Below are 72,089 nucleotides of genomic sequence, written 5' to 3'. Positions count from 1 at the left end.
GGAGCAGAATCTCATTGAGCCCCATGTTAAAATGCCCAACTTTACAGCAGAAAATTTTTTACAGCCTGGTACAAATTGTGGTTTTGGTCTATATGGCTAATTTTGCCCTTCATGACACTGTGAGGGGGGTGAATTTTTTTATAACTCATTCGTTTACATTATATAAAGCCTTAAAGTTCTGCATAATTAAGGGCGTGGTCACTTTGATTGACAGGTGGATAGCCGTTTGTCTGCTGTCTGTTAGTCATCATGTCACCTCAGCTCCACCCACGTCCCGCATCTTTGCCCATTTTCTGTATCCAGGTGTGACGCGCTGCCAAGATCCATTTCTTACAGCCAGCTCGACCCTACTTTATGCTTCAAAACTGCTCTTCAGAGTCCTATGGGTGACGTCACGGACACTACATCCATATTTTTTTTAAGTCAATGCTTGACACTCACAATTTTGAAAATCAGCTTCTGCTTAAGTTAAATCCAAGGTTTTACATCTTTGAGTAGCATGTTGCATGGCATTAGGTAGAAGTCTTATAGTTTGATAATTAAATACAATTAAATACAAACAGTTCTAAAGCAGGATAAAACCTTAGAGTCCTGCACGGGTCCGATTTTGAAAACCCGCACCCGCCCGTACCCGCAGTGCTTAAACCCGCATCCGACCCGTTTTCCGACACAGCACTAATTAAAATCCGCACCCGACCCGACCCGCTTAAAATAGAACCGACAACCGACCCGCACCCGCAATAAAATCAGTTTAGCATATCACATTATTGACACACTTACAAAAATGTTTATTGCCAGCATACAGAAGTTATTACATTAACACAAGGACAACTTCTGCCGGGAGCTTAACGTGGCTTAATGTACTGTTATTAAGAGACCAAACTCAGTAAACATAATACTAATAACGTATACTATGTACAAAAAATCAGATGAGCCCAGAATATGAACGCAACGCGTATAATTACACGTTAAACGTTTTCCTACCATAGAAAACCATTATAAAAAAACACTTAACGTGGCTTAATGTAGGCCTACTAAGACAGTGTTATTAAGAGACCAAACTCAGGAAATATAACACAAATACTGTTCGATTGAACTGCGTGTGCTTGGTTTGTTACCACAGTTATCTGTGTGCTTCCTCAGCGATGAACTTTTTCCACATTTGCGGCTATCTTTTCTTAAACTCCTCATGATTCATCTTGACGGCTGCAGTGCAGGCAGAGCGCGCGCGCGGTTGTGATTCTTCTGTGAGGGCACGCGCGCACCGCGCGGCCACAGATGAACTGATATGGATTTGAAATTATTTTATCAACTTGGAATACAGGCAAGGCATATTTTTGTATTTTTAGGAACACATCTACAATATACATGCATATATTGTTTATATATAGGCCTATATTCGTTTGCACGTGACTTTTTAAACCATAGACCGTAAAAAAATATGGACGACGCGACTTCATTGACTTCCGCTGACCAAAGTTGAAGCTTTCATAGGCCCGCTCACGGCGCTGACATCTTGGGACCGAGTCTGCGCAGTAGCGATCTCGGGACCGGAGTTGCGCAGTAGAGAACAGGAAGTAGAGGCGCGATTATCAAAAGCCCGCCCACACTCTCGCAGATGCAGAACAATTCATTATGTTGGTGTGAAATAAACAGTTATAGAAGTGTAGAAATTAAAGCTAAAGCTCCAATCTCCTCCCAAAAATCCAGAAAAAAAGTCCGTTAGTGCCTCAGTGACAAGTTCATTCAGAGAAGCCGTCAATCTCAGCTGTCAATCATGACGTCACACCCCTCGTTTTTATAGCATCAAATAACTCACTAAAACTAAACTTATTTAAAAAACGAACACTTGAAATGAAATTATTGTAATAAAAACTGCCTAAAATGACAGAAAACATCTTTAGGAAACAATTATTTGAAGTGTAATTAAATTGTTTAGTGTGTCTCGCGCCCATTCTAATACATGGAGAGGCGGGGTTTAGGAGCTATACTGGGACCGGCCACCGGGGGGCGATCGAGGCGCGAAAGCTTCAATTTCTGACTGAAGCACTACAGGCTTGGTTTAGACCCGTGTTTCTCCCTTGTCGACCCGACCCGCACCTGCATCCGACACAGTAGTGCTGCGTCCCAATTCGCATACTATCCGTACTAAATAGTATTCGAAAAAAGAATTAGTATGTCCCAAATCGTAGTATGTTGAAAAAAGTATTCCAAAGATTCCCCGCCTTTGTAGAAGGAATTGAAATATTCCCTCCAGTTTGAAACTCTATGGATACGAATCTTGTTTCACTGTGTAGCCTACTGACAGCGTGGGTTGACGAAAAAGAGTGTGTTTAATTGAGATTTTTTTGCCTCTTCACCGGACTAAATTTTTGTTTATTCTATTTTTTTATTTAGCTGATATTTGAGAGGATTATATCACATTTAATCCCACCCTAAATTATAATTAAAATTTTTACTATGACAATAAGGTTGTCAAGACGTAGCCTATTGTTTTTGTTTTTGTTTTTTTACTTAGTTTTTTAGGCAATCTAATCTCAGGAATCTGTTCTAGAGGAAAAAAAACAAAACAAAAAAACTCTTGCTGCTCATGGATAAAGCCAAAACAAGGAAGACCACTTTGAAAGCTCGGAAAGATTTTGTGGTTCTCATCGTTCTGTGTGTATATTTGTTATTACACATTTTCTGAGACCTGTTTAATCTACCTTTATATTAGACTTCTTTTCTCGTTGTATGTCTCTCTCTATAATTTCTTTTAACACTATGAGGGTTAAGAAACCTGACTAAAAGGAAAGCAGTTTTTCTGTATCTAAAACAATATAAATCTGATTTTTGCTTTCTGCAAGAATTTGCAAGAAAGAGTTAACTAAATACCCAAATTCTTCTTTAGTCTTTGGAGGGGATTTTAATGTTGCTTTGGATAACATCTTAGACAGATGGCCTCCAAAGTCACCTGATAATTCAAATTTGTACTTAAAGATGTTTATGCAACGTTTTTCTTTAGTTGACTGTTGGAGAGAAACTCATCCTTCTCAAAAAATATTTACATGGAGCAATAATTCTCTTTCACACCAGTCTCGTATCGATATGTGGCTTATCTCTAGAGATTTAAATAATGTATCTTCTGATATTATTCCATCGCCTCTCTCTGATCACAGATGCATCTCAATAAGAGCGGCAGTGGTTCAGTGGTTCATGTAGGTTGTCTCCAAACCGGAAGGTTGGTGGTTCGATCCCCGGTTCCACCTGACCAAGTGTCGAGGTGTCCATGAGCAAGACACCTAACCCCAGCTGCTCCCGACGAGCTGGATGGCGCCTTGCATGGCTGACACCGCCGTCGGTGTGTGAATGGGTGAATGTGAGGCAATGTGTAAAGCGCTTTGGATGGCCATTGGTCTGTTAAAAGCGCTATATAAATGCAGTCCATTTACCATTTACCAATAAGCATTCCTTTTTCAGATATTACTAATTTATATAGAAATACCTCATATTGGAAACTGAATATTTCATTGCTTAATTATAAGGAAGTAAAGGAAAAAGTAAATTGTATAATTATAAATTACTGGGAAAGAGCAAATAGGGAAAACAATTTTTGCTGTAATTGGGAATTAGCAAAATATGAAATTGGTAAATATCTACGTGCTTTTAGCAGCAAATTGGCTAAAAAGAAAAAAAATGATGAGAGTATTATAATATGTAAAATCTCAAATCTTCTATCTAAAACGGTTTTATCTGATGCTGAAAAGGTTGAGCTTGCCCATCATCAAAATGCGTTAGATACATTTTATAAACAAAAAGCTGAGGGAGCATTTGTTAGATCACGGAAAAGATGGATTGAGGAAGGTGAGCAAAACTCTTCCTACTTTTTTAGATTGGAAAGACAACAATTTAAAAATAATCAGATAGGAAAGCTTATGATTGATGGAACTCTTTGTGAAGACCAGAAAATAATTGCCAATTTTTGTGCCAAATTCTATAATAATTTATATACATCTAAATTTAGCAAACAACATGCTCATGATTTTTTTGAATCAATATCTTCTATAAACCAATTAAGTAATTCTGATCAAACTTTTTGTGATGCACCCATTACTTTAAAAGAAATCGATGATGCAATTAAGTCTTTAAAAACAAACAAATCCCCTGGTACAGATGGCTTGACATCTGAATTTTATCATGTATTTAGTAAAAGCATAACCCCTTTTTTGTTGAATATTTATAAGGAAAGCATAAATAAATCTTTTCTTCCACCTACTTTATGCCAAGGATTGACCTTAATCCCCAAACCAAATAAAAACCTGACTTTAATAGATAATTGGCGTCCAATAACGTTATTAAACAATGATTATAAAATTATTGCCTTAGTACTGGCCAAAAGATTAAAAGGAGTATTACACTATATTATTGATGAAACTCAATCTGGCTTTATGCAAAACCAACACAGTCTCACTCCCACTCGTCACATATTGACGCTTGGTCAGGACCCCTCGTCGTCATTTTTTTACGTACAGGGTACCCCTTGAAAGGCATTTTTCGACGTTAAGGGTACTGCAGTGATTCCAATGAGACACCTTTGGCGTCATACACAGACGTGTTGGGCATGTGAATGTTATCATGATGTAACTATTTATTGGGTTATAATTTTTCCATTATGACATGTTGGAGTATGATTCTCAATTTAATCAGCCAGCATTATTTTATTTACATGTATTGATTTGTATTTACGTATTTTCAGACACGTTTGAAAGTAGCCCAACCCCGCCCCTTAACCTACCCATTTGCGTTATATGATATAAAACACAGAATATAACAGACAACATGCACAATTTATTGAAAAATGTCAAGTATTCCAACTGTTCCGAGGCCAAACGATTGATTTGTGTGAAGAAAAGACCCAAAAGCGATCTTCGTTTCCCTCCGCACCCCGGCGTCATAGTGAAGACGCTACAGGCACGGCCATACCCCTCGGCGTCAGTCTATAGACGAACTGGGAACTCCATTGCTTTCAATGGGAAACCTTTGCCGGTATTCTATCGGTATGAAATCTCGCTGAAGAAGTCTCATTCAGAATACATCGCGATGTTTGGCATCAGTGCACGTGGGCCACATGTTGGTGAGTAGCCATGAATATTTGATATAAAGTATTTTCTGTCGTTATTGATCAGATTATGTTCAGTCACTGCATTATATCTTTCATTTCTACTCAGGCTTCGCTTTTCTTTGCTTTCTAAATCAACACACCTTGCTAATAATGTGGAGATGGTGGTCCAGTGGGTTAAACCACTGAACTGATATGCAGAAGGTTGCTGGTTCTATCCCAGTGGTCACCGCCAGTGTGTCCTTGAGCAAGGCACTTTACTCCACGTTGCTCCAGGGGGATTGTCCCTGTAATAAGTGCACTGTAAGTCGCTTTGGATAAAAGCGTCTGCCAAATGCGTAAATGTAAATGCTAATAGGGCGATTAAACACTGTCACGTGACGTGCTATAGACCTTTTAAACAGTTATTCATATTTAATAATAACAACTAGTGTAGTTTCTACGTGGCATTTGTAGTAGAAGCACAATAAAAACAACCTTAGTTGCAAAAAATGCTCTTCTTATTTAGTATTTTTCTTCTTGTTTCCAGTCCAAACATCTAAAAATTCTTAAATCAAGATGCATTTACTAGATAAGTAAAATGACATAAGATATATTTTTCTTGTTTTCTGGGGGGGAAAAAATCTAAATGAAGTGAGTTTTTGCTTAAAACAAGCTAAATTATCTGCCAAATGGGGTGAGAAAAAATATCTTATTTCTGTTTGAGACAGAAACACGATTTCAATCAGAAACTAGATTATTTTTCTCACCCCATTGGCAGATCATTTAGCTTGTTTTAAGCATAAACTCACTTAAGAAAAAATATAATTTTACTTTTCTAGCAAATGCATCTTGATGTAAGAATTTTTAAATATTTAGACTAGAAAGACAAAAATACTAAATAAGAAGAGCAGTGTATCCCTTATCTTCCCTGCATCAGAGTCTACACCTTGAGCGAGCGACCAAGCGCCCTAAAAAATGAAAGTAATCCTGTCTACATTAGATGCGGCGAGAGGCGACGCGACACAACAAATCTCCCCAACGTTAAACTGATAGCGCGTTATATTTCTGACGCCCTTCAAGTAGCTCGGCGGGGGAGATTGATGAGGTGGACCGGGAAGAGGCGGGGGAATTAATATGAATAAAATAGTATCAGTAATACATTTTGGCGCCCCTATAGATGAGTGGCGCCCCTAGCATTTGCCTATTCCGCCTATGCCACGGGCCGGCCCTGGGTACCCTGTACGTAAAAAAGTGACGACGAGGGGTCCTGACCAAGCATCAATATGTGACGAGTGGGAGTGAGACTGTGTTGGCAAAACAGACACATATCTAATAATATAAGATTAATATTAGACATTTTAGATTACTCTGATATGATTCATAATGATAGTTTCATCTTTTTTTGGATTATTATAAAGCCTTTGATACTTTAGAACATAATTATTCATTTCAAGCACTTAAAAAAATTGGCTTTGGTGATTTCTTTTGTAAAATGGTTAAAATGTTATATGCAAATGGAAATAGTTCAATTAAACTAAGCAACGGTACCTCTCCCAGGTTTTCTTTAGATCGTGGAGTTAGACAGGGATGCCCAGTGTCTCCCTCTTTGTTTTTAATTGCAGTACAATTTCTTAATATACATATTAGAATGAGTAATTTAAAAGGCATCACAATTGGAAATACAGAACTAATTATTAGTCAACTAGCTGATGACACAGCACTATTTTTGGAAGATTCCTCTCAAATTTTAGTAGCCCTGAACACCCTTCAAACATTTTCCAAAGCCTCTGTGCTAAATCTTAATATTAATAAATGCGAATTACTTCCTATTAAATGTTGTAGTGCTTCATCAATCTGTGGGATAGCTGTTAAAAACATGATTAAATACCTTGGTATAGAAATAACTAAAGATAAAAACAGATGTGCTACAAATTTTAATCCAATTATAGCAAAAACAAAGAAAAAACTGAATTGTTGGCTTCAAAGAGATCTGTCTGTTAAAGGAAGAGTTTTGCTTACTAAAGCCGAGGGGCTATCTCGTCTATCTTATGCTGCCCAATCTCTTTATGTAGATAAGCCTACTGGTAAAATTATTGATAGAGCTCTAACAGATTTTGTCTGGAAAAACAAATGCCATTACATGAAAAGATCTGTTATGCTGAACACCTACTACAAAGGTGGCTTAAATTTGATTGATTTCAGTTCTTTAAATTATACTTTTAAAATAAATTGGCTTCATCGGTATTTTAAAAATCAACATTCCATTTGGTATATTTTTCCACAACAAGCTTTTTCATATATTGGAGGTATTACATTTCTGTTGATGTGCAATTACAGCATTTCAAAAATTCCTATCAAACTCTCAAATTTTCACCAACAGGTACTTTTGGCATGGGCTCTAATATATAAACACAATTTTACCCCCCATAAATGTTTTATTTGGAACAATCTAAATATTTTATACAAAAATAGAATGTTATTTTTTGATAAGTGGTTCAAAAATGGTTTGCTTTTAGTAAAACAGTTGTTTAATAATCAAGGTTTATTAATGTCCTATACTGAATTTCTTTCAGAATATAACTTGCCAGTTACCCCTAAAGAATTTGCCATAGTTATGGGAGCGATACCATCAGGAATTAGTATGCTTTTAAAAAATAGCAATCGCTCTCCTCCTACGACTATTACTGTTCCTCATCCAACAGAAACTCCTATAGGTAAAATATGTTTTTCTGGGAAAAATATGTTTTTCTTGAGAATATCATCTCTGTATCTCCTGCAATTTCTTATTGGAATAATTTATTTATACATTTAAATTGGAAAAATATTTGGTCCTTGCAACAAAAATACTTTCTCACTAATAAAGTAAAAGAAGTATCTTTCAAAATAATAAATAAATTTTACCCTGTTAAACATTTCATGAAGAAATTTAAAACTAATATTGATACTAGTTGTTCATTTTGTCAAGTCCACACAGAAACTGTTTATCATTTATTTTGGTCATGTTATTATACTAAACAACTTTGGAGAAATATTGAGGCTTTTATTAATGATAATATCCAGCAAGGCATATCCATAACTCTTAAAGACATTATTTTCGGTCACTATGGTTGTGACTCTACTAAAAGCAATGCTTACTTTGTTATAAATTTAATATATTTTCTTTGTAAATTTTATATCCACAAATGTAAATTCACCAACAACAAACCAATTTTTTGTGTCTTTTTGAAAGAATTTAAGATATATCTTAATACTATTTCATCCTCTGTAAACAAGAAAGCAAGTAAAACGATGTCAATTTGTAATGACTTTAATCTGTATAACCCAAGTGATGTATCGAGAATGGGAACGTGACGTCAGCAACGCAATGCATTCGTGGTCTTTAGGACACTGCACTACATTAGAGAATGAGTAGTAGTGGAGGTAGACTTTAAAACTTGTATTATACAGTTAAAAACACATTTGAATGGTCACCGCTTGCTGTGTTATGAACTGCCATAGCCGCTATTTTACAACCTGCGTGGAAAACGTATATCTCAAATCACGCGCAATATTTCAGTTTACCAGCTTGGAAATAACAAGAGTAAGTGAAAGTAATGCTACCTTCACGTGCTATCGGATATTTGACAATTCCCACTTCTGAAGTCGTGATTACGAGCTCATCCCATTCATATTTCGAAAGTGGAGGGCGTTCATGTGCAATTTTTACCAAGGAAACTCCTATTCACGATAATTCAGAGAGCACGTGAAGGCAGCATAACACTCGGAAATAAACAACTTAGCCAAAATGTGTCTTTATAATTTGTATTTATTATTTATAACAGATATATTACAGATGAATATTTTCTGAACCGCTTGAATGTGCTCACACCATAAATAATGCATGAAACGCATCTGGAAATGCTTCATTGTTCAGCTTCTCTCAGTAGAAGGAAATCTTGTACTTGTTCCATTAAAACTTTTTAGTACTGTAGGCTAAAGTGCTTTCAAATACAAATCATTTCAAAGCTGCATTACGAGCCATAATCTGTTATCCTTTAATGCACGTTAAGGAATTAGGGCGATATGATATAGGCTATGTTGATTGAATAAATGATCCACTGGCTGAGATCAAGCTATAAGTATATTTACTATTTTATATATCAGCTACAGACTTTTTAGTTAGGCTATTAAAAAATAAACTGCAAAAGACAAACCAATGTGTGGTGCGATAGAAGGCGGCCGTCTGAGTTCTCATTGTATGAAACGTGATGAATATGTGCAGGATCCTGGCCGCACGACTGAGCGCTCATGTACGTAAGAGATTCAAATATTAGTCCATTTATTATAAATGAGTGCAAGCAAGAGTTCTTAAAAAGTATTAAAGTAAATACAGTAGTTTATTCCTCTGGTGATTCGCATTTGTTATCATTGTACGCTCCTGAGCGTGTCCTAAAACATGGCGGCGACTACCCATAATGCAATGCGCAATGACGTAGTTTCCCAGACTCTATAATTATCTTACCCTCATGTTCTTCTGTTCTTTTTTTTCTATCTTTCCTTTTCTTCTTCTTCTTCCTTTACCTTAATCTTTAAATAATTTTTGTAGCCTTTATATTCTGATGACATTGAACATATTATTGATACATTTTGTATTTTGTGTATTGTATTGCAAACTTGTGTATTATAAACATGTCATCTCTTTATCTTTTTGCATAAAAAAAAAAAAAAAAAAAGATTCCCGGATGGTTTACTATTTCCGGTCAGAATCCGAAGTGCAGATCGATGCGCACTCTAACGGCTGATATTGCCCACAACCCATTGCGAGATGGACGAGGATTCGATTAGAACTACAAACGCGGATAAAAAGTGTTTAAAAAACTACAAACATGACGGTTACGCGAGTCTGACGGTTAAGTGGAGAGGATTAGATAAAGTGGTTTGAGTGAGCAATTATCAGTATTTAACCTGACGAAAATATATTTCTTCAATATTATCCACATTATATTTCTCCTTCAGCAGCATTGAGAACTTTTGTAATGATACGTTTGGCCATTAACTTTGCAAACACATGAGAGGAGTCTCTGCATTAAAGACCCACGAAAGGCAGATCAACGAGCGACTACATTTCTCTCCGATACGGTAGGAAATTAAATTGAAAGTGGGGGATTTGAACTGTGACGATGATTGACAGGGCAGTTTAAACGGTGACGGGACGCACGTAACAGAGTCCGTTAAAGATGACGAAGTAGTGTGTCCCAAAGCTTGCATACTCTTCTGCTACACACTCAAAAGTATGTACTTTTTCTTCACAAAAAGAGTACATACTTTTAGGACGTAGTATAAGTAGGCGAATTGGGACGCAGCCTAGGATGTTTTTCACCCGTTTCAGCAATATTCGCGGGTCACCCGTCGGGTACCCGAATTTTACAACATTTGTGTGTGTTTACTCATGGTTTATGAGGACATAAACCAGGTTTATAAGGACTTAAAGTTAGCAGTAGCAAGAGGAACGGCTTTGCACGTCATGTTGTTTATTTGAGGTGCACTTACACGCTGATAGCTAACAACACAAAGACATTTGAAACAGTTTTACTCACCGCCTTCTTCCAACACACGACCATGAACCTTAATCGCTGGGGCCGCTCCATCTTTCAGCATTAGACGAGCTACAAATCTGGAATTAAACCGGGCCTTGTTTATAAAATGATTGAAAAAAAAACAACTTTCCAAAACTTGTGATAAACCGGAAGGAATATTTTTGGCACATAAATACTCCTTAAAATTTCCAACTTTTGTTTTTGAAACTTTTTCCATGTTTAGCATGGGAATCCAAGTCTTTAACAGTGTATAAAGCTCAGTATGCATGAAACACCCCCCCCCCCCTTTACAAAAGCAAACATGAGATAAAAAATTAGCAAAAGGAACCATGCCATCTTAAACCCTACTCGCACGGCATTAGTATTATCTGGGGACCTCTGCACTGCATGGAAAGTGGGATTATCGACACCGTAAACGCCTGTATACTCCTGGAAATCTCCCTAATTTTCGGCAGTTTTCGACAATTTAGAGGCAGCGAACGTCGCGTTCGTCTGTGCCACAAATTGTCGTAAACGAACCATGACGTAGGTGGAGAGCCCCCCACTGAGAGACCGCGCGGAGGTGCGACGCCTCTAATTTGCATATGAATAGCAGCGAAACCAGAGAGTCAACGGCCAGACTTGAATTTACTCACTCACTATTGGCTGAAGCCACTACATTTAAAAAAGAAAAATCCCTCGTGATTGGTTGGCAGATCACTGCAAACCAATCATTATTGGTCCCCCTGGCTCATTATAAATGTAAACCCCAATAATAATAATAAATATATAATTTATGTTGTAATAATTTGTTTCATATTAATGTTATTGTGCTATGAAGTATTCATACCATCAAGGAATATATGGGAAAATTATACGGACCGTGCCGTTTATTCAAACAAGGGGCTTCATTTATAAGCATACAGCTGTTCATTCAAAGAAAGGGCTTCATTTATAAAACACAGCGGTTTACTCAAAGAAAGAGCTTTATTGTTAAACACACAACTATGTACAGTGCAGCAGTAATGTCTCGTAATGTAATGTAAAGTTCGTCGAGCTCCAGGCTGCGAGAGGGCGGTGGCCGCACAATCCATCCAGACACCCAGTCAACAAAGCCGTCTTCCTCGTCAAACATGAGTTCAATGGTCGCGGACTTCCAAACGTCCACCTCATCCAGCACACTCTTGCTTCCAGCAACTGTAATACAATCCATAAAGACAATAAGCAACCTGAAAAATACTCACATTGACAAAAAACGGATCTAATATAATAAATCTTATCCTTTTTCTTCTTGATCGACTCCGAGCTAAACTTCGCAGTTTCAGGTTGTTTGTATCTGAAGCTCCGGCGTGTCGATTCATAATACGTCTTACAGGCAGCTGGAAAACAATTACATGAGACTGGTATTAATAAAAACAGTCACGGTAAAATTAAACAAGGAATGAGAAACACATTAGAAGTTACTTACACACAATTTCGTCATGATCAGCGGTTAAATCTGGACTCGCGGAAATCGCTCCAAGCAGATAAGAGCTCACGGCTTCGTTATGAGGCGAGGATAGTCTGTGTAAACAAAATGTGCAGTTTTAAGCTCGGATCTATTAACGCATCCATTTCCTTATACAGCTGAATAAAAGCATATTCTTTAAATCGTAACGTTACATTACCCATGCTGTGGTTCATAGCGCCTGCAGTTTGCCTCAGAGTTGTGAAGACGAAGACAGCCTCCTGAAAATGAGTCCAAAAAGTTTGTCGCGTCCATGCAGAGATTGAGTTGAAGACGGTGTCCTGTCATTGTTGATCACGAAAAAGGAAAGCAGCAAAAAACATAAAAAAATAGTTTAAAGCTCGTCTTCTACGCGTCATGGCCATGACCTCGACCTCGCACCTCATTGGCCTAGGGCTCTGATATGGAACGCGCCCGGGGCCAAATCTCTTTATGCGAAACGCGTGACTTATGATCGTTTCAACCTTCAACACGCCCTGTTTTCCGCTTCAACGCAGCAATTTTTTATGTGTTTCTTTTGTATGTGTAGACACGCACATTCTGGTCGTGTAACAGGCATACACACACAGTCGACGCACAGTTTTAACATGTTAAGAAGACACATTTGAACGTGTTTCTTAACGCGCACATTCTGTACATGTCGAAGTGTAATATTTTTTTTTTTAAAGCAGACTTACCTTTAGATGTAGCCTAGGCTACATACATATTAATATAAGATATTAATTAATTGCTTAACTGACTACTGTGCTAGAGTAAAGTAGCCTAATGTTACAATGTATATTAAGTAAATGCTTAATATTATACAATTATTATAATTTATCTATATGGGTTGTTGTTTGTTTTTTAAAGTTAGGTTATATATAATTTCTAAAAGTATAGGCTAATTTACACAGCACATATTTATAACTGAAAACACACAACTTTATTCACTTTCACATAATAATGTTTTTGTAATTTGGTGTTTAGTTTGTTGTATAGTTTGTTTATACTGTTCTGTCTCTGTTTTGTTTCCAGGAACATCTGATGAGTGCTATAATAAAATGACTTCATTATATTTAAAATATGTTTTGATATTCATTTTATTTATATTATTAATATTTTATTTACCCATAAACGTGTCTTTAGGAAGCCATAAGTTATAGAGACAAGAATAACTTTTGCCATTTAAATGCCACATTCATTTACTGAGGACCCATACAGCCAATGATCATGTGTGAAAACACTTATACATAAATTGATCACTTAGAAATCAAAACTAAGGTTTCAGAAAGAAAGAATATGCATACAACAAAATATATTGTTTCATAGCAGCTTCAGTAACAAGTTCAAAACAAATTCTGCTGTAAACCGGCTCTAACAAGCCAATATAGTGTCAATATTCAGCTCAAGTGACTTCAGTGTTGATTCAGTTCAGTTGATTTCAGTTCAACTGTAAATTCCTCAGTTGTGCATTGTGTGTAGTTAGATATATGCAAAAACAACATTTTTGGAAATAGTTAAAATAGTTTTGCACAAAGTGTTGCTTTTGCAAGAGATGTCTGATGTTTTGTGTGTAGAGTTACAAGAAATGGAGCCATATTTTCAGAAATTGTGTGTAAGCACCCAGCCAACATTGCCATGTGGGCCCCATGTGGGTTTTTGATGGGCTGTCACTTGGGCCCTACATGGGCAACCCAAGTGGGGCCCATAGAATTTTGTCCATCGGCTCCACATGGGCCCCATGTGTGTTAGCCCATAGGGGCACATGATGGGTCCATAGTGGGCTCTAAGTGGGGCCCATTTGTGTATTCATTATAGGGGCCAATATGGGTCCCATATGGGTTCTAATAAATGGGGCCAAAGTGGGCCACATACAGAACCCTTATGGGGCCCAAATGGGTGATACCACTGGGCCCACAAATGGCCCCTCTATGGGGTTTTTTGTGGGACCCCAGTGGGTGAGAACTGGGCCCCATTTATATTTCTTTTTATTCCTGTGAAATTAATGTGCTGATTTGCAAAATAAACTATCAAACCCTGCCAACTTTAAGTTAATCTATGTTTTACTAAACCTGTACCTGACCTTAATAATTTACATGCAAAACATATTTCTACTGTGAAAAAAAAAATGACTTTCAACTCAGAATTTGCAAATCACCTTTTTATTGACCATAAGAAAAACAAAATAAAAGTTAAATCACACAGGACATGAGCATTGAAAATTCTTCAGTCCATCACTCCTGGGATTGGGCAGACCCATCAGTTTCATATCTAAAGAACAGTAATGAAAGAAAAGGCAATTTGTCAGGACTTCTGAAATGGAGGACCCAGATGCAGAGTGAACAAAGATAATTTATTGACAGGACAGTTCAACAAGGCACAAGAGGGTAGTGGACGAGTGAGTCCAAACAGCAGGGCCAACGCAGAACAATGACACAACGAATGAGTGTGACTGCTGGAACCAGCTCCAAGATACAGCTGGTTGAAGAACCTCTGAGGACTGACCAGGCCAGGTAGATGGTAGTGGAGAAGACAGGGCAGGACACAGTGAAGCAGGGATCCGTACTTACTGCTCACACACTCAGAACCAGTCAAGTTACCAGGCAGAGGGAACCAGCAGGCAGGGAATCCCAGGGAGGAGGCAGGAACTAACACAAGACAACACTCAAGACAACAAAAGAAAACCAAGCAAATAAAAACTGGCGAAACTAGAACACTAAAAACAAACGATAAACTAGATATAACTGGAGCTAGAAAAAAGGGAAAACAAAAGAGAAACCAAAATAAAGCCTGGAGAAAACTAGAGCAAAATAAAGATAGAACCTTGACTAAAAATTCAGGAACAAAGGGAAAAAACTGAAAATAAATAAACTCAAAGCCAAAAATATAGGAGACACTAAATCTCTAACTGACTTGGCAAGATGAACGAGCAAACACTGAATACGTACATACAACGAATCAGCAAAGACAAGAGGGAAAGGAACTCAATATAAAAGGGAAAAGCACATGAGGATCAGGTGAGCACAATTAGTGAAACGAGGACTAGACAAGGACTAAACAAGGGGGCGTGATAACAGGAAACAAAGAGGTGGGACAAGAGGAACACAAGGCAGACACAACACAAACATAGAAACATTAAACAAGGACAACACAGACAAGGCTGCCAGGGCAGAACCCTGACACAATTAGTTTAAAATACTATCAAAACATTAACAAGAACACTCTCTTAAAAAGCATACATGATTATGATAAAGCCATGCCTGCACGAGGCAAGTGATTTTAGATCATTTAAAAAAAGAATTTTAATGAAGTGTGTTTGTATGTATATATATATGTGTGTATGTGTGTGTGTGTGTGTGTGTGTGTGTGTGTATATATATATATATATATATATATATATATATATATAATAGGGTTAGGCTGTTACCCATAATTGTATAAAAAACAAAACCAACTGCAAACAATAAAACTTTACAATTCTAAATATAGCCCAAATGTGGCCCACATGGGACCCTCAAATAAACAATAATGGGCAACCTAACTGGGCCCCACAACTTTATCCAAGATGGGGCCCACATTCAGCCCATCAAAGTGCCCACTCTGAGCCCATGCCCAGATGACGCCCATATAGCCCAGATAAAAACCACGTGGGGCCCACATGGACATGTTGGCTGGGCAATTAGATAAAACTGTAAATGAATCCAGTTTATTTTAGTTCAGGACTCATAGTCCAGGTGTTAGTAATCTGTGCTTAATCTTTGTTCCAGGCAACAATTTTTTAACTCACGATTAAATAGATTAAGGCCTACTCTTGGCATAATTTAAACCCTGTCCAGGAAACCACCTCTTGAAAATCTGCATTGATAATTCATAAAATGTGGTGTGAGCTCAATTTAAATGACAATTACAGAAAAACACAATCTGACTTAACTATAAACAAACAAACTTGTACTTTTCACATTTATGATTAATAGCCATTTAAAAAATCATTCACAGTGCAGGGTGGAAAAATTTATGTTGGTATGTAAACTGTATGCTTTACTTGATTTATTTGTGTGCTTTGGTTCATTGTCTTGTTGCATCACATAACCTCTCTAAAGGTTGAAGACATGAACTGCTGTCCTGTATTTTTTTATTTTTTTTACATAACATTGGTTATTGCTAATGACATACAGAGTAATTAATCTACACTGTGAGCCTGGACAAGTTGAATCTACTTAAAAAATTGGAGCAAACTGGTTGCCCTAAAAATTTTGTAATGTGTACTAAAACGAGTACATTTAACTTAAATTTAAGTTAACATTTTAACTTAAACTTTAAACTTGTTTTAGTCAAAAAAATTCAGAACCTAGATAAAACTCCCCCTGCTGCTACTCTGATTTGCATTTGTGTAGCTCACAGCATCTTCATTTACATGATAAAGCCTCCCCTAGAATTAAGGGGAGGGGGGGTCATGGGGGGACAACTGCCAAGCAAGGCCCACGTCAATTTACGACAATTTACGGCAGTTTTCGGTGTTGGCTGCAAATTGCCGTGCACAGTCGTAAACCTGAAGTTTCACGGCAATCTACAGTGTCACATACTGACGAAAATCACACTTTTCATGCAGTGCTGGTGATTTGTAATAATTGCAGAGAATGTCTGTGATCTTAATCCCTTGCAAATCGGCCATGTCTGTAATTTGTAGAGTAAAAATTCCCCTGCAAATTACCTACCATATTTCGCCAAACACAGATGTCCTGTGATAATATTAGTCCCGTACGAATCGGCATCTCTGTGATTTGGCCGGGATTAGGCGGATCGTATATCATTTTTGCAAGGTTTTTGTTTTCTGTGCGCATTTTTATCTTTATCTTTCACAAAGAATGGAGCTAGGCTGCATATAATGCGCACCGTTATGAATTCCCGTGCGGCCACGCGGATACTTTCACTTTAGAATGAGCACCAATTTGGGAGTAAATTGCTTGATGGTGTGTTTAATATTATTCTTAATGAAAAACAAAAAAAAAACGCTTAAATGGGCGCTTTTACATTTAGCTTTGAAACTGAATCTTCCGCCGTATATTGTTATTATATTGCTCAGTTCAGTTTTTAATTGTAGCATCTGTTCTCTAACTGAACTAAATTATTTGTATTACTATAAAACTATCAAAATGATATCGATACAACTGTTTATAATTTCATACAGCTATATCTATTACTAAAAAACATTAACAAGTCTTGACATCATATCCGGGAGATAAGTCTGTAAATACGAGTAAAATCACAGGCTTGCTTATCCTGTGCGAATGCGCCACGCAAAATTCAGATGTGGGGGAGTAATTTCTAAATCACACGAGGTCCCCAGATAATACTAATCCCGTGCGAATAGGGCTTTAGTGTAGCAAGTGGCTCAATTGTAGTAACTACGCCACCGCGGCACCAGAGGAGGTGGCACTGGTTCTTCTGGAACCAGACGCTAAGAGTTTTGAAACATCAGACTGTAATCCTATGGTTTGACCTGACCCAACCTGAGAAGTGTCTTGAACGACCAATCACAGGTCCAATATCTGAATCCCCTGATGAGGACAGCTGTCTAACTAGGGGGCTATCAGAACGAGCAACAATTGGGGAGTTTTGCTGTATTCAGGACTTACTCGAAGAGCGATAAACATGCTTGAGCCTACCAAAATCATCCACGGGTTCTGTTTCCACCCTTGACACTGAGCTGGATGATGACATCACTGTTTTCACCAGAGTGGCTGTACAGCCGAAAAACAAACGCTGTTGCATTATTCTCCTGTTATCACTTTAAAGCTACTTTGAAACAATCTGTATTGTAAAAAGCACTATATAAATAAAGGTGACTTGACTTGGTTTTGTGAGGGTGCTGGGAAGGAGCTGGTCAAACAAAGATGTTTTTCCCAAAGCGCTCTGCGCCGCATTGAGAGTAGCTTTTGAAAGGGAAAGGCTTTTGTCAGAGGTGTGATATGAGATACAGTATGAAAGATGTGTTGGTCTCAAATACAGTGTTACTATTGATGACGGTGATATCGGAGAATAACCTTGGAATGTTGCTTTTTTTGTGAGTTCTGTCCCAGCAAACACGCAAATGTGGGCTCACTGTGGGTAAGTGTGGGTTTTCTGTGGGACAGTGTGGGCAAGGGCAAACCCTTTGGGGGCCCATGTGGGATTACTTAAGCCCACAGATGGGCATGCCCACAGAAAACCCCCACGGGGCCCCCAGAGGGTTAGCCCATGTGGGGCCCATAATGGATTTGCCCGTTTGGGCCCCAATGAGGGTTTAGTGTGGGCAACCCACTGTGGGCTTGCCCACAGAAAACCCACATGGGCCCCCAGTGGGTTAGCCCATGTGGGGCCCAAAACGGTTCTGCCCGTTTGGGCCCCAATGAGGGTTTAGTGTGGGCAGCCCACAGTGGGCATTTTTATAAAGTTACGGTCATTGCTATCATGTTAACGTGACCTAAAAATAACAGATTGTACAATTATTACTTTGTACGCGTTGTGTCTCACACTCACACACACACACGCACACACACACACAGACAAGCTGGCGCGTGCACGGGGAGAGAGAGTAAAAAGAGCGGAGAGAGGACTCATTGGCCTAACGTTATATATTATCCGAGAACATGATTGATAACTGTCAAATGAAATCACCTGTCTGTAATATTTAATTAATTATGAAAAGATACAACTTTAGCGCAAATAAAACATTTAGGCCATTAAATAATATTCTGGCTTAATATGAATGTAATCATTTCTCTTGAATACAGTTCATCAGCACGTTCACTCGTACAGAGCAATATTTGACTGCTATATTAATTCTTGTTTGTTTTCTCTCTTTCCCTTGTGTGTGATCAGATCATTGTTTCTGCTTTGTAAGTATTCTTCTAGTTGACACGTTCCCAGTTTTTGCATTGTAGATTTGTCATTGACAACAAACTTTCTTTGCACCATATAACTGTATTTTCATAAACATATTGCTTAATAACATACTGTATTTATCAGTACAGTGGTGTCGTTCATTCTCAGATGTTGTTGTACATATTTATGAATAAAAGTTTTAAACTGGATTTATACCATTAAATGTTGTTTGTCCTCTCTCTTTCCAGTATTTATTGCCATCTAGTCCTGATTGCAGAATTGAGCTCCAGTCCCAGTTAAGCAGACCTGAACCGGTTGATCAAGGTCTTCAGTATCATCAGAAACTACAGGCAGGCTGGAGCAAAACTCTGCAGGTGTTGGTCCTCCATGACCAGGACTGGACACCACTGTTGTAAGTGACCAATCTAGCAGTCACTGACTATGTTTACATGGACAGCAGTAATTATTGACCTTATTCTGAATAAGACTATATTCTGATTAAGGTGTTTACATGAGTTGCTTTTGAGAATATTCTGTTTATGTTCCCATTTTACATGTTATAGAACATAGCTTGATTAATGGCACGTCATTACGTCCCCATGCCACACTACGCTGTCCGACGTCCAATCATAGCGCGACTTTCACGGGGTCTATTAAAATTCAATGGGCTCAGGCAACCTACTGTAACTTTACCTGCGGGTGTCGCTGTTGGACAGTGTTCCTTTATAAAAAACAGTGATTTTTATACTTTTTAATGTTATATATATATATATATATAATTATATTAATATTATATATAGCCACAGGCGTTCACTGAATGACCCATATGGCTCTCAAGCCTAGAGGTTCCCGACCACTGTTGTAAGCAGACAGTTTATGAATTATGAATCACAATTATGAATATAGGATTACAGATACAAACGTATTGTATTTTACAATGAGCAGAATAATTACAACAAAAAGAAAAAAATATAGAGGAGGCAGTGTCAGAATGAGCAGTCAAGCAAGACACGCACCATAGCAACACGTCATGGCAACGACATTTCAGACTGACAGATATACTTGAAAAATAAACTGGAATTTTCCGACATTTGAGCACTTTGTTACTGTTTTGTACGCATTGTTATATTAATTATAATTCAAATTCTGTTTTATTGGCCACAATATTATTGATGATGGTTGAAAGGGGCACTTTTGATTAATTTTTAAAAAGGCCAGGGGCTCGAGCCCCCAAAGCCCCTCCCCTCTGCGCGTCATCTTAAAATGTGACGAAAACTCCTACACGACGTTAATAGTGTGATTAAGGTGTGTACATGTCTGTAATGCTCTCTGATAATGCGACTAAAATAGGCGTACTCCACATGTCTTAATTCGATTTGCGTTTACTTCGAGTATGACTTTAACCGGATTAAGGTAATTGGAAATCGCTGTTTACATGGTAGTTTCTTAATCAGAGTATGGTCTAAATCAGGTTAATATTGGAGTATTGTTGTCCATGTAAATGTACTCCGTCTGGATCTCTGAATTGTCATGCTCAGAACATAATAACCTTCGAGGACCACTGTCCTGCAGATTTTAGCACCAACCCTGGTCCAGCACACCTGAACAAGCTAATCGAGCTCTTTTGGTTCAGTGAATAGAAAGTCACAAGCAGGTTAGATTGATCAGGTCTTGACATAAACTCTGCAAGATGGTGCACTTCGACGGCCAGAGTTGAGAACCCTTGAAAAATGTATACAGTTTTAATTTGTATAGATGTATGCAATATTTGACTAATCAGTTGTCTTCTCTCTTTTTCTCCTTTGTGATTGTGTGTCAACCACAGCTAAATAAACCCAAAGGCCACTCGGGCAGAGGTCACTGCATCTTTTGCTGTGTAAGTACATTTTTGACTGTCACATTTTTGTCAGACACATTCTAAGTGTCAATTTGTTTGCTCTCTTTATCTTTCGCTCTCAACAACACAGCCTATTTTTTTTTAATGTTAAAATTTTAATCATTTTAACAATTCTTTTTTCCCCCTTCACTTTAGATGCTGGCACAAAAAGCGGCCAGGCCCGAGCATCTGAAGTGGAAACTCTTAAACTGTTAAATTATGGCTCCATAACGCAAGAGACCGGGATGGTGGAAGTAGCGGAAGAACCAGAAGACTGGAGATGAGGCAAAGATCTACTGGTATCCGAGGGGATTGATATATTTGATTAGAGAATTCATAATCCACTTAATGTGTTGTGATGTGGTTATAATTGGTCATTTTTCTGTTTTATAATTTTTTTAATTGTTTTGAGAGAGAGAATTCTTTGCAAGGATGTATGAAATTGATCAAAGTGACAGTAAAGACTTTTACATAGTTACTCGAAAAATAGTTACTTTGTAAAATATATTAAAACAGAAAACCGTTATTTTAAGTTGCAATAATATTACACTCTTTAATGAATTTTCTTTTTATCAAATAAATGCAGCCTTGATGAGCAGAAAGGACTTCTATCAAAAGCATTTAAAAAATATTACTGACCCCAAACTTTTGAATGTTAATATATTGTATATTTTAATTTGTATGACTGTGAATAAATGAAATTATTTGAAACATGATTTATAATTTATTTGTTCTACTTTCAACAAGTGAATGTGTGTGTGTATTGTGGCAAATGCAAAGTAGAACCAAACTAATCTTGTTGTTTGATATGGCTACAGGTCTATTCTGACACATCTGTGCATTGCCCACAGAATACCCACACTTTGCCCAAAGTGTGGGCTTGCTGTGGGCCCACAAATGGCATCAACTGGGACCCACTCTACTTAGTGTGGGCCAGCCCACAGTCAGCCCACACTTTGGGCTGACCCACTATGGCCCCACACGTGCCCCACATTTACGCCGGTATCTGGACCCACAGTGGGCAACCCGCAATGGGCCCACGCGGGCCCTTAAGGGGCTTGCTGTGGGCCCACAACTGGCCCCAACGGGGGCCCATGTGGGCCAGCCCACAGTCAGCCCACAGTGGGCTGTCCCACTAGGGCCCCACCTGGGTCCCATAGCGTGGGGCCCACACGTGCCCCGCATTTCACGCCGGTATCTGGACCCACAGTGGGCAACCCGCAATGGGCCCACACGGGCCCCACCTGGGTCCCATAGTGTGGGGCCCACACGTGCCCCGCATTTCACGCCGGTATCTGGGCCCACAGTGGGCTGCCCGCAAGGGCCCCATACAGGCCCCAAAGGAGCATGTTTGCTGGGGTAGAGGCTCATTTTTCCACTGAGACTGTGTTGGGCAGGGGTGTTCAGACCTGCAGAGTTTAGCTCCAACCCTAATTAAACACACCTGAACCAGGTAATCAAGATCTTCGGGACCTCTACTAGAAACTTTTACCTGCAGGAGCAGGTTAGAGGTAAATTCTGCGGGTCATTGGCCCTCCAGGAGCAGGATTGGACACCCTGGGATAGAGCCTTTGAAGAACCTGATGAAAGAGTCTTTGAAATATTAAATGGCATTAAAATATTACATTTTGCTCAAAATTGTGTCTTTTATGGAGTTTTGGATGCAGAAGCTTTTTTAGAGACTATGAAGCTCCACTTTGCTCTGAGGCCGCCTTGTATAACTGTACAAAACTTTTATGTTACTGCATGTTTTTTCTGGAGACCTGAAGGATTTTTGTCTGAGGCATAATGCTGTTTTGTCTGACGGCAGTGGCCTGGCGCTGTGGTTTGCGGATGTCCTAAAATATATTATAGATTTGTTCAGCTCAAACAGATTTGCTCAGCTCAACATGCTAGATTGAGAGTTTAAACCCACTCTAAACCTTGTCCTTCTGTCTTCATCGGCAGTCGTTTTCATGTAGTATGCAGTGGATCCTGATGCTTCCATGTCTTTAAAGTAAAATTTTAATATGCTGTTATTTGCATGCTGCTGCCCAGCAGGCACACAACGTCATAAGACGTTGATATTTGGTTACATTTTGGTTGTGGCGTCAGGTGACCAAAATTCAACGTCAGCTCAACGTCTAATGGCAACGTTAATTTGACGTCCATTACCAAGGTCAGCTGATGTTGATATTAATTGTTTTTAGGTTGTGTTGTAAAGTAACCAAAATCCAACATCGAGCCAACGTCTCAAGCCAACATCATATTGACGTCAGATTCTAACATCAATTAGACGTTGATCCTTTGTTGGTTTTAGGTTGTGGTATTAACTAACCAAAATCTAACGTTGAGCCAATGTCTCAAGCCAACATCATATTGACGTCAGATTCTAGCATCATTAGATGTTGTCTTTTGTTGGATTTAGGTTGAGGTATTAACTAACCAAAATCTAACGTTGAACCAACGTCTCAAGCCAACATCATATTGACGTCAGATTCTAACATCATTAGACGTTGATATTTTATTAGTTTTAGGTTGTGAAACTCTAACATGAAACAGGAAACTCTAACATCATTAGACGCTGATATTTTGTTGGTTTTAACACATTTGTCTCAAATCAGTGTTTCCCCTTTCAGGGGGGGTGGTAGATCTCCCGAAACTACTAGCGTCGCGGAATAGGCGTGTTACGGATACGTGGTGTTGTCAGACGCGGCACGCAGTAGGCAGATGTTTGTATTGGTGTATTTCTACAGTGAGCTGAAATGAGTGTGCACATTTGGTAAATAAATATAAAACAACATTTATTCATCACAAAACTATTTTCAACACAACAAAGGAGGCTTTGCTTGAGTTGTTTCTCCGGATTTTGTTGTTTTTAAGAAAAAAAATCCTAATTTTGTCTGTTTAGTATTGTCACCTATTCCGTTCTACATGGAGCTCACGCGTCCGTTGTTTTTTTTATTTTATTTTTTATATATAAGGACTCATTTTTTATAAAAGGATTTTTTTCTACTTGCCCTGCCAAAATTTTCACTGGCCCCACCACAAAAAATAAAATAAGCCCAGTATTGTTTTTGATCCATGTAACCTTAATAAATAAGGTTATGACTCCAAAAACTACTAGCCTAACTAATGTATATTTTAAATATTGTAATCAGTAATCAGTAATATTACAATCAGTAATAAAATAAGAACAAATAATCAAATTACGAGCAGCAGCACAAATCAATAAAGCAGAACAAACATACAAATGATGTAGGCTAATATAGGTCTAAACTAGATTTTCAGGTCCGTCAGTGATTTTTTTTTCTGTCTTTTGTTATCTCTACGATATTTTTCACTTTCCATGTTATACGGTGGGGGGCGCTATTACACATCTCCTGAACGAGTACAGCATCTGTTGATTAAAACAGGCGAAGAAGAAGAAGCAGCAACGACAATGATTACAGACTGGTGATATCACTGAAGAAATATCCTAAACCATTGCTTTTGGTTCCATCTAATAATTGCTCAGTCAGTTGTTTGTTGTTTCTTCTCTTTTTTGTGTACATATTCACAACAGACCTAAGTAAATGTTTAGAGATTTTTAGGTTTTAGATTTTGGAATTGCATGTTATCACTTGTGTTGCCAGAAGATAAAAACCTGGCAATCTGGGTGAGCCCATGACCTTCCATCTAGCACCAGAGTAGAACCAGTGTGACATCTGCATTAGATATGACGAACCTGACAAAAACTATGACAACCGGTTCATAATGTGTTACGTATTATTGGACATTTAAATCCTTTTCTTTTTATATCCACAGGCTGATGACAAATGAGATAATAGTCAGTTTCAATATGAATGTAATGCAATGTCTGTCCAACGTTGGAGGTTGATGTCAATCTGGTGTTGAGTTTAGAACCCAATGTCAGATTGACGTCAGAACCCAACGTCAGACTGATGTCAACATCCAACGTTGGATTGACGTTGCAATTTGGTTGAGAATGAATATCGGGTTGACGTCAGAACCCAACGTCAGATTGACGTCAACATCCAACGTCAGACTGATGTCAACATGAAACGTCAGACTGATGTCAACATCCAACGTTGGACGGACGTTGCAATTTGGTTGAAAATTAAAATCAGGTTGACGTCAGAACCCAACGTCAGATTGACGTCAACATCCAACGTCAGACTGATGTCAACATCCAACGTCAGACTGATGTCAACATCCAACGTTGGACGGACGTTGCAATTTGGTTGAAAATTAAAATCGGGTTGACGTCAGAACCCAACGTCAGATTGACGTCAGAACCCAACGTCAGACTGATGTCAACATCCAACATTGGACGGACGTTGCATTTTGTTTGAAAATGAAAATCGGGTTGACGTCAGAACACAACATCATGTTGTGTTCTGACGTCAACCCGATTTTCATTTTCAAACAAAATGCAACATCTGTCCGACGTTGGAGTCCTTACCAACAAGATCATAATTTTTAAGAGAAATAGTAAAGGTGAATGCATATACAAACAAGTTATCAGTTTAGGATTAGAACGAATCATTGTATAAAGCCTGCCCTGACAATTTGATTGGTCTGAACAGCTCTGGTTTGAGCATAGTTGTTCCACAATAGATCAAGTCCAGATCAGCAGGCAGCCAGGCTATAAATTGTCACTTTTTTGTTTAAATGTTTTTTTGTTTGTTTGTTTGTTTGTTTGTTTTTTACATTTTTTGAAAATGTTAATGATTGTAAAGGGGGTTACATCTGATTTTTTTGTAAAAAGCTAGGATATGTTGAATAATATGAATTTGTTGCTTTGCCAGTTTTTGATGCCTGTGACTCTAAAATGAGCAATCAATTTTGTGGTAGAGATCTCAGAGCCCAGCTTTAATTATGGTTTATTTTGAGAGCTGTGCTAATTATAGCTTGAAAATGGAGCCACGGAAGTGGCTGAAAATATGAAATGCTCTGTTGTTCTTGAAGTTCACTAATATTCAAAAAGATATGCATAAAACTTACATTCCCATCTTCCCTGGTCTTTTCAAATACATGCTGTGAGCAGTTCATGACTGATTATGCCATGTGGGTTAGCTAAGGCTACGTCCTGAATATGCATCACCAGGTGTCTTTTCTTCAGGAGTTTGACACTTTTGGAGCTTTAGGCACCTGACAACCAGTTGGAGGGTTTCACAGCAGCCATTTTACAGCTAGAATGCTTCCCACACATTAGTTTAATTTGTTTACTAGCTATTTCACACATGAAGGCACTTAACGCCACACTGGCATTTAGCACAGTGCATGTGTTTAAAATAAACGTTAAAGAGAGAGAGAGAGAGAGGGGGGAATGGAATGGTCCAAAAACAATTGAATTTCAGTTCATATTGATATACTAAGTGTGTACTGACAAGTGCATCCTGCCAAGTACCCTGGCATCCACCCCCAACACACTTGCATTGTGGAGGCGACTTTTGCACACTTAAGCACCTAAATTTAGTTTTCGGGATGCACTAATTTAGGTTTGTATATATGTGAATTGGTACTCAACCAGTCACTTATTTTCCACAAATGCTTCACCAATGTGAGCTGCCCACATTAGCATGTGGCTATATTGACCTCAGTGCACTACAGGACGTGTGCCGAAGGATCCTTTCCAAATGCTAAGCACTCACAAATCAACAGTGAGCATTAAATATGATTCTAAATGTCAACTGGAATACAGGATTCTACCCATGATCCATGATATAAATACACATTTTTGTATAGCAAGGTCCTGGGTAACACTTTATAATAACGTTGAGTTGTAAGTCGTTTATAAGTGGTTAGTTAATGATGAACTAATCATTTAAAAAATATTCATAAATGATTATCAAGTGATATGCTAACATTTTATGTATGTTTTGTAAATTCCGTTACAAGTAATTTACAAGTCATTAGTAAATGATTAACTAATCATTTACGAAACGACCGTTCATAAATGATTAATACGTGAAATGTTAATTATTTTACGTATGTTTTGTAGATTCAGTTATAAGTAATTTACAATTGATTAGTTAATGATGAACTAATAATTTACAAAACATGACTATGCATTTCATAAATGTTTAATAAATTATGTTACATTTTATGTTTTGTAAATTCAGTTATAAACTATTTACAAGTTATTAGATAATGTTAAACGAATCATTTAAAAATCATGACTATACGATCATAAATGATTATTAAGTAATATGCTAACGATTTACAAATTTGTCGTAAGTTATCTTTAAAAAAATTGCATATCATAAAATAATCAAAGAGATCCTTAGTAAATGGTTATTAAGTTACTAGTTAATATATTATTAATCACTGAAATGTCAACGTACCATTATCTCAATAAACAATTGTTAATCATGATCAAATGATGATCAAACCATTAGTAAATGACGAGTATATCATTTATTGATGCATCGTTAAAGTTGTAAGCTGGTCTGTTAAAACCCACAAAAATGCAATTATGCTAAAGCTATTTTTTTAAAGAATAAATTACTAGTAGTCAAATAAATAAACATTTTTAAATGACTTAAAGTCAGGGGATTGCAGTGCGTTAAGTAAAATCCTTTCACTCCACAGTGCAGACTTGTGTTCTGTATGGATCTAGTGATAATGTGATCTGGTTTTACCCTCCACTGAAGCTCACATCAGGTGCACGAAAAGGTGAACCTCTCTCAGGGAACCGAGGTTACGAAAGTAACCGAGTACGCTCCCTTTCGAGAGGTCTCTCATATTGCGTTATGGGAACACAATGTAAAGCGCCGTGCGTGCTGACAGACCCAGACTGCTTCGAAGAACCAGAGACACATGATAATGGGTAGTAATAAAGTCCCTGGCGAGGCCGACGAGGTGGGCCTTTGAAGGAAAGGAGAGGATAAAATCGGGCCATATGAACACCTGACCAGACATAGTCGGGCCTTATGGTATAATGTAGCACATGCTTGTGAAACAATGCGTTCATAAAGGGCAAAACTGAAGGGCCTGAGCCTAGATGGAGAGAACTCCCGCTTGTAAAGCAGGAACTTCCAAATTATAGAATCTAATAAAAGTGGACGAAGAGGCCCAGCCTGCCGCCGCACAGATATCTTCCATTGAAAAGCCACATGACCATGCCCATGACGAGACCATGCCTCTAGTGGAATGGGCTTTGATGCCTATAGGGCAAACAAGGTCTTTAGACTTATAAGCCAATGAGATAGCGTCCACTATCCAGTGTGACAGTCTTTGTTTCGTGACAGCACAACCTTCAGTGTGGCCACCAAACCAAATAAAGGGCTGATCTGACTGCCTGAAGGGGGCAGAGCACTCTATGTATATTCTCAATGCTCTGATTGGGCAGAGCAGGCTAGCGTCCTTTTCTCCCTATGATTCGGGCAAGGCCATCAAAGAAATGACCTATGCTCTAAAGGGAGTGGAAAGCACTTTAGGTACATACCCATGTCTCGGTTTAAGGACTACTTTGGAGTCGTTAGGCCCGAACTCAAGACATGAAGCACTCACAGAGAGTGCGTGTAGATCACCCACTCGCTTAACTGAGGCTAGTGCCAGAAGAAAAGCGGTTTTGAGTGACAGGTGCTTTATGCTCGCAGATTGAAGCGGTTCGAAGGGGGAACCCTTCATGGCCTCTAATACTGTGGCAAGGTCCCATATAGGAACTGAGGGGGGGCGAGGTGGGTTCATTCTCCTGGCCCCTTTAAGAAAACGTACGATAAGCTCACTTTTTCCTAGTGATTGTCCCGCCACCTGAGCGTGATAAGCTGCTATGGCGGCAACATACACTTTGAGCTTGGAGGGGGAACGGCCCGCATCCAGTAGCTCTTGGAGGAAAGAAAGAACTTCCGTCACGTCGCATAAATGTGCGTCTAGGTTTCGTGCTGCACACCAGTTTAAAAATACTGACCATTTCAGAGCATAAAGCCGTCTGGTAGCGGGGGCTCTAGCACTTGGAGAACGGCCATGGTGATAAGAGCTGAGGCAGCCTGGCCGGTGGAGGTATAAGCTCGGCCGGCGAGAGCTGAAGTAGTGCGATAAGGCTTCAATGGGTGCTGCGCCCTGGCCTGCCATCCTCTAGAGGAGGGCGGGCAGAGGTGCGCAGCGACAGCCTCTTCGAGGGGAGGAAGATTCTCGTAGCCTTTTTCCTTCGTGCCGTCAACCGTAGAGAGCGCTGGGGAAAAGGCAGACTTGGCGCGAGCTGAGTACGGTGATTTCCAAGACTTCGTCAGCTCGTCGTGCACTTCGGGGAAGAAGGGGGCGGGTTTCTGAGGGGATGAAAGGCGGCGGCTTTCCAGAAACCACTCGTTCAGCCTACTCCATGCTGGCTCCTGGGGCTGGGACCACTCGAGCCCGAGGTCTCCCACGGCCCTGGTGAGCAAACGGACCAGCTCCGTGTCGACGCTGGTCTTGGCGCTTGTGGGGGGGGGTCTGATCAAAGGTGGCGAGACGAGCCCTCAGGGTCTGTAGCGCCATCTCATCACACTCGGGGAAGCCGCCCCGAGAGAGTGCGATCTGCGCGTGGTCATGTCGCAGACACGCCACACAGATAATGTTACGGCCGCCGCTGAGGAGAGGGGCTCTGCACGAGCCGCAGTTGGCGCGAGACATTTGAAACAGTGCTCGCTGCTCTTTTCGTGAAGGGAGGGTTGCAACGGCAACACAACACTGAATAAAAGGATATAGCGCCGGATGGCGTAGCTGGAACGACAGATGTGAAGGCGGAGACCGGGAAGGAATCCGACGTCCTCAGAGCTGCAAGGTTGCTTTTCGACGGCGGTTGCTGTATTCCGGAGGTCAGCGATGGTGTCACTGAAGGAGATAAAATCTGATTTCTATGGCTCGACAGGGTCCTATATAGCCTCAATATGCAAATTTAGTAGACCCTTTTCGGCGGGTTTTCTAGCGACCCTTATTGGCTCGCTCTCTCAGCCGCCTCTCCATAGGTTTGTGCAGTTGCCGCAGCACGGCCAATCACCTTGCACCTCGCTCTGTTGTATTGCCGTGCTGCGGCACTGCGTTTTACATGGACACTTGTATGAATAAAAGTTTTGCTTCATATTCTCGAAAAAAGGAGTTTTCCCATAACGCAATATGAGAGACCTCTCGAAAGGGAACTCCATGTGTGTCAGAGAAGACAGCTGTCTATACCCTCACCAGTCAGCATAAATGTACATTAAAGTACACACTACAAAGTGTTCAACACCTGTTATAGATGATGTTGTAAACGCATGAATAAATAATATTAAAAGCTTTCTTACCCGTTACAAATTATCTGTACGTGTAATGTATACAAGGCATTTACAACTCTTTCTGTGTCCCCTAATCTAAAGTGTTGACTATTCATCACTTGTGAATGTCTTACACATCATTCATAGATATTTCTTAACTGATACAAATGATCTGTACGTGTATACAAGGCATTTACAACCCTTTCTGCATCCCCTAATCTAAAGTGTAGACTATTCATCACTTGGGAATGTCTTACACATCATTCGTAGATCTTTCTTAACCGTTACAAATGATCTGTACATGTATACAAGGCATTTACAACCCTTTCTGCGTCTCCTATTCTAAAGTGTAGACTATTCATCACTTGTAAATGTCTTACACATCATTGGTAGATCTTTCTTACCCGTTACAAATGATCTGTATGTGTATACAAGGCATTTACAACCCTTTCTGTATCCCCTAATCTAAAGTGTAGACTATTCATCACTTGTGAATGTCTTACACATCATTCGTAGATCTTTCTTAACCGTTACGCCGCATTCACACGGGCAGTCGGCGTCAACGCTTGATGGAGGGCGTGGCTGAAGCTTGGTGCTGACGCGACCGTCATAGTGACAACAGCTAATCACATTACTTGCCGCTTGGACCACAACACAACACAAAAAAGCGCCTTTTTTGACAGCTAGTCTGTGAAACTATTTTGTGTATGAAAACTGATCACTTTAATATTTTATTCCTCATTTGGCTGGGGGATAGTGCCTATTTGAACCACACATGATATGATATGCTGCCTGTCATTCAATGATAAACAGAGTACACGGACAGAATACAAGCATGATACATTCCAGATTCTCCAACCGTCTCTGCCACCTCCTTCCAGGCCTGGTCTCTCCTGTTTGTGTCCCGGTATGTAAATAATGATTGGTAGTAAAGGACCGGGTGATTACCCACCGCAATTATTAGCTTTTCCTCCATTTTAGATCGTTCTTCACTCTTAATTCACTCTTCATTCACCGGTGTTTTAAACGAACGCTATTGGCTAGTCTGCTCTAGGATATTTGCATAGGGTGATCTGATTGGATGACGCCTGCGTTGGCGCTTGAAAAGTTGAGAAATCTTCAACTTTTGCCGCTTGCAACGCGAGTGAAGCGACGCAACGGAACCCACAATTCAGTTCGTCAACGCATGACGTCACCCATTCAAAGTAAACGAGAAGCGTTGATGCCGACTGCCCGTGTGAATGCGGCGTTACAAATTATCTGTACGTGTATACAAGGCATTTACAACCCTTTCTGTGTCCCCAAATCTAAAGTGTAGACTATTCATCACTTGTGAATGTCTTACACATCTTTCGTAGATCTTTCTTAACCATTACAAATAATCTGTACGTGTATACAAGGCATTTACAACCCTTTCTGCGTCCCCTATTCTAAAGTGTAGACTATTCATCACTTGTAAATGTCTTACACATCATTCGTAGATCTTTCTTACCCATTACAAATGATCTGTACGTGTATACAAGGCATTTACAACCCTTTCTGCATCCCCTAATCTAAAGTGTAGACTATTCATCACTTGTAAATGTCTTACACATCATTCGTAGATCTTTCTTACCCGTTACAAATGATCTGTACGTGTATACAAGGCATTTACAACCCTTTCTGCATCCCCTGATTGCTACAACAAATGTAAGTTAACGTTTGACCCTTATTGGCTCACTCTCTCAGCCGTCTCGCCATAGGTTCGTGCAGTTGCCGCAGCTCGGCCAATCAGCACGCACCTCGCTCTGTTGTATTGCTGTGCAGTGGCACTGCGTTTTACATGGACACTTGTATGAATAAAAGTTTTGCGTCATATTCTCGAGAAAAGGAGTTTTCCCATAACGCAATATGAGAGACCTCTCGAAAGGGAACTCCATAGCTGTGTCCCAAAGTGAAGGGCACGCACTTCGAAGGCCGCATTTGAAGTGCGATTGCGTCATAGCGGCACTACGAAGGCTGTCCCAATGTGAAGGCTGCACCCTCTGAAGGCCGCATTTGAAGTGCGATTGCGTCACAGCGGCACTACGAAGGGTGTCCCAATGTTAAAGCTGCACCTCTGAAGGCCGCATTTGAAGTGCGATTGCGTCACAGCAGCGCGACAAAGGCTGCCGCAAGTCGAAAGCGGCTCAAAATGCGCCCTCCGTTTCTCAGGCAAAGGAAGGGTACAGCAGATGGAACCTTACCACAACTTCGCAGCCTACCCTATCCCAGAATTCATAGCACACTGGTAATTACAGGATTTGACTGGTCCGCATTCCCGCGGCACTCGATCAGATTTCTTGCGGCGCGGGTTTAAATTTCCCAGTGAAAGACGGTAGCGGTCGGTAACTCAAGTGTAGCCTGGCGCAACCGCTTGAACTTGAAGTAAACAAAACGTTTAGTGCATTCGTGGTAGAGCAACCTGGCAAGATAATTTCCCAATTTTTACTTGCATAAGTGTTATTTATTTCTCAGTCCATTCTCTCCTTTTTTGTTCTTTTTTTCTTTTATCTTTCTTATTTCTGCACTTTCTTTAAATACAAATTAGATCTGCGCGGGGCTGTTTTTTCGTCCCGCTCACGCAATAAGATCTATTAAGCACCGCACCCTCCCGCTCGCGCTTCAAATTCACTCCGTGCTCACGCGCTATAAATTATTTTATTCCCGACCGATCCAGCTAAATTTAGATTTCGTTTCCAGAATCTCTCTTTTAAATGTCCTCTACAGAAAGAGAGAGAGACTGGGGATAACAGAAGTAAAAGGCTATGTTGGCCAAGCAATCATTAATTTATTTTTTCTTATAGGCATACTGTCAACACCTAAAATATGTCACAGACAAAAATAGGCTAAATCAAATATGACATCTGTCACTCAAAACTGTAATTCAAAATGCAAATAAACGAAAACTGCTGACTTTACTGCAAAATAAAGTATTTTATATGAATGAATGAATAAATGAATGTCGCTCACTGACGATGGTCCATTATACCGAAAGTCTCCTCCAAAGGCTGAATGTAAAGTCGTGGCCGGGATGCACAGAACAATTTCTCTATATTATTATTATTTTATTTTATGCAAGTTATTTGTAAATTAAACCAAGTTATTGCTGTCTATTGTTAATTTTCGTTAACTTGAAATGTGTAGGCTAAATAAAAGAGAGGTTGTTTTGTACATTCTGTTTATTTTTGTAATGCAAGTTATAATTTGTAGAAATTCATATGTTCATGCATATATTTTCTTGTCATGTAAATTAAAATGTGGAAATGAAAATAAATTGGTCTATACAATACTTAAAGTACTTTTTACCTATTTTTATCTAATAGTTTTTTAACTATTCATAGGCCTACAATAAACATCAGAAACAACAGAAATTTAAATTAACAGCTGAAACAGAAGAACACATTTCTACACTTTCATTGAGCTGAGCGGGAGACGCTGGTGGAGCTGGACCGGGATGGTAATGCACAATAGAAACCCTGGTAAGGCCTGTGCCAGCGGGACATCATCTTCTTCTGGGATGAGTGCATGTTTCCACTGTCCGCAGGTTTGCGGGGCTGAATCGGTCGACGGCTGGCATGTCATAAAAAGTATAGCTACAATTGCATCTGAGATGATGTGAGTTGAATAAAAAAAAAAAAAAAAAAGTATTTAAATAAAGACTTGGACGTAAATATATAAATGTTTAAAATATATTGTAACAGTTACATTTATCATAATAAATCAACAATAGTTGCAACTTAACGGTTAAATATTTAACCATATACAGATTTACGTGCTTATGGTCCGGTCTCCCATCATCGCAGGCTTTGAAGCATGTCAAAATCCAATAAAACTTATAAAAAGCAAAAAATAAATACATAAATTCTGCTCCATTTATCTTTTTAAAATCTCCTCACGAACGTCCGCTGTCAGTTGTCACACACCTGCTACAGCCCATTCAACGACGCTCGGTTCAGTGTTGCCAAGTCTGGAATTGGGAGGCATTCACTGTTGATGTGGTTTGTTTTGTTTGTAGCCTATAGTCCACAGGTGTAAGTTGTCTTTACTTTAGCAATATTTGTTCTGGGCTCCCCCCGCGTTTTGGCATATGCTGGCCCATTTTGGCCGTGATTCCGCTACTTTTGATTAGCAATTGGAGGGGTTTTGTTGTGCAGACCTGGCAACCCTGTCCCTCGGTTCGCCCTTCATGCACTTTGTGCACTTCTAAGGCGTGGCCTGGTCTGGCCTTCGACGTGCACGGCCTTCGAAGTGCGCACCCTTCACTTTGGGACACAGCTCATGTGTGTCAGAGAAGACAGCTGCCTATACCCTCACCAGTCAGCATAAATTTACATTAAAGTACACACTACAAAGTGTTCAACACCTGTTATAGATGATGTTGTAAACGCATGAATAAATAATTTACAAAGCTTTCTTACCTGTTGCAAATTATCTGTACGTGTATACAAGGCATTTACAACCCTTTCTGTGTCCCCTAATCTAAAGTGTAGACTATTCATCACTTGTGAATGTCTCACACATCATTCATAGATATTTCTTAACCGATACAAATGATCTGTACGTGTATACAAGGCATTTACAACCCTTTCTGCATCCCCTAATCTAAAGTGTAGACTATTCATCACTTGTGAATGTCTTACACATCATTCGTAGATCTTTCTTAACCGTTACAAATGATCTGTACGTGTATACAAGGCATTTACAACCCTTTCTGCGTCCCCTAATGTAAAGTGTAGACTATTCATCACTTGTGAATGTCTTATACATCATTCGTAGATATTTCTTAACCGTTACAAATGATCTGTACGTGTATACAAGGCATTTACAACCCTTTCTGCGTCCCCTATTCTAAAGTGTAGACTATTCATCACTTGTAAATGTCTTACACATCATTGGTAGATCTTTCTTACCCGTTACAAATGATCTGTACGTGTATACAAGGCATTTACAACCCTTTCTGCATCCCCTAATCTAAAGTGTAGACTATTCATCACTTGTAAATGTCTTACACATCATTCGTAGATCTTTCTTACCCGTTACAAATGAGCTGGATGTGTATAAAAGGCATTTACAAACCTTTCGGCATCCCCTGATTGCTACAACAAATGTAAGTTAACGTTACATGTGAAAATTAAATTCTGCTATTCCTCACCTGTTGCTATAGAAATGTATAAATAGGTAAATCATATGATAACTGTAAGTATTTAACTCCTATTCATCACATATTGACGCTTGGTCAGTTCCCAGTATAATTTTACATTTATTTTCTTTTTTTATATACAGTATACAGACACGTTTTGAACACGTAACCCATTCCCTTCACTAAACCTACCCGTTTGTGTATTATAAAACACAGGATATAACAGGCAGATACGACTGCAGGCACAATTTATTCAAAAAGTACAAATATTCCAAGTGTCAAACGATTGGTTTGTGTGAAGTAAATCCCCAAAAGCGATCAGCAGCATCGAGTCCATCCGCCGAAGATCATGAACACATTTCAAAATTTGCCGCCAGTAGAAACGTTACATCAGCTTTGACAGCATAGAGACAGAGCGAGACGCGTCATAATCTGAAGACCATGCCCACCGGGGGGAAAACAGTCCAACGCTCTCCATTGACTTTGCATTGCATGAGGCTGCCTCCTTGTCATTTCGGACTTATAACAAAAAACAGAACAATGTCTATAAGCGGATATGTGACAAAGTGTACAGCAAACAAGCTAAACAAAACCCAGAACCAAAACCCAGAAGTTTTTATAAGCTGTTGACCCAAAAAAGGAGCGTTTGAGGACACAAAAGTGGAAAAAGGCAATAAAACGTGAAGCTTCTGCAGGAAGAATGGGTAAATTTTGGGATCCTGACACTCAGTATGCCTATGTGTGCAGTAAACATTTTGTCACTGTTAAGTCAAATAACCAAATATTATATTTATATTTATATTTCCTGTCTCTGATCACGTTCCTCTCCAGTGGGCGTAGTTCTCAGTGTAATATAACATGTCAGGCTCTGTCTCAATGGACTGTATCCACTTTTGTGTCCTTAAACGCTCGTTTTTTGGGTCAACAGCTTATAAAAACTTCTGGGTTTTTGGTTCTGGGTTTTGTTTAGCTTGCTTGCTGTACACTCTGTCACATATCCGCTTTTAGAAATTGTTCTGTTTTTTGTTATAAGTCCGAAATCACAAGGAGGCAGCCTCAAAGTCAATGAGGAGCGTTGGATTGTAACCCATCCCCCCCCCCCCCCCCCGGTGTGGGCATGGCCTAAATATGCTTATATATTGGTTATATTGGCTGTCGTATGTCTCGTGACAAATTGCGTCATTACGTCAGCTTTGATTGTAAAATGCCATTGGCTCTTGTGTGTCTTGTGACCGATTGCGTCATGCTAAAGAGTCTTGCGTATCATTTAAATGAGAAATATGAACTGACCAAGCGTCAATATGTGACAAAGTGATGATGCAAAGAGTGATGTTGATTTTAACTCCAGCTTACAACTTTAGCTATGCATCAATAAATTATATACTCATCATTTACTAATGGTTTGATCATCATTTGTTCATGATTAACAATTGTTTATTGAGATAATGGTACATTGATATTTCAGTGATTAATAATATATTAACTAGTAACTTAATAACCATTTACTTAGGATCTGTTTGATTATTTTACTATATGCTATTTTTGTTGGCATATTACTTAATAATCATTTATGATCATATAGTCATGATTTGTAAATTATTCGTTTATCATTATCTAATAACTTGTAAATAATTTATAACTGAATCTACAAAATATACAAAAAATGTAACATAATTTATTAAACATTTATGAAATGCATAGTCATGTTTTGTAAATTATTAGTTCTATATTTAGATATTTGGACTGGAAACAAGACATAAATACTAAGAAAAGCATTTTTTGCAGTATTCTGTAAAAAAAAAAAAAAAAAAAGTTAAGCTGTAAAAACCTTAATCTTTCATAATTCCATAGAATATAGAATGTCTATTAATATATTTTTTAAACTTTTAAAAACTCTTAAACCCCTGCCTTTCTGTTGCTTTTGTGATGCAATTTCATTTGATCTATTAGTCTTAGGAAGAGTAAAAAAAAGTATACACAATATTTCATCAACTACGGACTCCTAAATTTAACAGTATCAAAGCATTATCTGTTTGCATTCAAAAAGTGTAAAGACTGATGTTCATTAATATTGATATCAACTGGTAAAAGAGGCCCCTTTGGCTTAGAAAGATGACGCAATTTTTTAAGAATGAAGGTTTTCATCCATGAGTGTTTACGTCAAGAAGGTCTGTGAAAACATTTTTTCGGATTGGCTGTTAATGTACTTTACCAGTGACTATATTAAAAATATAGCAATATATGCTTTATTTATTTATTTTAGAGGCTGCAGTGACATTTTTGTAGAGCTTTTTTTTTATGTGGCGAATGTGAGGCTAAGCATTTCAAGTTTGCTTGGAGACAATAGGAAATATTACCTACTGCATTGTAATTATTTTTCAGAAATCTATACCTTTGAGCTCATGGCTTTGCAGCACCTGAGGTGTTTTCCGAAAATCTGAGCAGATGCTAAAAGATCATTTCTCCAGCAGTGACTCAAAATGAGTGAGGCTGGCTCAGTAATCCCATTTATTGAACGCCACTGGTTTTCAGAATGAGTTCTTTTATCGAACTGGCAAAAAGGGAATATAGTTGTTTTTTTTTAATATAAAGAGCTATTAATTATTTAGAAAATAAAATTGCTGAAGGTTGGACACGGAATGATGTTTCACACAGTACAGCCTCAGTACTTTCAGTGCAGACTGAAAGATATCCTGCCACCATTATCCATCATCTCAGTCAATCTGATGGGAGATTAGTTGCTTCATTACTGTGCAATATCATTGTTTGTATCCAGTAGTATGAATTTTGTATGATGAGCCCTGCTCTACCACAGTAATATGCATTGAATATTCAAACTTCTGGAGCCCTTGGGAGATCTTTGTGTGTGTGTGTGTGTTGTGGTTTTCTTTCAAATGTATCTACATGCCATGTATGTTTAAATCTATGTGTCATGTATTTTTAAATATGTTTCATCTTTTCCATTAATCTGAAGCAACCTAGGTGGGTTATTTTGCCATGTGGGAGGAGATTCTCTCAAATTGCCTTTAACAGCGCAAGAGTCACAAACGATTCACTTCCTATTATGATGCATAATGCATTTGTCATGTTGTTAATTTGTACTTGGTCTTTAAATTTAGATGAATGCTCTAGTTTGTTGCTCTAGCTCTAGTTCCAGCTCTAGTAACTTTCACTTCTTTCCTGCATGCCATTGATTTCAGCAAAAGTGTACAGCAATATTCTTATACCTTTGCTTGGACTTGAGTACAATTAAATCCAATGTATTGTTGACTTAAAAGGTACAGTTCACACACACACAAAAAAGTTTATTTACTCACTCTCATGTCTTTCTAAACCTATATGACTACCTTTTTCATAACACAGATCAAATTTTTAAGCAATTTTAACAGTAAAATCATAGCAGTCTTATCTCCTTTTATCTTTCAAAGGAGGAAGTAAGTCATAGAGGGATGTGTTTCTTGTACAATGTTTAATACATTGTTCAATACTGTCACAGTCAGAAGAGAACAGACAAGGTAAGTTAAAAATAACACGTTTTTATTTGCAGATCAGAGATAAAACAAGTTAGTGCAACAGCAGATGAATAGAAGCTGAAGGCTTATCTGATGTTGCTGAATGATACAGGCCAGAGTGCGGGAGCAGACGGAATCCAGACAAGACAGGGAACCAGATGACGGCAGACAGAAAATGGCTCAGGACCACAGGTAAGTCTCTCAGGTGAGTGTAGTGTCAAGTGACAAGACCAGACAATGAGGTGCAGGGAACGGTGGCTTATAATGGGTGGTTTGAGGAGGATGTTCAGGTGCAGATGATTAGAATTTGGGTGAGTGTGAACGAGTGGGGGGATCTGGTACTGATGGTTGGAAAGAGGGTTTGGCTGACTCCGTGACAAATACATCGGCTGCGTCCGAGACCTGAAAAATGCTGCCTTCGAAGGACACATTTCATGGTAGGAAGGTATCAAGGCCACAATCCTGTGCTTTCCATTCTGTGACAGTTGAGCTGGGCAAAAAAGATGGCACCTGAAAGTTGTTTGCTGGTCAGTTTATGTGTAAATGTAAGTTTTTAATTTCTAGCGAGAAATTACAAATGTAGTAATTAAATATTTGTTTAATTCTCACCAAAGCTCTCTCTATTTTGCTGTAGATCATTAAACTGTTACACTGCTTAAGAAAGTCTGTCCGAAATCAGTTTCGTGAGGTGCCTTCATGCACAAATGCTGCCTTACAAGCCATTGTCTAATAAGGCAGCGAGGCAAAGTCAGCTGCCTAGGTTTTCGGACGCAGCCTGTTTGTGAGAACGTCTCGGGTTATGACTATCCCTATTCCCTGAAGGCTTCTGGCCAGAGCGCCACCTCCTTTGCCAAGCTCCCTCAGGAGGGGCACGGGAAGCAAGACTCTCTTTTTGCACCTGCCGGTACGAGGAGCTGGTAGATGGCCGAGGCTACCCACTTGAGGCAGCCTTCCTCGACGAGCCAGAGCAGCGAGGGAGGTACTGCTGGAAAGCTACCGACTGCTTTTCACTTCCTGGAACCTCTCGACGACGGTATTTATTGTGCCACTGAAAAGTCCAGAAGGCGAAGTCGGGGAGTCTAGGAGAAAGTGTTTCTCTCTCTCCTACATCCCCGACAGATTTAACCACGAATTCCTCTCCACACACACCAACCCAGCCATGGAGCGGCCGATAGCACAGGCTGTCTCCTTGGTGATGCGGAGAGATAAGTCAGTGGCTTTCCAAGGCTCCATGACATCATCCAGAGATGGACCCTCACCCATGTCTAACTCTTTGAGGAGGTCGGCCTGGTAGGCCTGTAACAGCCATTGTGTGCAGACAACTACCAGCCCGCACAGCCGCCATATAAGCCCTGCCCACCAGCAAAGATGTAGAGATGTTGGAGAGTCGGGCTGAATAAGGTTTTTCCCATGACTTACACAAGTCATTATGTAAGTCTGGGGAAAATGGAGGTTGAGTCCATCGCTTGAAAAGGCGTCCCTCCAGCTTGCTTGTTAGCTGGACTTCCTGCTTTTCCTGTGGCCAATCAATACTCAGCTTAGCCACAGCGCCGGTCAAAACCTCCACCAGCTCCTCTTGAGCAGGTGAGTGAAACGGCGATTCTATCTTCACTTCACCCGCATCGATGCTGAGAGAATCTGAATCCTCAGACCCAGACAACTCAAGCATCGGGTTCTCCTCCCCTCAGGAAGCCGCCTCGCGGGCTTCCACACAGGGTGGGAGAACATCTGAAACATCAGATGAGGACTGAGGAGATGCCTGAGCAGTCTCACGTCCTCATGACAGGTCCATCTGTGAATCCCATGATCTGCTCGCTGCGCTGCTTTAGCAACCACGTGACCAGAACCACAGGGCTCATGAGCCTGGCCGGCCTCATCAAACACGGCCAGCCGTGAGTGCAACACTCTTTCACCCTCAAGAGCTGCCCGAGCGTGCTGCACACCCAAACAATGCACACACAAATGGTGTGTATCCGAGCCAGTGAGAAAGCGCGGACACGGATGCACACTCGCTCGCCATGACAATATGCTTGTTTGCAACAGACAGACAACACCAAATAAGACTCACAAAACAGATAGCGCTTCACTGAAGAGCAAAAAGCTATCTGTTTTATTAGCCGGCGTCCCTTTGTAGTATCCGGGTATGCCATCACATACTGCGTCAAGACGCAGCACCAATCAGGATTGGAATAGATTTCATTCATGCTTCAGATGCGTTATGCTGTGGGCATTCCCCAAAGTGAGTCTGGGGAAAATGGAGGTTGAGTCCATCGCTTGAAAAGGCGTCCCTCCAGCTTGCTTGTTAGCTGGACTTCCTGCTTTTCCTGTGGCCAATCAATACTCAGCTTAGCCACAGCGCCGGTCAAAACCTCCACCAGCTCCTCTTGAGCAGGTGAGTGAAACGGCGATTCTATCTTCACTTCACCCGCATCGATGCTGAGAGAATCTGAATCCTCAGACCCAGACAACTCAAGCATCGGGTTCTCCTCCCCTCAGGAAGCCGCCTCGCGGGCTTCCACACAGGGTGGGAGAACATCTGAAACATCAGATGAGGACTGAGGAGATGCCTGAGCAGTCTCACGTCCTCATGACAGGTCCATCTGTGAATCCCATGATCTGCTCGCTGCGCTGCTTTAGCAACCACGTGACCAGAACCACAGGGCTCATGAGCCTGGCCGGCCTCATCAAACACGGCCAGCCGTGAGTGCAACACTCTTTCACCCTCAAGAGCTGCCCGAGCGTGCTGCACACCCAAACAATGCACACACAAATGGTGTGTATCCGAGCCAGTGAGGAAGCGCGGACACGGATGCACACTCGCTCGCCATGACAATATGCTTGTTTGCAACAGACAGACAACACCAAATAAGACTCACAAAACAGATAGCGCTTCACTGAAGAGCAAAAAGCTATCTGTTTTATTAGCCCTTTGTAGTATCCGGGTATGCCATCACATACTGCGTCAAGACGCAGCACCAATCAGGATTGGAATAGATTTCATTCATGCTTCAGATGCGTTATGCTGTGGGCATTCCCCAAAGTGTCATTCCGACGCAGTGCGAGTTCCCTCAAAAGGGAACTAACCACTCACTTCCATATACATGTGGTTTGGTCAGTAAGTATTGCATTCGCCACAATGTAATTGTTGTACGCACACAAGTGATGGTGTGATGTTCACGGTTATAAAAGCTCCTTAAATGTTCTAATTGAACCAAGGCCTATTCCTGGCATAATCTAAACTCTGACTGTGAAACTAGGCCATAAAGTTCAAGCATTTTATGAAGTGCTACTAGCACTCAATAATTATTCCTGGAACTCTGAACAGACAGTGATCAACATCCCACTTTAAACAATTTGGAAGAGTGTCTTTGTGATAATGAAAGTTATTTGATTTCTTTATGCCACTGAACTAGACTAAATGTTAGCTTACATTTTTAGAGCAGTGGTGAGACCCAAAATCTGAAGTCGATAAATTTGGGTGAACTAGGGACATCTAATCTGTGCTTCCTCTCACATTTCTTTGTGAATATTATGAAGTACACGGTTTCCTTCAGCATTTATGAGAAAACTTTTGCTCATTTACACTGCACACTTTATGAATGCACAATTAACAAAATAACATTTACATTTACTGCTCACTTTGCATTGGTTTTGTTCCGTTTATACAAAGTCCCTAAGGGGACACGGTGATGGAAAAAATATGAGATGGGAGGAAAACAATTCTGTCAATTGTATGCTCAGTGTGTTTGCATTCCCCCAAGAAACTTTGCGTTTGCTTGCAAAAAATTATTTGCGAATAGTGAACGTTTTGAAATATATTTTTTTCCATCACTATGTCCCTTTAGGGGCTCTGTATGTTTGTTGCACATTAAGCAGTATACACCACTGATGGAACAACAACTTTGCAAATGTCCACTTCATCTTACTCCTTATCAGTACTGTAAGATAATATAGCCAGAGAATATATTCACCAAAGGAAGACAACATGGATAGCATGGACCCAATTATATCCACGATTGAACCTGACTCACTGGGAATGTCTGAAAAGACTAAGAGGTGCATTAAGTACTCAGCACTTTTTCAATAACAAGGCTGTATCAAACGCATGCCTTGGTGACTGCTTCAAGCGGTGCCATTATGCATGATGACTATGCAGTTATTTCACTTTGATAGTACACATACAGTAGAAGTTGAGCATCCAGCTCTCAGTTGCTAGGTCATCAGTAAACTTTATCGTCACTTTGGTAGGAAAGTGTCAGCAAAAAGCATAAATATAAATGTAAACCTTGATTGAGGATCCCCCAAAAACAGTGTGTTTAGCAGTGGCTGGAGATGCCTAGCATGGTACAGGATGAAAGGAAGATAATGCCTGAAGCAACCTTCAAATCCTGGTTCTGCTGAGCTCTACTGCATCGCAATGTGTCAGGACATTCAGTAACTTTGTCCTGTTGAGCCAGCTAAAGTCTAGCAAATGTTTTGGCTGGGTGCCAAGAGATGTGTTAGGACTCCAACACACTGTAAGATAGAATTTTAATAAAAAAATTTCATAGAACTGAAGATGATGAAGTAACAACTATGCATATGTTTTTTGAACAACACAATCTCACTCCCAACTCGTCACATATTGAGCCTCTTTAGCACCATTTTTCGACGTGCAGGGAGCTCTTTAATTCTTTGCATTTGTAAAAGTAGACATGATTTTATAAATATTTATAGGCTACTTTTATATTTTGGAGCAACTAACCCCCCTCCTACCCTAAACCTACCCACTTCTCAACAATATAAAACATATATAAAACATAATCGTATCAGGGAAATAAAAGTACAGTCACAGGTATTTATTGCAAAAACTGACCAAAAACAGTATAAAAGTATTATATCATGTTGCATTCCAAGGCTTCTGAAGTCATCCGATATCTTCATGTAAAGAACAGAGTTGATCTTAATGTTTTAATTGCTGAAATGATGATCCCGCTGCTCCGTGAACGCACTCCGTGATATACCTGACTCTTTAGCATGACGCAATCAGTCACGAGACATACGAGGGCCAATGATATTTCACTATCAAAGCTGATGTAACGTTTCTTTCCGCAGTTTTTCAATGTGTGCATGATCTTCGGCGGATGGAGACGCTAATCGCTTTTTGGTATTTTCTTCACACAAATCAATCGTTTGGCTTTGGAACACTTGTAATATTTGTACTTTTTTAATAAATTGTGCATGCAGTCGTATCTGCCTGCATACACTGTGTTTTATATCATATATATAAAGCATGTAGAGGTCTGTAATTTTTATCATAGGTACACTTCAACTGTGAGAGATGGAATCTAAAACAAAAAAATCCAGAAAATCACATAGTATGATTTTTAAATAATTCATTTGCATTTTATAGCATGACATAAGTATTTGATCACCTACCAACCAGTAAGAATTCCGCCTCTCACAGACCTGTTTTTCTTTAAGAAGCCCTCCTGTTCTCCACTCATTACCTGTTCCTGTCTGAACTCTTTACCTATATAAAAGACACCTGTCCACACACTCACTCACTCAATCAAACAGACTCTTACCTCTCCACAATGGCCAAGACCAGAGAGCTGTGTAAGGACATTACGGATAAAATTGTAGACCTGCACAAGGCTGGGATGGGCTACAGGACAATAGGCAAGCAGCTTGGTGAGAAGGCAACAATTGTTGGCACAATTATTAGAAAATGGAAGAAGTTCAAGATGACGGTCAATCTCCCTCGGTCTGGGGCACCATGCAAGATCTCACCTCATGGGGCATCAATGATCATGAGGAAGGTGAGGGATCATCCCAGAACTACATGGCAGGACCTGGTCAATGACCTGAAGAGAGCTGGGACCACAGTCTCAAAGAAAACCATTAGTAACACACTATGCCGTCTTATATTAAAATCCTGCAGCGCACGCAAGGTCCCCCTGCTCAAGCCAGCGTCCAGGCCAGAGGAGGAATGGGAGAAGGTCATGTGGTCTGATGAGACAAAAATAGAGCCTTTTGGTCTAAACTCCACTCAACGTGTTTGGAGGTAGAAGAAGGATGAGTACAACCCCAAGGACACCATCCCAGCCGTGAAGCATGGAGGTGGAAACATCATTCTTTGGGGATGCTTTTCTGCAAAGGGGACAGGACGACTGCACCGTATTGAGGGGACGATGGATGGGGCCATGTATCGCAAAATCTTGGCCAACAACCTCCTTCCCTCAGTAAGAGCATTGAAGATGGGTCGTGGCTGGGTCTTCCAGCATGACAACGACCCGAAACACAGCCAGGGCAAGGTCATGGAGTGGCCTAGCCTTGGGTTCCAGACCTGAACCCAATAGAAAATCTTTGTAGGGAGCTGAAAGTCCGTATTGCCCAGCGACAGCCCCGAAACCTGAAGGATTTGGAAATTGTCTGTATGGAGGAGTGGGCCAAAATCCCTGCTGCAGTGTGTGCAAACCTGGTCAAGAACTACAGGAAATGTATGATCTCTGAAATGGCAAACAAAGTTTTCTGTACCAAATATTAAATTCTGCTTTTCTGATGTATCAAATACTTATGTCATGCAATAAAATGCTAATTAATTACTTAAAAATCATACTATTTGATTTTCTGGATTTTTGTTTTAGATTCCGTTACTCACAGTTGAAGAGTACCTATGAAAAAATTACAGACTTCTACATGCGTTGTAAGTGGGCAAACCTGCAAAATCAGCAGTGTATCAAATACTTGTTCTCCCCACTGTATACACATACTGTATATATATATATTTAGGGATGGGGTTGGGTTATGTGTTCAAACGTGTATGGATAGTCACTATTTTGTCATAATGGCAAATATCATATAATGTCATAATGGCAAAATCATAACCCAATATATAATTTTGTCATGACGATAATGTTCCTATGCCTGCGTTGGGTATGACGCCAAAGCTTTCTCATTGAAATCAATGGAGGACCCTGCGTACCCTGTATACTTTTCTGAAATCATCATATTTGTGCGGTCACATTATCTATATTTCAGCCAAATTTCAGTTGTCTGTTGTCAGTATTGTAGTGATGTATGAAGCACAGCTCACAAGTCACTTTTAAACAGGTTCAAGCTGGTTTCTGTTGGTCATCCGTGTGACCAACTTGAACTTGTTCCGAAATCTGTGCTGTAAAATCTTCCACCCTTGCACAAAATTCCAGATAGCTTGGATTACTAGAGAAATGACTGGATTTTGTCAACTGTATCAAACAATGATAAATGTGGCAACACCTTATGGTTTGGGATGATATGTGCAGCACCAAACCGAACCATCCAGGTAAAAGATGGATACTGACAAGTTATAGGTGGAAAGATTAACTTTAAAGAGTTGTCTGACAGATATTTTGAGGAAACAAAAGTAATCTTCACAGTGTCAGAGTTCTGTAACTTTGGTCTGTTTATTTTTGGGTTGGTGACAGAGCTATGGCACTGCTATCGTCTTGTCTTGTCCATGTGAGTTGTTTTGTGTGCAGAGCATGATGTTTGGATCCCAGCACTTAGGTCTAGCTTGGTTACGGTTCTGTGCCGAGATTCGTGCCCCATGTGTTTGTCTTCTGTTGTGAACTCTGTCTTCTGTGAGCACACAGTTATGAGTTCACTCAGGCTGCACACTAGGGGTATAACGGTACACGTATTCGTATCGAACCGTTTCGGTACAGGGCTTTCGGCTCGGTGCAGCAAACGGTTCCGTAGCAAACGGTTCCGAATGCAATCTTTAACAGTTAACAGTTGGCTTGTTTTAAGCGCGGAAAACACTTCAATCTAAGTTCCCACTCGAACATATTAAGTATTCAATCCATTTCATCTCAAAATTCAAACCATAAATGCCGTTTTTACGCTCTTTAATGTGACGACTATTCACTGTTTAGGCGCGTCAAGTCAAGCGGTCGCGGCGTGTGCGCGCGATCATCTCTTCCAGAAGAATAAACATAAATTAATATCTTAAGGTATGTTGAGGATACATTAACACTTACTGAAACGTATCATATGTCGTGTAATCGCTCAATCAGTGTTTCAACCGCGGAAAAACAGCTTGTAAACAATGTCACGCAGCATCATTTACCTCAGAAGTCATTCAGTGTCAACAGTTAGTTCACTAGAGAAACAAACTCTTTCACTTAATATATGCACTATATTTTATATATATATATATATATATATATATATATATATATATATATATATATATATATATATATATATATATATATATATTAATATAATAATAATAATAATAATAATAATAATAATAATAATAATAATAATTCTACTTAACCTCTTAGTGATGTCTTGATTATTTAATGTGTTTTAGATAAATCTGTCATGAAAATGACAGCCACTAAATTATTATATTTAAACAATGAATTGGAGAAAACCTAATTTTATAATTAGATTCAGGACTTAATGCAAAAACTGCCTTATCTGAAGTTTACATGTTTGCACACAATGTGTTATTTGAGTGTTGATTATTATATCTAAACATGAATATCAGCTGAATCTAGGCTCATAGTTTGGGCTATGTTGTTAACTTTTAATATTATAGTACTAATGTGCAAGTAAGGGCTCCCTATATAGTTTACAGCATTATCCTTCAAAACTTTTAGTTATAATTGAATTAATTAAGGTCAGACACAATTTTTTCAGTAAACCACTGTTTTTTGAACAATTTTTTTATAAAAAGCAAATTTTTAAAACTGCTGTACCGAACCCGTACCGAACCGTGACTTCAAAACCGAGGTACGTACCGAACCGTCAGTTTTGTGTCAGTTCGTCAGTTACACCCCAACTGCACACTCTTCTATCTGCTTCCAACTGTTCCGAGCGGATCGCATCGCGGAACTAACAGGGAAAACAAGAGGTGGTGGATTGTGTTTCTACATTAACGAAAGTTGGTGTTCAGATGTAACAATGCTGAAGAAGATGTGCTCTCCTAATCTAGAGGCACACTTCATAAACTGTAAACCTTTCTACTCGCCACGGGAGTTTTCCTCGTTCATTCTCGTGAATGTTTACATTCCTCCAGACGAGCGTGTCAGTGCGGCGCTACAACAGCTGGCTGAACAAATAGCTGAAACTGAACAAAGGTATCCAGACTCTCTTTTAATCATGGGTAACATTTAGTAAGGGCTCCCTATATAGTTTACAGTATTATCCTTAAGAAACTTTTAGTTATTATTGAATTAATTTAAGGTCAGACACAATTTTTTCAGTAAACCACTGTTTAATAATTTTTTTTATAAAAAGCAAATTTTTAAAACTGCTGTACCGAACCCGTACCGAACCGTGACTTCAAAACCGAGGTACGTACCGAACCGTCAGTTTTGTGTACCGTTACACCCCTACTGCACACTCTTCTATCTGCGTGTGTTGTTGTGTTCTGTGTAGCACGTGGTTTGTGTTTACAATGGCCACATGCTTTCATGTTGTCATGTTTTGTGTGAACAAACGGCTTATGAGTGTTCTCATTATGTTTGAGCACATGGCTTGTGATTGTGTTTGATGGCCATGTGCTCATGTTCTTGTCATGTTTGATGTGAGCACATATGGCTTGTCCTGTGTTTCCTTGTGCCATGTACTCTTCTGTCTAATGTCTAACCCCGTCCATCTTGTTACCTGATTATTGGTTAATTTGCTCCACCTGTCCTCCCTCATTACCTTCCCTATTTATTCTCCTTGTGTTTGCAGTCCCGTCAAGTTGCCGGAGAGCTGTTCCATAAAAAAAGATTATAATACAAGCAAGGCTTATTTTGGTTAGTCAGACTTATTGGTGGTGTATTCTGTTTCATAAAGCAAACTTAAAATAGTTCAAACTCAGTTACTAAGCTGGGCTGCGTCTCCCAAAAGTATTGTAAGCCTAAGTAGATCGTAAAAACGATTGCACGAATCATCTTACACTTACGGGCCGTTTCCCAAAACCATCGTAACTTAAGAAGTACTTGAAAATCTTCGTAGAACTACGAGTGCTCTGGAGTAATCGTAACTCCCTAAGTGCATCGTAAGGAGACAAGGTTACGAGGTCACCTGCAGGACAACCGGCGAATTGCACCTAAACTTTACTCCTGTCCAATGTGACTTTAATATTGTTTTTATGTATATTTCTTTATAAATGTTTCCCTTTTTTTTGTTTGATTAAATTCATTTTGAAAATTTCAATAAAGAAATAATAATGAATAAATAAATAAATAAAAACTACATGACTGAACACTGAATAAATTAAGGAATGAAAAAGTGCACTGCTGTATATGGACATTCATAGGGGTTGTATGCTTATTTACAGTACTACAAATAGCTATTTAAATTTGAAACACTTAAGAATACTTTTACTGCAGTATTTCATGGAGCCTTAGTCTTTGAGTGGTTCAACAAACACAAGGACATCAAACCATTTAATCTAAATTATCTGAGTTTGTTGTTTGTTCCCTAGGATTTGCAAAAGACATTTCACAATGGGATAAGTCCTAACTACATAACGGAAAGGAATATTTCATGTTGTACAAGAGATTATTAAAACATAAGTAGTGATGATTAAACAACACAAGATGGCGCCGCGGATGGCTGCCTCGGTATGGAGCTCTTCAGCTATTGTGTTGTTTTTGTTTGTTTGTTCTGCGTTTAGTCATTATTATCCGATCAGTTTCACCAAAGACAAACTACTGGACATTAGGAAACACACACCAGACAACATTTCTACAGTTTTTGACTATTCAGACGTTTTGTTTGATTTTCTCGTTGGAGCCGCTGCTGTGTTTTTAAAATGCGCGGCCATACTCAAACTTGGGAAGCGAGCCGGCGCACTGGTTAAACTCTGCGCGCGCGGTCTTCGCACTGCACTCCCTAGTATTCATCTTGCGAATCTCTGATTCCCTTCCTAACAAAACAGACAAACTTCTTCTCCTCACCCACGTTAACAAGGATTTTTCAAACTCTGTTGCACTGTGCTTCACTGAAACCTGGCTGAGTGAAGCCATATCGGACAATGCACTATATCTGCCGGGCTTCCAACTGTTCTGAGCGGATTGCATCGTGGAACTAACAGGGAAAACGAGAGGTGGTGGATTGTGTTTCTACATTAACGAAAGTTGATGTTCAGATGTAACAACGCTGAAGAAGATGTACTCTCCTAATCTAGAGGCCCACTTCATAAACTGTAAACCTTTCTTCTCGCCGCGGGAGTTTTCCTCGTTCATTCTCGTGAATGTTTACATTCCTCCAGACGAGTGTGTCAGCGCGGTGCTACAACAGCTGGCTAAACAAATAGCTGAAACTGAACGAAGGTGTAATGCGGTTCGTTGTTCTGACGGGCAGAAAGGAAGAAGGCGGGGTCGGCGTGACTGGGACTTGCGACTTTATTGCTCAAACTTTTCAGATACAAACATAACAGGCGCACGTGGGCGCATAAACACATCAAAGTTCACTCAAAACTTGTCAGAACGATCACTCGGGTTCCACTCTATTTCCTCAGGCAGGAAGTGTTGATCTGAGAATTCAGCTTTTGTCCCCGTTATGATTGAATCACAGGACCGGATACCAGTAATTCTCTTTGCCAGTAATTGCCAAGAGATCTCTTTTTATTATTTTTATATATCAGACATAGTAGAGACATTGAAAAGTTATTGTCTCATGCCAGCTGTATGTTTCTCTATTCCTCCATTTCTCTCCCCTCTCCCTTCTCCATCCTCCCTCGTCCTGTCTCCCGTCTCTCATTGTCTCTCATCGTCCCTCGTCCATCTCTCATCTGAGGCCGGACACTCAATTTGGATGTTATATACTACTTAACAGAGGATCTCACTAGGAAGAGACTTCCTTAGAAGGAAGAGAAACATGCGTCCTATTTTTAAAATAGAGCGTATACATCATGCTTACATCAGTTGCACAATCCACTTTCCTTATAAAGAATCAGTTGACAATACATCATGAACAGATGCATGCTACTGTGTGCATCAGTGGAAACATGTTCTATAAGTATGCACATACCTGTAACAAATATAGCTCATCCAAGTCTCTCCTTGGGACACAATGTTCAACACAGTCTGACTTTACATTGTACATTATACAAATAATATACATTATTTACATTAATTATACAAATAATTATGAAAAATAATAAAACATAATAATACTAAATAAAAATAACATTAAACAATACAATTTCAATCGTCAGTCCCTCCAGTGGCCATCTAGTGGAGCAATAGTGAAGAAAAGGAAAGGCAAAAGAAAGAAAAACAACAAACAGAAAACAAACAAAACATATAACCCAAACCCATGATATGTCTCCGCATACTATGTGTGTAACTTACTTCTATGTATATGCATTTAAAATGGACCCCATACATCTAAGAAATGAAACATTAATGAATCTTCACCAGTACCTGAACTCATTCTGTATATACCTGAATTCCTTCAGTTCCTGGCCCAAAATAACAAACTAACACAAACGTTGATATCAAAGAATCCTATCCCTTGGGGTTGTAAATCAGTAAGCAGGTGTTGATTGTTTGTGAGTTGTGTAGTACGTATAAAATCCTCTATTTCACTCTGTATTTCCCATTCTCGGTTTTTTCCATATTTTATATTGAGAATATCTTCATCTCTTATCAAAGCATGTCTTGAAACATGTCTGTTCACTATTCATTTGTTTAGAAAAGTCAACTCAGTTGTTTTGTATTGGAATGATTCCAACAATCTAAAATAACTTATGCTAAGATCTTGCTAAGGTTTTCTAAAGTTAAAAATGTTAAATTCACTTAACTTTTGTTATCTAGAACTTCTCTTAAATCAGCAAAAGCAGTCTTCATCTTTAACCACCACCATGTCTTGGAATTATCCTGTCATGTCTTAATGATCTACAGGAGTGAAAACTATGATAGAGACACTTTCAGAGATTCCCCATTATGCTGAATCTGAAACTTCTATACAATATTTGCACATAAGGCAACCATCTTCATGTTCCTGATATAAATTAAGAAGCTTTTTATGTTATGGTCTCCACAGGAATGAATTACAATCCCTTATGGTCTCAGCTGGTTCTTGAAAACCCATTCCCCTTATCTCTTTATGAATGATCATCCTTCCCAGGGTGTCCCCCTGGCATAGGGTCCGTCCACACGGAGACGCTTATCACTGTATACGTATACATTTTTTATCGTATTGGCGTTTCGTCCACACGGATCCGGCGTTTTGGGAGACTGAAACCGCAATTTTTTTAAACCGGGTCCTAAAGTGGATAAATCTGAAAACGACACCCTTGCGGTTTCGTGTATACAGCCAATCCGTATATTTTGTGAAACGGTGATGTCATCACACCACGTCCTGCGCAGGGAAGACTAAAAGGAATACAACTACGGGCACTGGGCATGCGCACATCAATACTGCGTTGTTTAATTACTGTATTTGCATTATTGTAAGGGTATGTTTAGGGTTGGGGTAGGTGTATGCGTTAATAAAACACATCTGGTAAGAAGCAAATTTATTTATTGTTATTTTATTGTGAGATTTTACCTCACCTCCGACTGCTGCCGTACCCCTTCTAGCCACAACTCTTCTTCTCCGTTTTTAGTATATTTCTGTGGCGGAATTACAGTGCCACATACTGGCCTGGCATGTATACTACATTGTTTTGAGCCGCTTTCATGCTCTTGTGTGTACGCAGATATTTCTTGAAACGAGGAAAAAAAAAGATTGGATAGGGAAAGTTCTGGCTTCGTGTGGACGGGGCCATAGTCACACCATCCAAGGAATGTGGTTGCTGGTGATTTGGTATGGAGGAGCTCACATTTCTAGGGCAGACTACTGTAACTTCTCACAGCTCTCCCTTCAATGATGCTGTTGGCCTTACAAGCATCTTCTCACTCTCATACACATCTCACAATCACACCTCCCTTCAGGAGATGCCCAATGGTGGCGGTAAACTATCTGCCTTAGATTGTCCCCTTTTTGGCCAAAAGAAGATCTTATCCGTCATTGAGAAATAGGGCTGGGACGGTATGGATTTTTTCTTACCGTGGTTGAAAAGCAAGAAATTCCCCCGGTTCAGCGGTAAACCGCTTTAAAGGGCTCCCGATCGAGTTTCGCGCACAGCCGCACACGCACACACCAGCGCAGGCAATTGAACATAGGCTATAATAAGGAACATGTTTATTTTACATTTATTTTTTTCACGTTTAGAACAGGTATAATTAGAACAGAAATGGAATGATATCTGAAAAAAAAAGTGCTGGCAAAACGAAATCTATATGGTTTACATCCCAGCCTTCATATTTTTTGCTGAGAGAGCAGATCAGATCCCAACTGAGAGATCTGAAGATGGAACAGCATAAACAAAGACAAACAAACACATTTTTATTTGTTGATCAGTAATATATATTTATTTGTTCATGTTTATTTATTTCCCATATTTTTACTTTCAGATTACAGTCGCCGTCATCAAACAATCACTTAAACTATAACGACTTTCGCGCACACCCGCCCATATAATATATTATTTATATAGTATTTATATTTTTAAATTACATATTTTTACAAATTCAGGCTATTAATTTACATTTACAATTTACATCTCGTGTGCGCTTTTGTCTCAGTGTTTAATGAAGACTCAACGAAGGCTCAAGGCTATTTAATTTAACAAGCTAGTCACTCGCTGCTCACGCTACCGTGATTGTATATTATGCTGAGTTTATTATTTATATTTATTTTTTATATTTTATAACATTTACATATTTATATTATTTTACATATCTCGTGTGGTGTGCGCTTTTGTCTCAGTGGTTCAAGGCTATTTAACGAATACTTTTTAATTTAACAAGGCTATTTAGGCTAATGATTGTATATATTATATTATTTATGTTATTTATATTACATAAATAATTTTTACATACTATATTATTATATTATATTAGACCTATTTTTACATATTTATATTAATTTATATATAGGCTATATGCCTATCTCGTGTGAGCTTTTGTCTCAGTGGTGCTATTTAATGAAGGCTATTTAATTTCACAAAGTGTCCCTGCTCACACCGTGATTGGATATTACGTATTATTTATATTTATATTACATATTTTTACATATTCATATTAATTTATATATCTCGTGTGCGCTTTTGTCTCAGTGGTTCAAATATTTAACGAAGGCTATTTAATTTAACCAAGTGTCGCACACTGTGATTGTAAGCCTGCCAGACGGATATCTTTTTCGATAGCCTTTTAATGAAATTGGAATTTCAGAATCACATAGCCTACTTATATTTAATTGCCTACGATAGATTATTTATTGATTATATTGAATTAAATTTCGCAGGCCCAGCTTATTTGTAGTCAATCTTTCCCAAACAGAGTTGGAAGAGACAGGGCCGGCCCTGACCAATTTGCTGCCCTAGGCGAGATTTTACTTGGTGCCCCTTGTATCAAGGTTTAGCACTAGGCCTACATGTTTTCAGTCTTAGTTGCGGAAACACTGGTACTGTTTTATTTTTTTAATGCATTGATGTTTTTTAATTTGTATTGTTGTTGTTTTATGTGATGTCCAGTCCATTCTACCCCGTCATTATGTTCATGATATTATTATTATAATTTTTTTTTAAAAGGCTGATGATAGTTAAACTATAAAAAAAAATAGCACCTACGTCACATTACAGCCTAAATACAAATAACAAGTAATTGCATCTGGCATTCATGCACAAACTATTGAGAACTAGCAAAAGTGTTTGTTTTCCAGTAGATGGCAGCAACCTTCCACTAATATGCACATTCATGTTTTCACCATGAATTAAACTGAGAAATTTAGATATTTAATGTGAAATTTACATAAAATGTTGCTATTTTAAATAAACCTGTATATAAATATCATTACTAATTTCGGCAAATACATTTTAAAATGTCCATATGTCCCCTTAAAACTGCGCAACTGTAGAGTAAAAAAATTAGGCTATTAAAAAAGTGATATTACATGCGTTTAAAAGAATAGATATTATTATTATTTTTTTTTACAAAATACATCTGTGGCCACTGGAGAACCCAGAACAGCTGCTTGCATATAGTTTAAGGTAAAACTGGAATTAATTAGCGTACATTAGTATTTTACTACTATGCAATTAAATAAACTGTTCATTCATTACATCACTTTACCTCTGTCTTTACACTGCAAAAAAAATGCTCTTCTTATTTAGTAATTTTTTCTTGTGTCCAGTCCAAACATCAAAAAATTCTTAAATCAAGATGTATTTACTTCTGAAATACATTAGATAATTTTTTTCTTGTTTTCTGGGGGGAAAAAATCAGAATGAAGTGAGTTTTAGCTTAAAACTAGCACAATTATCTGCCAAATGGGGTGAGAAAAATTATCTTATTTCTGTTTGGGACAGAAACAAGAAACAAGATTTCAATCAGAAACAAGATTATTTTTCTCACCCCATTGGCAGATAATTTAGCTTGTTTTAAGCATATACTCACTAGAGAAAAAATATTATTTTACTTATCTAGTAAATGCATCTTGGTTTAAGAATTTTTTGATATTTACACTAGAAACAAGACAAAAATACTAAATAAGAAGAGCATTTTTGCAGTGTTTCCCTTATCTTGCCTGCATCAGAGGGCTTCTGTTTTTTATGACACTACAATTCGGCCATCCGTCATAAATTATCAGGCAACTTTCACCGTGTCTACACCTGGAGCGAGCGGCCAAGCACCTTAAAAAATGAAAGCAATCCTGTCTACATTAGATGCGGCGAGAGGCGACGCAACACGACACAACAAATTCCCAACGTTAAACTGATCACGCGTTATATTTCTGACGCACTTCAAGTAGCTCGGCGGGGGAGATTGATTGATGATGCTTATCGGGAAGATGCGGGGAACTTAGTTAAGTTTTTTTGCGCTTTATTTGGTAATATTTCAAATTAATATGAATAAAATAGTATCAGTAATACATTTTGGCGCCCCTATGGATGAGTGGCGCCCCTAGCATTTGCCTATTCCGCCTATGCCACGGGCCGGCCCTGGGAAGAGAGTTAAAACTTACCAGTACTAAGGAGGGCTGAGGCAGGTCCAGCTCAGTTTGTTCTTTCTGAAGCCGTTTTTTTTTTTCACAAACCCATGGCCCGGGCGGTGCGTTCTTTTTCTGCTTTCATGACTTCTATCTCCCTACCCGCTATTGTCGGCTGCGCAACCATGTGAGAGAAGTGTTAAGCACGTGCAATTAAAAACCTGCTTATGCGCCTGTATTTTATGCTTTAGTAAAAATTAATTCAAATTATAGGCTACAAGACATTACACGGATACAAATGGAATGTAATGGAAAATTGTGCTCCCCAACTCGCAAAAGGTCGGATTTGCTCCATCTTTTGATTCCGTTTTGTTTAGAAAACCTTGAATCCATATAAGACACGCATGTCATTAGACACAATCCATGTCATTAGAATCAATGAATCCATGGAATTAGACACAACGTGCACACGTGCAGGCCAATGTTTTTTTTTTTTTTTTTTTTTTTTTTTTTTTTTTTTTTTGCGGTGATGGCGGTGACGGTCTCAGACCCGCGGTAGGCGTCACGTGACCGCGGTATTGCGGTAATGCGGTAACCGTCCCAGCCCTATTGAGAAATCACCTCATGCCCACTGGTAACCACTCTTTCCATTACAAAACCTTTGACAGGCATTTTCTTCAACAGAATCAAGGAATTGCATTCAAGAGCCATCAGAACCAGTTGGAATGCCTAATAGTTTCAAAACATGGAGACAGATTAATAACAGCACTATTAAATCAATTAGTTATTACAACCATCATCCGTTCAAAGTAAAGTTCTGCTTCATCTGTAACCGGAGCCATTGGCCCTGTACATGGTGAAGACAAAGATGAGACAAAGAGGTTACTGGTCATAGAGTAACTAATCCAAAATGATCACTTAAAGGGTTAGTTCACCCCAAAATGAAAATTCTGTCATTAATTACTTACCCTCATGTCGTTCGACACCCGTAAGACCTCCGTTCATCTTCGGAACAGAAATTAAGATATTTTAGTTGAAATCTGATGGCTCTGAAAGGCCTCCATTGGCACAATGGCACTTTACATAGTGATGACGATTTCAAAACAAGGCATCATGGAGCTTCGAAGCGTTATGAATCAGCGAGTCGAATCAGCGGTTTGAATCGCCAAATTTCAGCAGTTTGGCGGTTTGACATGCGATCCGAATCATCATTCGGCTCACTGATTCATAACGTTTCGAAGCTTCATGATGCCTTGTTTTGAAATCGTCATCACTATGTAAGTCGTTATTTAGGGTTTTTTTGCGCACAAAAACTATTCTCGCCGATTCATAAAGTCATTTTAGAACCACTGTAGTGAGATGGACTTTGTAACAACGTCTTTAGTACCTTTTAAGGGTCTTGAGAGTGTAAAGTGCCATTGTGCCAATGGAGGCCTTTCAGAGCCATCAGATTTCAACTAAAATATCTTCATTTCTGTTCCGAAGATGAACGGAGGTCTTACGGGTGTCGAACGACATGAGGGTAAGTAATTAATGACAGAATTTTCATTTTTGGGTGAACTAACCCTTTATATAATTTAAGGTCTGTATTTAAAAGATTGAGTGAATGAGTTTTGCTTGAAACATTTAATTACCAATTGCCTATCATTTCTTTAACATATCTGCGTCTATGATTTCCAACTGAAACACTGTGCTTTACTATGTATCACTCATAGCACAGGCTCAAATAGCATTCAGCTGTCTATGAATGAGAGAGAAACCACTGAGGCAAAGTCCAGAATGCCCCAGGACTGCATTTTCATAACTTTTAACATAGTTTCATTCTACTATTTTTTGCTCTGGCTTAACCAGAAATGGCATGTTTGCGATTGCATCTTTGTTTATATTTGTCTTTTCTCTTTTCCCTTTTATATATATATATATATATATATATATATATATATATATATATATATATATATATATATATATATATATATATATATATATATATATATATATATATATATACATACAGGTATATATATTAACACCATACATTTCTGTCATTTGATCTCATCTAGAAATGTATCTTGCAGATGCTTTCTTTGTTTGCAGCCATTTTGCAAATAATTTGTATATGTTTCTCTATGTGAACTAGAGAAACAGCAGGCTATCTATTTATAAGTGTGTGTGTGTGTGTGTGTGTGTGTGTGTGTGTGTGTGTGTGTGTGTGTGTGTGTGTAGAGAGAGAGAGAGGAGGGTATAGGGTGAATGCCAAAGGGAGGGGCTGCTCTCCCTTCTGATCACTTGAGAAACTCGAGGAAAGGAAAAAGAAACAGTTAAAAGTTAACTCATATTTTTCCAATTGTATTTTACTTTAAAATTCAGTTGAACTCAAATACATTGTTTCTCTTTTTTTTCTTTTCATTTTTCTTTTCAGTTGAACTCAGCTCAGTTTCCTCCCCAAATATTGAACAGCTTTACTGTCAAAATCAGAAGGCCAACGATTCTAGCCACTATTATTCATAAAGGCGCCTTTATACCTTTAGCGTGTTTAAATGTTTTAGGGTTTTCTAAAGCTGCACTACCTTTAGCGCAGACCCGTCACTTTAAACCGCTTTAATCTCACAGCTCGTTGCACTTCCCCGTACTTCTTCTAAGCACGGCTCTTTGGCGTGAAGGAGCACTTTTCTCGCCATGTTCCGACCACCTCACAGTCACAACAAACTAATTGGTAAATCGCATTACGGATTAATCTCCCAAAAATTTGACTAAATGGTCTTTTGCACAAAAGATCCACTTTTACCCAGCTTCCTTCAATATTTTGGAGGTCCACTGATCAGAATAACTCAAGTAAGTTACATCAAATTAAATTACTTAAAATGTAACTATGTCTGACACACATTTATTGGCAACACAACTGGTATTTCAAAATAACACAGTTCTTTTTAGCAGTTTCAGTCACTGTCTCAACAGTATATATATCATCAGGCAGACTTAGAATCTTTAAGAAAAAGAAAATGTCTTACATGATGAATTGATTGAGACAAACGTCTGAAATGCAGATCCTGTTCGTGATGCCAATTGTTAATCTGAGAATTCAGCTTTTGTCCCCGTTATGATTGAATCACAGGACCGGATACCAGTAATTTGCCAAGAGATCTCTTTTTATTATTTTTATATATCAGACATAGTAGAGACATTGAAAAGTTATTGTCTCATGCCAGCTGTATGTTTCTCCATTTCTCAATTTCTCTCCCCTCTCCCTTCTCCATCCTCCCTCGTCCTGTCTCCCGTCTCTCATCGTCTCTCATTGTCCCTCGTTCATCTCTCATCTGAGGCCGGACACTCAATTTGGATGTTATATACTACTTAACAGAGGATCTCACTAGGAAGAGACTTCCTTAGAAGGAAGAGAAACATGCGTCCTATGTTTAAAATAGAGCGTATACATCATGCTTACATCAGTTGCACAATCCACTTTCCTTATAAAGAATCAGTTGACAATACATCATGAACAGATGCATGCTATTGTGTGCATCAGTGGAAACATGTTCTATAAGTATGCACATACCTGTAACAAATATAGCTCATCCAAGTCTCTCCTTGGGACACAATGCTCAACACAGTGTGACTTTACATTGCACATTATAAAAATAATTATGAAAAATAATAAAACATAATAATACTAAAAAAAAATATCATTAAACAATAAAATTACAATCTTCAGGAAGCGTGCGCGCAGTCCCAGTCCAACTCTCTCTCTCGTCTCTCTCCCGACAACGGCTTATATGCAGTCTCTCCACGCCAATTACTGCAATCAGAGACAGGTGTTCGTCATTTGCACTTGACCTACTTACCGACCGCTCGGCTCGGCTCCCTCTCTCCCGCTACAAACCTCGCAAAACCACGCACCCTCCGCCACATACCCCCACCGCCCGACTCAGGCCGGGGAGCCATCCAGTCCATCAGACGCTGGAAGGTCGCAAGAGCCCAGAACAAGCCGAAAGATAGGGTGACAAATTGGTGTAATCCAAACGGCGTCGTGAAAGCTGTTTTTTCTTTGGACATGGGAGACAAGGGGATCTGCCAATATCCCTTTGTTAAGTCCAGTGTCGAATAAAAATTTGCGTTCCCTAGCCGATCAAGCAATTCGTCAACCCTCGGCATTGGATAAGCATCGAATTTCGACACCGCGTTCACCTTACGACAGTCCACACAGAACCGGACCGCGCCGTCAGCTTTAGGAACTAAAACTATCGGGCTCACCCAGTCACTGCTGGACTCTTCTATTACCCCCATGTCTAGCATAGCCTCTAATTCAGCCTGAACCACTTTTTTTCTTGTGTTCAGGCAAGCGATTTGGCCGGCTGCGAATAACAACTCCCGGCTCCGTCTTAACGTGGTGGTGAATGAGGTCGGTCCGACCAGGTAGGGGCGAGAACACGTCAGCAAACTCTGCTTGTAAACGTTTTACGTCAGTGAGCTGCGAGGGTGAGAGGTGGTCTCCCCCAAAGGCCAGAGCGAGAGATTGAGGCTTTTGGACCGCCTCTGGCCCGAGATCCTCCTCTCCACTCACTACCATCGCTAGCATCACTGACTCCGCCTCAGACCATTTCTTTAGTAGGTTGAGGTGGTAAATTTGATGTGCCCCATAACTATCTGATCGTATTACCTCATAGTTGAGCTCTCCAACTCGCCATGTGACCTCAAAGGGCCCTTGCCACTTCGCAAGTAACTTAGAACTAGAAGTAGGGAGTAATACAAGCACTTTATCTCCCGGAAAATTGACGAAGTCTAGTGCCTCTGTTGTACAACTGTCGTTGTTTGTCCTGAGCCTGTAACAAATTCTCCATTGACAGCCGCCCCAAAAGTGTGGAGTTTTGTTCTGAGGTCCAGGACATACTGAATTTAATTTTTATTCTCAGAAGGTCCGTCCTCCCAAGCCTCTCTAAGGACATCCAGCACCCCTGATGGTGCGTTCACACCGGACGCGATTCGCGCGAGTGATTTACATGTTAAGTCAATGCAGAGACGCGAAATGGCATTCTGCGGCGCGATTCGCGCGAATGAGGCGGCGAGATTCGCGCGATTCGCGCGATTGAGGCGGCGAGAAGGACGCGACTTGAGCGTTTTGAACGCGCGATTCGCGCGAATCGCGTGAATCGCGCGAAACGCTCAAGTTGAAAAATCTGAACTTTGGCGGATATTTCGCGCCGCGTTAACCAATCAGGAGCTTGCTCTAGTAGTGACAACAATGAAGAGAAAATCTGTATATTGATATCTGGTTCAGACAATATGATTATCACTGTGATAACATTAAATTACATGAAACACAACCCAGTCTCTTTTTGTTAAATGCAAGTTTATGTATGATCAATAATACAAAAGTATCAGTAATGTATAACAAGCTATACATGAAACAAAGCAACAATGCAGTCAAACATTCAAAGTCAGTGCTAGTAGGCTAACGTTACAACTGCAACGTACAGTTATAGCCTAAAAATATAAAGTAATGAAACTTATCTTTGCCCTCAGCCTAAACGATTTGCCAGGGAACAAATTATAGATCCATGAGACCAAAGATCGGCCGTTACAAGACGAATTATAGCTCGAGACACACGCCACAGAGACATCAGAGCCAGCGGGAGACGGCAGAAGGACTGGCCGAGGAAAGGTTGCCCTCGCCGGCTTTCACGTGCGCTGAGCGCGCTGTCCGCTGGAGCTCACAGCTCCGACAACGGCAGATAAAATGTTCAAATAGGCACTGTTTATGTAAATAAACCACAGATTTGAGCTTTAAACAACTACATTATCGACTGAAAAAGTCTTAAAACTACGTTTTGTCACACATTAACAGTAGATATGAACAAAAAAAAAGACATGTAAACACAGCCCATGTCAGCCATTTCTCAACGAGACGAGCTGCTGGCGGAAGCCCCGCCCATGACGCGAATTCGCATCTGTTGTGCAGTGAATGTCACACGCGATTCGCGCGAATTTCACGCGCGATTCGCGCGAGTAAACTCAAAATGTACACGCGTCCACCTTCGCGCGATTAGCGCGAATTATTCGCGCGAATCGCGTCCGGTGTGAACGCCACATGAGGCTGGCAACCAATGAGAAGCTCGAAGGGGGAAAACCCCGTGGAGGCTTGGGGGACCTCGCGGACAGCGAACAACAGAGGCTCTAGCCATTTATCCCAATTTTTGGCGTCCTCGTGAATGAACTTACGAATCATGGCTTTCAACGTGCGTTTAAAATGTTCCACCCGACCGTCTGTTCGTGGGTGATAGACGCTGGTGCAAATCAATTTAATACCCAATAACTCGTAGAGCTCGTGGACCGTCCGTGACATAAACGCCGTGCCTTGATCGGTGAGAATCTCTTTCGGGATCCCCACCCGGGAGATTAAAGAAAACAGTGCGCTCGCAACACTTTTTGCTGAAATAGTGCGGAGCGGAACTGCTTCAGAATATCGCGTTGCGTAGTCCACCAGGACTAACGCAAAGCGATGTCCTCGTGCCGACCGTTCTAATGGCCCGATAAGGTCCATGCCAATTCGTTCGAAGGGGACCTGCATTAACGGAAGAGGGTATAATGGTGCTTTTGGGTTGGCCAGTGGATTCACCAACTGACATTCACGACAAGACGCACACCACTTGCGTACATTCTCGTGAATGCCCGGTCAGAAAAACCGGGCCATGAGACAACCTATCTTTTATAATAGAAAAATACAGATAAGAGAGCGGCTGGTCAGGGTGGAGGAGGTGGCCGTCGATGGAACGGACCTGACTAAACGCGTGTTTGAGCGTCTAATCCTGGGACTGTTCCAGGGGAAAGTCATCGCGGTCTGTGAGAATGGGAACCTCCAGACTGCTCTGTTCCCCCGGAACTGCTCCCAGAGGTCCCGAATCCACCTCCCCCAAGTGAGCAACCGTCACCTTCCTCTTTATATGTTTTCCCCAAGAGGCATCCGCACACAAGTGCCCCAACAATTTATTAAATGCTGGCCAATTGGTTCCCAGAATTAGCGGATGCCGGAGGTGCGGGTTAACTGCAACCTCAACACTATGCGTTTGTCCCCGAAATTGAATATCCACGGGCAACAACGGATAGTTCACCACTTCCCCGTGCACACACCGTACCTTAACAGTGCGGCCATTAACCAATGCCTTAGGTTGAATCAGACTTTGATGGATGGAGGTGTGGTTACAACCTGAATCCACCAAAGCCTGATAAGTACCCCCCTTGATACTCACGGGTATCTGGTACAGGCCAGCTTGATCGGGGGCAGCTTGTGGCGCGTCGGGGACCCGGATCAGTGTCCCCACCTCCATCACCGGACACAGATCAATAAAATCCCCTGGGTCCCCGCAACACCAACAAGCCGGCCCAGACTTCCCCGCCGCCCTAGTGGCTGGAAGAGGTTCCACAAATTGACGTGGAGAGAGCGCCGGTGTGGATGAGGAGGGGAACGGGTCGCTGGTCACTCCCCGGTCTGGGAGCTGATGGAGCCTCGGCTGGAACTCCCGTCCTCCATCTTGGGGCCGGCCTGGGCAGCAACCCGCTGCGAGACCTGGGAAGGGGGACAGGTTTGGAGAGAACAGAGGAGGGGGGAGACCCCGTGACATGCCACCATCTGGTCCTCCGCCAACTGGATGGCCTGGTTCAGCAACCAGGAATTGCTCCAGCACCACACGGTCGATGATTCCCTCGACGTCGCTTCCGTCGGCCATCAGTCACTTGCGGCAGGAGTCCTGGAGCTGTTGTGCGAACGCAAAGGGCCGGCCGGAGTCATCGAGAGCCAGGGTCCGGAACCGCTGGCGGTGTTGTTCCGGGGTCCGGCCGACCTGCTGAAGGATGCCGTGCTTCAGGTCATCGTAGACCAGGAGATTCTGGACTGGTATGTTGGTGTGCGGCTACCTGCGCCTCTCCGGATAACAGTGGCAGGAGCCGCACTGACAAGTCCGTCTGGGGCCATCCCCGGACCTCGGCGGACCTCTCAAACAGGTCAATGAATGCCTCTGGACCCATTTTGGAGAGAGGCACGGCGGCGGTCGAGTCTGTGGCGGGGGTGGGGACGGCCCGAATCTCCCGGTCCATCCAGCTCCGGAACAGCTCGCGGTCTTCATGCTGGACGCGGAGGAGGGCCTCAAAACGTTTCTGCTGCAGCCAGCAGGTCTTGGTGGTGCTCCTGGTGAAGACCGGCGAGCGATTGGACAATGTCCGCAAGTGGCGTTTTTGGCTGAGTCTACATGGTGGCGGCGATCTTCTTCCCTCCCGGGTTTCGGCACCAGTGTAATGCGGAACTGGTTGTTCTGACGGGCTGGAAGGAAGAAGGCGGGGTCGGCGGGACTGGGACTTGCAACTTTATTGCTCAAATTTTTCAAATACAAACATAACAGGCGCACGTGGGCGCATCAACACATCAAGGTTCACTCAAAACTTGTCAGAACGATCACTCAGGTTCCACTCTATTGCCTCAGGCGTGCGCACAGTCCCAGTCCAACTCTCTCTCTCGTCTCTCTCCCGGCAGCGGCTTATATGCGGTCACTCCACGCCAATTACTGCAATCAGAGACAGGTGTTCGTCATTTGCACTTGACCTACTTACCGACCGCTCTGCTCCCTCTCTCCCTCTACAGACCTCGCAAAACCACGTCCCCTCCGCCACAAAAGGTATCCAGACTCTCTTTTAATCTTTCTTGGGGATTTGAACAAAGCAAATCTCTCCCGTGAACTGCCAAAATACAGACAGCACGTTGCATGTCCCACCAGAGACAGTAATATACTGGACCACTGTTACACAACAATAAAGAATGCATATTACTCCGTCCCACGGGCAGCTTTGGGGCTCTCTGATTACTGTGTGGTTCATCTTATACCGACCTACAGGCAGAAACTGAAATCAGCTAAACCTGTAATAAGGACTGTAAAAAGATGGACTAATGAAGCAGAGCTGGACTTACAAGCCTGCTTCGATTGCACTGATTGGACTGTTTTTGAAGCTGCTACCACTGATCTGGATGAGCTCACAGATACTGTAACATCATACATCAGTTTCTGTGAGGATACATGTATTCCTACAAGGACATTCTTATCATTCACTAATGATAAACCATGGTTTACTGGGAAACTCAAACAGCTCCGTCATGTCAAAGAGGATGCTTACAGAGGTGGGGAAAAAGTCTTGTATAACCAGGCCAGAAACAGACTGACAAAGGAGATCAGAGTTGCTAAAAGAAGCTACTCTAAAAAGCTGAGAAACCAGTTTTCAGCCAATGACACTGCCTCAGTCTGGACAGGCCTGAGGAACATCACCAACTACAAGTCGCCATCTCCCCGTTCTGTAGAGAATCAACAACACTGGCTGAGGATCTGAATGCATTCTACTGCAGGTTTGAAAAGCCCAGTCTCACACCACACACCCGCTCTGATCTGCACTTCACACGTCCCCCATCACCTCCTGCACCCCCTCTCCATCCCCTCCCTGCCATCCAACCGGAGCTTAAGGTCTGTGTGGAGGACGTAACCAGAGTCTTCAAAAAACAGAAGACTAGGAAAGCTTCAGGCCCAGACGGCATCTCATCTGCCTGTTTGAAAGCCTGCATTGACCAACTGGCCCCAGTCTTCACGCAGATCTTCAACAGATCATTGGAGCAGTGTGAAGTTCCCTGTTGCTTCAAACACTCCACAATCATTCCCGTCCCCAAACAAACCAAAATCACTGGACTTAATGACTACAGACCTGTCGCTCTCACGTCTGTGGTCATGAAGTCGTTTGAAAGACTGGTTCTGGCCCACCTGAAGGACATAACCTCTTCAATTTGCCTACAGAGCAAACAGGTCTGTGGATGATGCAGTCAACATGGGACTGCATTATATCCTGCAACATCACGACAGACCTGGGACTTATGCAAGGATCTTATTTGTGGACTTCAGTTCGGCCTTCAATACCATCATGCCTGATCTTCTATGCCTGATCAGCTAAACTGACCCAGCTCTCCATGCCATCCACAATCTGTCAGTGGATCTCCAGCTTCCTGACAGACCGACAACAGCTTGTGAGACTGGGGAAACTCACATCCAGGACTCTCACTATCAGCACTGGTGCCCCCCATTGGTGTGTTCTCTCCCCACTGCTCTTCTCGCTGGACACCAATGACTGCACTTCTAAAGACCCCTCTGTGAAGCTCCTGAAATTTGCAGACGACACCACCTCATCGGCCTCATCCAAAACGGTGATGAGTCTGCTAGCAGCTGGCTGTCTGGTGCAGTTATAACAACCTTGAGCTCAACACGCTCAAAACGGTGGAGATGATAGTGGACTTCAGGAGGAACATCCCAGCTCTCCCCCCACTCACCATCATGAACAGCACTGTGGAAGCAGTGGAGTCATTCAGGTTCCTGGGCACTACCATCTCTCAGGACCTAAAGTGGGACAATAACATTGACTCCATTGTGAAAAAGGCCCAGCAGAGACTGTTCTTCCTTCGTCAGCTGAGGAAGTGCAACCTCCCACAGGAGCTGCTGATTCAGTTCTACTCAGCTGTCTCAGCAGAAAGGATTATTGTGTATATTTTTTAGTGTATATTGTTTAAAGTATATGTATATTGTAAGTATGTGTATATTGTTTAAAGCTGTGAGAACTACACTCACATTGTGTAAATTATCTATTGTTTATTGTAGAGTTTACTGTGCTGTGAGTAATTGTGAGCGCATCAGATGTGTAATCTGATGCTGCTTTAAATGTTGTACATGTCATGTCGTGACTACTATGTTACTCGGAACTGCACCAAGAATTTCACCTGCTGTTGCACTTGTGTACATGGCTGTGTGACAATAAAGTGATTTGATTTGATTGATTATTGGTGCCTCCCTGCCAACCCTCCAGGACCTGTACTCTTCCAGAGTGAGGAAGAGAGCAGGGAAAATCATCACAGACTCCAATCACCCTGGACATCTCCTGTTAGAACTTTTTGAAAGCAAGGCACCCCTTTATAGTGATTTTTTTTTCCACGGCACCCCAACTCAGTTAAGCTTCCAAGAAACGTATATGCGTACATACATATATAAAATTAAATCCAGATGAGCAAACAACAAATGAAGCATAAACAGCAGCATTCATTTGTTATGAATGCATCACAACAAACATAATAGGAGATGAAACAACCTATTAACCTATCAAATTAACCATCTGTCTTTTACAAATGGACAGACATTTACAGTATTTACAACTCAAATAAAAATAAAAAAAATATTTAGTTGGTAACACTTTACAATAACGTTCATTAGTTAACATGAACTAATAATGAACTGCACTTATAAAGCATTTATTTATCTTTGTTAATGTTAATTTCAACATTTACTAATGCATTATTAAAATCTTGTTAACATTAGTTAAAGCTGCAGTAGGGAGTTTTTAGAAAACGTTGACTTAGCCTGAAAATTTGAACAAGCACAACTCACAGGTCACTCCCCCTTGCTCTCTGCTGCACTACAGCCCTCCCTCCACAGCTCCTCCCCCATCACAACGGAGCCTGCCGTGAACGCGCAAGCTAGTAAGCAAGCAGGCCACCAATGAAGGCGGATAAACAGTTATGGCACATTCACTGGTACGGACGAAACATCAACAAAATGATTTACATTGACCATGGCCTGCCCATACTTTGGCTACAAACTAGGTCCTCAAAACATTACGTATTTTGCAACACATGTAATGTAACTATATGACATTGCACTATTTCTATAAGTAATAATAATAATAATAATAAGTTTATTTTATATAGCACCTTTCTCAAACCCAAGGTCGCTTAACATAGTAGAAGGAAGCCTAGCAACAAACAGACAACAAAATAATATCAATAACAATACATCAAAACAAGCTGTGTATGGAGCTATGTGTTGGGTGTAGAGGAGAAGTGATCATTAAACAAAAAGGTCTTGAGATGTGCTTTGAAGAAGGGAAGAGATGGACAGTCACGAAGAGGTTGGGGGAGGGAGTTCCAGAATTTGGGGGCCAAGGCACTGAAGGACCTGCCACCCAGAGTGGAGAGTCTGGTGCGGGGGATGACTAGGAGGTTTTGGTCAGAGGATCTGAGTGAGCGGGAAGGAGTATAAGGGGTCAAGATGTAGGGGGGAGCAAGGTTGTGGAGTGCTTTGAAAGTAAGTAGTAATACTTTGAATTTAATCCGGGACCGAACTGGTAGCCAATGAAGTTGATGGAGAATGGGGGTGATGTGTGCTGATCGTTTGGTATGGGTAAGGAGCCTGGCTGCAGAGTTTTGAATATATTGCGATCTTTGAAGGGATTTAGAGGGGAGACCAAGGAAGAGTGAGTTGCAGTAATCTAGACGGGACATAATGAAGGAGTGGACCAAAGTCTGTGCATCACTAACAGAGAGGAAGGGTCGGAGGCGGGCAATGTTGCGGAGGTGAAAGAAGGCAGTCTTAGTGATTGATTTGATATGGTGATCAAAGGTGAGGGTTGAATCAAGGTGAATGCCAAGGTTTTTGACAACCAGGGTGGAGTGGACAAGTGAACCATCAATGTTAAGAGTGAGAGTTTGAGGTTTGGAGAGCATGCTTTTGGGGCCAATCAGCAGAATTTCTGTTTTATCTGTATTGAGTTTGAGAAAGTTGTTTTGCATCCATGATTTTAAATCAGAAAGGCAGTCAGTGAGGGAGCGTGGTGGGGGGTCAGAGGGAGAAGGAGTGGTAAGATAGAGTTGAATGTCATCTGCATAGCAGTGGAAATTTAGACCGTGTCTGCAGATGATCTGGCCAAGAGGGAGGATGTATATGAGAAAGAGGAGTGGCCCAAGAACAGAACCCTGGGGGACACCACGAGTGACTGGAGACTTGGTAGACTGATGTGGACCAAGTGTGACAAGCTGTTTTCTGTTAGTGAGGTATGACTGAAACCAATTGAGGGCTGTGCCAGAAACACCAATAGCAGACAGACGGGAGATTAGAACATTGTGGTTGATGGTATCAAAAGCAGCACTAAGGTCAAGGAGGATGAGAATGTTAAATGAACCAGAGTCAGTAGACAGGAGGAGGTCGTTAACTATGCGTAGTAGGGCAGTCTCTGTACTGTGACATGAACGGAAGCCTGATTGAAAAGGGTCATACAGGTCATGGTGGTTGAGAAAGGTGTGTAGTTGTGACGCCACCACTCTTTCCAGTACCTTGGCCAGGAAGGGTAGGTTGGAGATAGGGCGGTAGTTTAACAGTGATGTTGGGTCGGAATCAGGTTTTTTTAGAATTGGTGTAACTGCAGCAGTCTTGAGAGCAGCAGGCACAACACCAGAGTTGAGGCAGGTATTTACAATCAGTGTAATGGGTTTAGATAGGGATGTGGCACAGGCCTTAAGTAGAGGGGTGGGGACAGGGTCAAGCTGACATGATGAGGAATTTGACTTAGTAATGATGTCAGTGATAGTGAGGGAGTCAATAGTGGTGAAATGGGAGAGCTGAGGGCCCAGAGAAGGTGGAGAAGAAGAGAGAGAGATAGCAGTGGAGTTGAAGGAGTGGTAAATTTGGCTAATTTTATCTTCAAAGAAGTGTAAGAAGGCCTGGCACTGCTCGGGGGTCTTAGGACAGGCAATGACAAGTGGTTTGAGGAGTTTGTCTACAGTCCTGAATAGAGTTTTTGGCCTGGACATGGAGTAGGTTATGAGAGAAGAGTAATAGTTTGAGCGGGCAGCATTGAGGGCATCCCTATATGTCTGAGTATGTTCGGTGTAGAGCATGGAGTGAATTGTGAGGCCAGTTTTCTTAAATAGCCGTTCAAGACGGCGTCCAGCGGCTTTTATTTGCCTGAGCTCTGGGGTGAACCAGGGGCATTTACGGTTTGCTAGTACAAGCCTAGTCCTGACAGGGGCTAAGCTATCAAGCAGGCTGGTCAATGTGCCATTGTACATGGCAACCAGGTTATCTGGGGATGAGAGCTCGTCTAGGTCAAACAGCGGCGAGGCCTGTATAGCGGCAGCAAGTATGCTGTGGTCAATTGACCTGATGTTACAACCTGTGATAGTTGTTTTCTCAGAGGAGGGGGGAGGAATGATCATATGAAAACAGCATTCAATGAGCTTATGGTCAGAGACACCAGAGATGGAACCAGAGACAGAGATGTCTTTCAGACCAGAAGAGCAGAGCAGATCCAGAGTGTGGCCATGGGTGTGAGTAGGAAAGTCAACATGTTGTATCAAACTAAAACAGTCCAATACAGAGTTAAACTCTGAGGTGTAAGAACAATTAGTATCCACATGAATGTTAAAATCCCCTAACATAATCATAGCAGAGCAAAGAGATGAAATAACAGTGAGAAGTTCATTCAGTTCAGACAGAACATTTGCAGACAGTTTGGGGGGGGGCGGTAGATTAGCAGTAGTAATAGTGGTAGGGTAGAAACAACCTTTACAGCAATCTATTCAAAAGAAGTCACTTCAAATGGCCTTAGTTCTTTAACAGTTAGATCAGAGCGGTAAACTATAGCCAACCCGCCCCCTCTCCCTTCAGATCTGGGTTTGGATATGTAGCAGTAGCCTGGGGGAGTCAGCATGTTTAAATGAATACAATCACCAGGTTGTTGCCAGGTCTCTGAGAGACAAAACAGGTTACATTTTTTGTCAAGGATGAGATCATTTATTAGAGCCGTTTTGTTTGTGATTGAGCACGCATTTAGGTGAGCAATATTAAAGTTCTGACAGGACGACGAGGCAGGAGCAGGCAGTCTGGGGGGGCGACGGAGGTTGTCAAAGTTAATTCCCCTGTTCTTTAGCTGGGGTCGCCGACAACAGTCGGGCGTGTATGTAGTTGGAATTTGAGCATCGTGTCCATAGATGAGAGTCGGACCTCTTTTGAAGCGATGATTATAACGTGGACGACGAGTAATTCCAAGCGAGCTGCAGAGGTTATACAGCGTCGGATGCAGGGGGACGTAGCAGCAAAAAAGTTTGAGAGTAGCAGGGGTGTAAACAAGCTCCATTGCTATATTACAGAAAGCACACAGCCACAGCATAAAGCAAGCTGATAGGATTTTAATCCAGCTGCCAGCGGAAAACATGACTTCGACACAGTAAAGTTGTCACAAGCAACACAGCAACACCGCACTAATGCTACATGTTAGCCAACCAAGCTCACAACACAACCCAGTCAGAAGTGTAATCAGCGCAGTTTAGTACGCCAACCATAGAATAGACCGGGGACAACAACGGGGCAAGAGGGTAGCAACACACTCACCGCTGAAGTTGTCACTGTGAGGGGAGAGAGGAAGAGAGCTCATGCAGGAAAACGCAGGTGTGCCGGGCAGTAGCAAACAGAACTGGAGGAGCAAGTGTTTAGCAAAGTTTGTAGCAATAATCCACGAATTTACAGCAGCAAAGCAACAATGCTCGAGTGACAGGGCAGGATAATTCAGCAAACACCAGGAGAGTAAGTTTGCAGAAAGGTTTGTAGCAGTTTGTAGCAAAAGTTTGTAGCAATGTTTGTAGCAGTATCCACAGATTGACACAAGCAGCAAAGCAACAAAGCTCCAGCGACAGGGCAGGAAGACAGGGCAGGAAGATTCTGCAGACACCAGGAATACGGTAGGCTAATCCACGGGGGTGAATCAACACAGATAAATCCAGCAGGGAAAGAGAGACTCCCGGTGAATAGCGGCAGACACACACGCACAGCATTCACTCAACCGGAAACCGGCAATACCGATCGTAAATAGCTAGTAAGATAATTTAACGGTAACTAACGTTACAGTATGCAAGTAATTATTCTATCGATATGTAATGCTAAATAAGGTTTGCTAGTACATTATTTCAGCAACATGACAAGCCAGTGAATTAGAAGGTTTCAATAGTTGCTTTGCACAGTGCGTGACATTTTATCTGTTTGTTATGTGGCTAGAGTTTTGACACTGAGTCAATGGGCTCCGACTTACTTGTCAAGCAGAAATGTGGCTAACTCTGCATCGGTTTTTAATCCTTTCAGGACACGTAGCTCCCTCCACCTCGGAAAAGCCCGCTCCGATATTTACCCTCGTTTTATTTCGGGCTCTATCTTATTCTTTTTTGTTTTGTTTTTTTATCATCGTCATCTGTCTTTTTCCGTTTACCCGTCTTTATTTTATGAGCAGGTGCTACTCGAGGAATTGGCAGTTTGGATTGTTTGTCCACCATAGGCAAAACGTCTGTACACGCTGTGCATGAGAGGGGTGTGATCAGCGTGCACACAAGCTTGATTGACACTGCTAAGGCACTCCTCCTGGCTCTGATTGGTTGTTTCTTACCGGGAGCGGTGTATTGCTGCAAATGGCAATAGGACCACTGCCATGAACAGCTGTA

This window comes from Gobio gobio (genome assembly GCF_949357685.1).
Source record: "Gobio gobio genome assembly, chromosome: 16".
In the NCBI taxonomy this organism is placed as follows: Eukaryota; Metazoa; Chordata; class Actinopteri; order Cypriniformes; family Gobionidae; genus Gobio; species Gobio gobio.
The sequence above is the reverse complement of the archived record's forward strand: the minus strand, read 5'-3'. Positions refer to the sequence as shown.